The sequence below is a fragment of the Amphibalanus amphitrite genome, unplaced genomic scaffold (assembly GCF_019059575.1).
Source record: "Amphibalanus amphitrite isolate SeventyFive unplaced genomic scaffold, NRLGWU_Aamphi_draft 000183F_arrow, whole genome shotgun sequence".
In the NCBI taxonomy this organism is placed as follows: Eukaryota; Metazoa; Arthropoda; class Thecostraca; order Balanomorpha; family Balanidae; genus Amphibalanus; species Amphibalanus amphitrite.
Window position 1 is genome coordinate 120,480 of NW_024881678.1, and position 55,467 is coordinate 175,946.

Here is a 55,467-nt window from a genome sequence, read left to right on the forward strand (position 1 = left end):
ATAGTTCCTGAGATAATGGCATGTTTTCTGAAAAATATGGTGACAATTCGCAAATTTTGACCTTTGATGACCTCTGGTGACCCCAATATTGCTCAAAGATGAAAAATGACCGAAATGCTTTCAAACGTACGCATCAAGAGCTATCGACTGCTTTTTACCGCGTCTTTCTAGCCCTCTTAGTTTTTGAGTTAGAGGTGGGTGGTAACATATGCCCCCCCCCCCCCCCCCCCCACTAGGGCGAAGTTGGCGGAAACCGCCACTGGGGCGCGGGTTAATACGTTTCTGCTTACCTAAATAATAGAGTAGTACCGCCGAAACTGGAATATTAAATGCATTATCTATACAAACGGAACTCATACTCATAACCAGGTGACAACCAAAGTTGGGGCGTTTTACCATACCCGTAATTTCACGATCACGAATATCGTGTTAGTTTTGATCAGAGATGATGTCTTTAAGCATTTAGACCAGGTCGGGTCAGGTCAGGTCAGGTCAACCGGTAGGGGTTGTGACGGGTATTCGTAATACGTGTCAACCGCCTCTGACAGCTTCGTAACATGTTACGAAGGCACCAAAACTACTTCGTAAATGTCAAAATGATTGCGAAATTCGAATTCAGCTCCAAAAACTAGGCTAGAAACATGTAAAACTCGATAAGGTGAACCGGTCACCCGAGGTCACCAAAGGCCAATGACCTGACCTAACCTTCAGGTGACCTTGACACCCACCCTTATGTATGGGAGCAACATCAAACCACATGTTTGAACGTTTGAAACCACGAAAAGCTTGCAAACGCGCGGCTAATGCGAGCCGACATACGCCGAATCGCGATTCCGGCCAAACATGGTCTCGGAAAAGAGGTCACAGGTCAAAGGTCATTTGGGTCAGGGTCATGAAATTTTCAGGGTAGGTGTGAAATTGATCAATGCGAGGGTACTGAAAGTTTCGTCGCAATCGGCCGCTTTTTACGCGAGTTATTCGCGAAAAACCTCATCACCCCCCCCCCCCCCCCCCTGTGCCCGCGAGGGTTAAGATCCGCAATCATAAAATATGGCTCACAGCAGGGCTGAAGCATGAAATACGCAAGCATGACCGGTTATTCAGGCTTGCTCAGCGCCACGACTCAGAAAGACATGCAGTTCAGTTCGCCGCCGATGATGACAGCATGGTCGGGTGGTTCGTTCCGCGACAGGGTCCGGCTGCTTTGTGCGGCTCGGTGGGGCGGGAGGGGGGAGGCAGGCGACGCGTCTGACAGGCGACACTTGAGCGTCCCGGGAATCAGCTGTCACCGTGCGGCGCGGCGGGCCGCCCCTCCGACCCTTCCCATTGTTACCTGACTGGGCGCCGGCCGCCGGTCCTCCGGAAGGGTCACTTTGGTATGCGAACTCTTCACCGCACTTGCCCACTGTCAGAGAGTGTACTGAGGTACAGTAGTTTCTAACAGCTCGTCCGATTGGTCTGCCTGCTCAGCCAATCATATTCTGGCAGCCTTGAACCTTGGGACCCAACGTCGCTATGGTACTTCCGTATAGCCTGAGGCACCTGGGTACTTATGAATCTTGGGTCCCGTTGGATCTTGGGTCCGACTGTACTTGGGTACATTTGATACACACCCCCAAAAATGTCCATCGCTCTCGTCATGGGATATTTAGATTTAAATAACTAACTTATCTACATCATTGTTTTGAACCAAATTAATACTTTCAACTTGACCCTCGCCCGTATCGGTGTTTTTCTAGCCGCGAACGTATAAGGTATAACCCCTTGCCGTTTCGCTCCTGATCAAGCTAGAGCTTCGCGGAAAAACGAGCGTGTTGCCCGTGACGAGAGAAAGCCGATGATACCCAATTTTAAGGTCCTAGGTCATCGGTTGACCTTCCAGGTCAGGTCAATGACCCAAAAGGCGGGAAAATTGGGACCTGTTAGAACGTTAATATTGACATTTTGATTAAGATCAGTAGTGATTAGTAGTGTTCAATTAGAAGTGTTATTGTCTGCTTTCTACGTGTTTCGAGCGGCGTCTCGTTTTAAGCGCGATAGCGCTTCTACGCCAATCGTAATGTTTCGACAAGTGTAAATATGGATGCTCAAATAAATCATCTCTCATCATCTCATCATCATCAACGTCGTAGTGTGGCTGCTATGGGGTTTTTCGGGGTGCTGATCACGAATATCATGCTAGTTTTGATCACGGATGATGTCTTCATTCATTTAGGCCAGGTCGGGTTAGGTCAGGTCAGGTCAACCAGTAGAGGTCCTGCCAGGTATTTGTAGTAGGTGTCAACCGCCTCTGACAGCCTCGTAACATGTTACGAAGGCACCAAAACTACTTTGTAAACGTTCATGTGGTTGCTTAATTCGAATTCAGCTCGAAAAAACTGGCCTAGAAACATGTCAAACTCGAAAAGTGAACCGAGGTCACCAAAGGTCAATGACCTGACCTGACCTTCAGGTGACCTTGACACCCACCCTAATGCATGGGGGCAACATCATATCACATGTTTGAACTCTTGAAACCACGAAAAGACTGCAAACGCGCTGCTAATGCGAGCCGACATACGCTGAATCGCGGTTCCGGCCAAACATGGTCTCGAATAGTAGGTCACAGGTCAAAGGTTATTTGCGTCAGGGTCATGAAATTTTCAGGGTAGGTGTAAAATTGATCAACGCGAGGGTACTAAAAGTTACGTCGTGATCGGCCGCTTTTTACGCGAGTTATTTGCGAAAAACCGAGGGGAGTCCGTTCGACCCCCCCCCCCCCTAAAGGGCGAGGGTTAACTCACAGTCCGAACTCCGAACAAGTTCGGTCTTGTTTGTGAATTTGTCGGAGCATCACCTAAATCTAGTAAAGATGATGGAGGGAAACTAGGCTTTTAATGACGGTCGAAGGGGCACTACAAGCTGGTGAGAGGGCTGACATACCATGTTTTGATAGCATGACTGAAACAGACTTTTTGGGTAGCCAGGAAATCGCATGCGAGAGCCTATTGAAATTCTTACGTTGGCCTTTATATGCACCAGTCGTATACAGGTGCGGGATTTGGCATACGATTTCCAGACAATCGAAGTACTGTTTGGAGCCAACGAAGGAAGGAGTGAGTAAGTACTAAGTTGAAAGCATTAATTTGGTTGACAATGATGATGCAGATAAATTAGTTATTTAAATCTAAATATCTTACGACGAGAGCGATTGGCATTTTTGGTATGCAGTGTTATTCATTGAAAACAGGTTGGAGCGTTAAAGTCTTTAATTTAGTGGTCGCCGCTTACTAATCATGCGGCATACACGCCGCACATAACCGCCAATGCCGCAACACAGCTTAGATTTCGAAGTAAGCATTTAGTCTCACCCGTTTCCAGGCGGTCCGAGCGGTTTTCGTGAGAAGGGTGCAAAAATCGGCGTCATTTTTAGAGCCTCGACACCAGCTCAACACATGAGGACCCAAGGCCCTAAAACATGGACAACACTATTCGACCGCCACCCTTGCAGCCATTCTATAACTCAGGAACTACTGGACCGATCGGAACGAACGAAACACCATTCGAATCAGGGGGTACGATTTTATCAGCCGTTTCGAAGCTCGTGACCCCAGGTGACCTCGGTGACCTCAAGAGGTCAACTCAGCATTGACGCCTATTGCAGCCATTCTATAACTCAGGAACTACTGGGCCGATCGCGACGAAAACACCACCAGTCGAATCAGCGTATGAGATTTCATCAGCCGTTTCTAATATGGCGACCTCAGGTGACCTCGGTGACCTCAAAAGGTCAACTTAACGTTTTCGCCTATTGCAGCCATTCTATAACTCAGGAACTACTGGGCCGATCGTGACGAAAACACCACCAGTCGATTCAGCGTATGCGATTTCATCAGCCGTTTCGAATATGGTGACCTCAGGTGACCTCGGTGACCTTGGGCGGTCACATGACCAATGTGGCCTATGGCAGCCATTCTATAACTCAGGAACTACTGGGCTGATCGTGACGAAAACACCACCAGTCGATTCAGCGTATGTGATTTCATCAGCCGTTTCGAATATGGTGACCTCAGGTGACCTCGGTGACCTTGGGAGGTCACGTGACCGTTGTGGCCTATGGCAGCCATTCTATAACTCAGGAACTACTAGGCCGATCGTGACGAAAACACCACCAGTCGATTCAACGTATGCGATTTCATCAGCCGTTTCGAATATGGTGACCTCAGGTGACCTCGGTGACCTTGGGAGGTCACATGACCAATGTGGCCTATGGCAGCCATTCTATAACTCAGGAACTACTGGGCCGATCGTGACGAAAACACCACCAGTCGATTCAGCGTATGCGATTTCATCAGCCGTTTCGAATATGGTGACCTCAGGTGACCTCGGTGACCTTGGGAGGCCACATGACCAATGTGGCCTATTGCAGCCATTCTATAACTCAGGAACTACTGGGCCGATCGTGACGAAAACACCACCAGTCGATTCAGCGTATGCAATTTCATCAGCCGTTTCGAATATGGTGACCTCAGGTGACCTCGGTGACCTTGGGCGGTCACATGACCAATGTGGCCTATGGCAGCCATTCTATAACTCAGGAACTACTGGGCTGATCGTGACGAAAACACCACCAGTCAATTCAGCGTATGCGATTTCATCAGCCGTTTCGAATATGGTGACCTCAGGTGACCTCGGTGACCTTGGGAGGTCATGTGACCGTTGTGACCTATGGCAGCCATTCTATAACTCAGGAACTACTGAGCCGATCGTGACGAAAACACAACCAGTCGATTCAACGTATGCGATTTCATCAGCCGTTTCGAATATGGTGACCTCAGGTGACCTTGGTGACCTTGGGAGGTCACATGACCGTTGTGGCCTATGGCAGCCATTCTATAACTCAGGAACTACTGGGCCGATCGTGACGAAAACACCACCAGCCGATTCAGCGTATGCAATTTCATCAGCCGTTTCGAATATGGTGACCTCAGGTGACCTCGGTGACCTTGGGAGGTCACATGACCGCTGTGGCCTATGGCAGCCATTCTATAACTCAGAAACTACTGGGCCGATCGTGACGAAAACACCACCAGTCGATTCAGCGTATGCGATTTCATCAGCCGTTTTGAATATGGTGACCTCAGGTGACCTCGGTGACCTTGGGAGGTCACATGACCGTTGTGGCCTATGGCAGCCATTCTATAACTCAGGAACTACTGGGCTGATCGTGACGAAAACACCACCAGTCGATTCAGCGTATGCGATTTCATCAGCCGTTTCGAATATGGTGACCTCAGGTGACCTCGGTGACCTTGGGAGGTCACATGACCAATGTGGCCTATGGCAGCCATTCTATAACTCAGGAACTACTGGGCCGATCGTGACGAAAACACCACCAGTCGATTCAGCGTATGCGATTTCATCAGCCGTTTCGAATATGGTGACCTCAGGTGACCTCGGTGACCTTAAGAGGTCACATGACCAATGTGGCCTATTGCAGCCATTCTATAACTCAGGAACTACTGGGCCGATCGTGATGAAAACACCACCAGTCGATTCAGCGTATGCGATTTCATCAGCCGTTTCGAATATGGTGACCTCAGGTGACCTCGGTGACCTTGGGAGGTCACATGACCAATGTGGCCTATGGCAGCCATTCTATAACTCAGGAACTACTGGGCCGATCGTGACGAAAACACGACCAGTCGATTCAGCGTATGCGATTTCATCAGCCGTTTTGAATATGGTGACCTCAGGTGACCTCGGTGACCTTGGGAGGTCACATGACCGTTGTGGCCTATGGCAGCCATTCTATAACTCAGGAACTACAGGGCTGATCGTGACGAAAACACCACCAGTCGATTCAGCGTATGCGATTTCATCAGCCGTTTCGAATATGGTGACCTCAGGTGACCTCGGTGACCTTAAGAGGTCACATGACCAATGTGGCCTATTGCAGCCATTCTATAACTCAGGAACTACTGGGCCGATCGTGATGAAAACACCACCAGTCGATTCAGCGTATGCGATTTCATCAGCCGTTTCGAATATGGTGACCTCAGGTGACCTCGGTGACCTTGGGAGGTCACATGACCAATGTGGCCTATGGCAGCCATTCTATAACTCAGGAACTACTGGGCCGATCGTGACGAAAACACCACCAGTCGATTCAGCGTATGCGATTTCATCAGCCGTTTCGAATATGGTGACCTCAGGTGACCTCGGTGACCTTGGGAGGTCACATGACCAATGTGGCCTATTGCAGCCATTCTATAACTCAGGAACTACTGGGCCGATCGTGACGAAAACACCACCAGTCGATTCAGCGTATGCGATTTCATCAGCCGTTTCGAATATGGTGACCTCAGGTGACCTCGGTGACCTTGGGAGGTCACATGACCGTTGTGGCCCATGGCAGCCATTCCTCCCAAGGTCACCGAGGTCACCTGAGGTCACCATATTCGAAACGGCTAGAGAAATCGCATACGCTGAATCGACTGGTGATGTTTTCGTCACGATCGGCCCAGTAGTTCCTGAGTTATAGAATGGCTGCCATAGGCCACAACGGTCATGTGACCTCCCAAGGTCACCGAGGTCACCTGAGGTCACCATATTCGAAACGGCTGATGAAATCGCATACGTTGAATCGACTGGTGGTGTTTTCATCACGATCGGCTCAGTAGTTCCTGAGTTATAGAATGGCTGCCATAGGCCACAACGTTCATGTGACCTCCCAAGGTCACCGAGGTCACCTGAGGTCACCATATTCGAAACGGCTGATGAAATCGCATACGCTGAATCGACTGGTGGTGTTTTCGTCACGATCAGCCCCGTAGTTCCTGAGTTATAGAATGGCTGCCATAGGCCACAACGGTCATGTGACCTCCCAAGGTCACCAAGGTCACCTGAGGTCACCATATTCGAAACGGCTGATGAAATTGCATATGCTGATTCGACTGGTGGTGTTTTCGTCACGATCGGCCCAGTAGTTACTGAGTTATAGAATGGCTGCAATAGGCCACATTGGTCATGTGACCTCCCAAGGTCACCGAGGTCACTTGAGGTCACCATATTCGAAACGGCTGATGAAATCGCATACGCTGAATCGACTGGTGGTGTTTTCGTCACGATCGGCCCAGTAGTTCCTGAGTTATAGAATGGCTGCAATAGGCCACATTGGTCATGTGACCTCCCAAGGTCACCGAGGTCACTTGAGGTCACCATATTCGAAACGGCTGATGAAATCGCATACGCTGAATCGACTGGGGGTGTTTTCGTCACGATCGGCCCAGTAGTTCCTGAGTTACAGAATGGCTGCCATAGGCCACATTGGTCATGTGACCTCCCAAGGTCACCGAGGTCACCTGAGGTCACCATATTCGAAACGGCTGATGAAATCGCATACGCTGAATCGACTGGTGGTGTTTTCGTCACGATCGGCCCAGTAGTTCCTGAGTTATAGAATGGCTGCCATAGGCCACATTGGTCATGTGGCCTCCCAAGGTCACCGAGGTCACCTGAGGTCACCATATTCGAAACGGCTGATGAAATCGCATACGCTGAATCGACTGGTGGTGTTTTCGTCACGGTTGGCCCAGTAGTTCCTGAGTTATAGAATGGCTGCCATAGGCCACAGCGGTCATGTGACCGCCCAAGGTCACCGAGGTCACCTGAGGTCACCATATTCGAAACGGCTGATGAAATCGCATACGCTGAATCGACTGGTGGTGTTTTCGTCACGATCGGCCCAGTAGTTCCTGAGTTATAGAATGGCTGCCATAGGCCACATTGGTCATGTGGCCCCCCAAGGTCACCGAGGTCACCTGAGGTCACCATATTCGAAACGGCTGATGAAATTGCATACGCTGAATCGACTGGTGGTGTTTTCGTCACGATCGGCCCAGTAGTTCCTGAGTTATAGAATGGCTGCCATAGGCCACAGCGGTCATGTGACCTCCCAAGGTCACCGAGGTCACCTGATGTCACCATATTCGAAACGGCTGATGAAATCGCATACGCTGAATCGACTGGTGGTGTTTTCGTCACGATCGGCCCAGTAGTTCCTGAGTTATAGAATGGCTGCAATAGGCGAAAACGTAAAGTTGACCTTTTGAGGTCACCGAGGTCACTTGAGGTCACCATATTCGAAACGGCTGATGAAATTGCATACGCTGATTCGACTGGTGGTGTTTTCGTCGCGATCGGCCCAGTAGTTCCTGAGTTATAGAATGGCTGCAATAGGCGTCAATGCCAAGTTGACCTCTTGAGGTCACCGAGGTCACCTGGGGTCACGAGCTTCGAAACGGCTGATAAAATCGTACCTCCTGATTCGAATGGTGTTTCGTTCGTTCCGATCGGTCCAGTAGTTCCTGAGTTATAGAATGGCTGCAAGGGTGGCGGTCGAATAGTGTTGTCCCTAAAACATAAGGTTGGACGAAGTTTTCTACCAAAAATCTACTAGAATAGCGCACGAGTCAAAGCTATTTCCGTTGTTTCTTTACAAATATGTTGCAAACAAGCTTTTTCTGCAATAAATCATTTTTTCGAAGTTAAGCAACCAGTAGCTATAAATTCGATAAGCAAACACTTATTTTTTATATAAAAGCCTAGCTTATATAGTCCAACTCTAGGTGAATAATCAAGTAGCTACTAAATTTTCCAGATGTGACACATATTGCGCACTTCAGACAAATTCGTTGCTAGGGCGTTGCTAAGGACTCTTTCGCATGTTTTGCTGCCTGGCTTTTGTTATGAAGTGAGGGAAGTGAGATTGGACAGGCTTTTTCTATTTTTTTCTGGTTTTCTAGGACCGTCTCAATTATTTAACTTGACATACTTTTCTTGCTTTTTTATCCGAAGGTTTTCAATAATTGGTAGATTCTAGCGTGGAAATAAAAAGGCGAGCAGGCAACAGGGGTAAATGCAAGTCGACTGATAGTGAAATAAAAGGTAGAAAAATGTAATGTGATGTGATGGAACATGAAGCAACAGCATCAGACGCAAGAACCACTAATTAAGAACCCAGAACCAGCAAGCGCCATGCAATCAAGAGCAGCCATGGTAACGTTTGATCAGCTTTCAGAAAACCTTGGAAGACGCCAGACGGTGAGCAATCAAGAGATCTTACAAGACCAGTAGATACTTCAAAACGAGAGCCGCCGGGAAAATCAGAAGATTCTTCAATGGCAACACATTTCAACATCTATCTAGCAATTATTTGCACCAGCGAGGTGCTATCATTGTGTTTTGTGCCTGTATCCCTAACTGCTCAAAAAATATTTGTCAATAAATAAACAAATAATGCGTCTTTTTCTACTGAAAGTAAGTCCTCCAAGTGGCAGGGGATGAATAAAAGAATGTACCTACCTAATTAATTGTCATCTATTCATTCAATTCATAGGCAATTCAGGGCATCGATCGGCAGCGCCCTTACTGCATGGTACTGCGGATTGTCGATGGGTTCCTTGATGACTCCGACTCTGACGATCAGACTTTCAAAAATCAACTCTGACATTGATTTCAAATGTCGGCTCTGACCGACTCCGGCTGCACAGCCCTAGCAGGTCTGCGGAGGCAATGGATTTTTGGTGACTCCGACTCCGACTCTGACTTTCAAATTCGACTCTGACTCCGACTCTGGGCAGAACTGTCAACTCCAACCGAATACAACTCCGACTACGGAACCCTGAGGTCTGCGGAGGGGATCGAATTTCGGTGCCTGACTCAGACTCCAGCTTTTAAAATAGACTCTGACTCTGACTCGACGACTCAGGTCAGAACTGCCAACTCCGACCGACTTCATGACTCCGACTCCGGAGCCCTACTGGCAGCTATAACGCCAGGGAGCTGCAAATCATATGTTCCGTGGCGGTTTATGGCATTAAAGTCGATAATGCAACTGAATCGCACTATGAAACACCCTTATTGGCTGCAAGAACCACGAAAGTTAGCGCATCACCACTGAAAAACGTGACAAGTTATCGATTAATTGGCCCTGGATTTGGATAAATAACATGTTGCTGATCATATTAGCACACATTTACATTATCAGCTATCTCAAGGTTGCCCTTGAGGCGGCTCTAAACTATGGCATTTTCCCTATCTTCAACATGTAAATGCCCTCGGGCGTCCTCGTGGTGACGTAGGCATGGGAGTGCCAGGTTGGTAGGAACTAGACTTCGACGCCCCCTGTGAGGACCCTATGGGAGACGGTGAAGTAGCGGAAGCAATAAATAGAGCGCTCTAATTTTAGCTTATTTCCCTGGTGTGTCACCGACTGGAATCGGGGGATGTAGGGCTTTGGAATTAGGTTTTGAATAGTGAGCGGGGGTGAGTTGTTTCCCGTTTGGAGACCACATTTTTCTGTTGTGAATGTTTTCCATATAAGTGACGGTGTATATTGATGTGCCTTGATTCCACTTCAGGTAATTGTAATGTGAATTCTCGTAATGCTACTGAGCTGTGTACCGTTGAGTAAAGCAAAAGATTTACAATCAAAGTGACAGCGAAAACCAAAGCCCTTTATACCAGCTAGAGTCATCCAGCGATTCCAACTGATTGTGACATCAGTCATCAGCCAGTGACATCATTTGGAGTTGAGCCCAAGGCTATGTTGAGCCTTGAAGCCCCATCAATGGCTCATATAAATTAGTAATTTTTGAAGCACTGTAGTAAGAAACCAGTGAAGGCTGTTCCTAAACTGAATACATAATCAGAAAGGGCAGACATTTATCTGCAAATTATCTTTTACATGTTTTCGTTAAAACTTTGGCTTTTTTCACAAAGGCGTAAAAAACCTCCCCATGCTTCCGCAGCCTCCCGCTCCGCCCATGTGTCTAGCTAACATAACATAACTGTCTAACATAGGTAGGTAGTTAGTGTTTTTGGAGCCATGCAGAGATAGGGGACAACATGGGCCTGTTTGAAACCAACATGAGGCTGGTTTCATGAACAGAAAATTTTAGGCTGTGGCTGAATAAGTAATATCAGGCTGACTGATGATTATTGTTTTTAACATCATTGGCTAATTTTGCTTGGAGGGCAAATTTTTGTGCAGGTGTTTGCTGTTTATCCTCACCCCCACATCTTAGCATCGAGTACATAATTGCTTTGGTTTCATAATAAATTTTTATTAAAGCACCTTTCAGGTCTATCTGCTTCAGACAGATAGACAGACATAACTTTATTTTAGACCATACTGATCTATGGAAAAATCCCCTTATACCTACCATAAAAACTCACACATACACACATGCTAAAAAACACACTGGAGTTTGCATAATGCATGCCAAATTATGAAAAATGCCTCTTTGAGCTATCAGAGCCTGGATGAATCACACCCATATTTAATATAAAAGACTAAGTGCTGATTAACTGGTGTGGCTCAGGACATGCCAATGAAATAGGCATGGAAATAGTCTTGTGGATAGCCTTATTTCATTTGGATCATGTTGTTTTCTATAGTTTTATTGGCAATGAGTGGTCAAACTGCAAGATTTTAAGCGAGTTAACCCTTGCCAGCCGAGGGAGTTGCCGCCTCCCCTCATAGGTTTTTTCGCGATAGCTCTGAACACGCTGGCGATGGAGAGCTGAAACTTGGCATACTTGACCTTTGATTCAAGCCACCTCTTCTGACACCAAGTGCATTTTCGGGTCAGGTCAGGTCACTGACCTATGATGTCATAAGTAAACCTCTGCAGTCTGCACGGTCTTAAGATGTCGCAACTTCGCAACGCCCTCACTGCCAGAGTAGCTTTCACAGTGAGATGAAACTTACAGGACCTAGTATCCTTTAGGAGTCTCACAAGTCACAACTTGTATATCTCTGATTTTTCCTAAAAGTCATATGAGGTCAGGTCATTTTCGTGACCTCACCATTATATCGACACCTTTTTTTTAAACCCCACATCTGTTCTCCGGTGAATTTCCGGGAAGCACGAAAGATCTCTTTTTAGAAGTGTCCAATCGTCCGATCCTGATCAAATTTGTGTGTTCGTAAGCTTGCTCTGGCATTGCTTGATCTGCCAAGACAGACAAACTTGAGAAAAATCGAGTGACTGTACCTTTTTTGAAGGTTTCTAAACAACTTGTCTGACCTTCACGGGAGAACAAATGGGTTTAAAAAAAAGGTGTCGATATAAGTCAATGAAAAAATGAAAACTGCTATTTTGGCGCCAGGAACGATCTCAAACTATCTCAACCACACGGGATCGTGATTTCATGCAATCCTTGCTAGTTTCAATGCTTCACTTTTGCATTGTTGACCTTGCGTGACGTGGCCGTCATTTATAACGTCACTAGGGTCATAAGAGTTTTCATCAATAACTCCTGATCAAATTGAGCTAGCGAGTCGGAAAAGCCACCAATGGACTCGGGAAGGACTCGAATGATATGCGACATGACCTCCTTCGACGTTCGTGACCCAGACCTGGGGGCTCTGACCTGACCTGACTCGAGATCAACACCTAAAGTTAACCTCACCCAAACAAAAAGTATACCATTCGACGTGCCTGAGCAAGGCCAACACGATGCTATTAAAATCGCGGCTCTGCGATCATTTTTTTTGCGAAGTAATTCGCCAAAAACTGAACTTGTACCTTGGGCCACTTGACCTGACCTCAGAGGTCACCAGTTGACCTGAGACCTTAAAATCGGGCCCCAATCGCTGCATCTCATAACGGCGCACACGCTCGTTTTTCCGCGACGCTCTAGCTCCATTAGAGGCGAAACGACGAGGGGGTCGTACCCCCCCCCCCCCCTCGGCCGGCGCGTATGTAGAAAACCAATAGGTCCGGCGAGGGTTAACCTGAAGCAAGGCAAGGTTGATCCCGCAGATGTCGCACACGGAAGGCCTTTTTGTCCGCCGCGGAGTGTTTTGGTAGAGTGTAAATGGTCTGTGCTGGTCCCGGTGACACTGTACTGAGGCTGTGCGCGCCGCTGACCGCCAGGGTATGCCGCTGCTGACCGAGCTGTGCGGCTGCTTCCGGCGCCGGCCCGAGGAGGTGCGCGAGCTCGACTACCGGCACTGCTCGCTGCGAGACGTGCCCGGCGAGGTGTTCACCTTCGAGCGCACTCTGGAGGAGCTCCACCTGGACTCCAATCAGGTGGGGACGTGGAGACAGTCGCTCGTCGAGTAAATGTCTTATTCCGAATACCTAATAACAATCGGCACTTATCATACCCTGAGTGTTGCGATATTCTTATTTATTTTTTCTGCCTAATTATGCCTACACTTTCTGTAACGCCCTTGTTTCATATGACAAGCTTGTTTTCCTACAGGTCTGCGACTTGCCAGTCTCACTGTTCCATTGTCACAGTCTCAAACATCTGGGTTTGAGCGACAATGAGCTGCAGACTCTGCCGCCCGCCGTCGCATCTCTCATCCACCTGCACGTCCTGGATGTCAGCAAGAATGGTACGAAATAGACGTGTATATTCTGGAATCTGGGGACCGTGAGGAGTAAATAAGCCAAATAAGATATCGGTACCTACGTCGTGAAGTCGGGAGCTTTTTATCAGGTCCGTTAGGTCCTGCACTTACTGTAACATAATGCTGGTGTCATTACTATTTCATCACCATGATATACCTACCCACTTCTAGCAAAAAGGCACTCCAACGATATGTTTCTTTTCAGCGATTACCACCATCCCTGACAACATTAACGGCTGCAAGCAGCTGCGCTCGGTGGACGCCAGTGTGAATCCTCTGGCGCGACTGCCAGACGGCTTCACTCAGCTGCTGGCGCTGCAGGAGCTCTACCTCAACGATACATTCCTGGTGGGTGGGCGACCGGCCGAATAGCCTTCTTGTTTCAGTTGTGACCTCTCAGTTCATCGCTACGCTTCGTTTGGGGCAGTTCATCGACTGAGTGTTAGGTATCGAGTGGCTCATACGGAACATATTCTGCCTTTTTACTATTCCTAAATTGTTACCTATCATATAGTTGTTCCTGTTGCTCTCCTGTCGTCATCTGTCCGGACCCGCTGACGTTCTGTGTCCGTCCACTGCAGGAGTATCTGCCGGCCAACTTTGGCCGTCTGTCGCGGCTCCGTGTGCTGGAGCTGCGGGAGAACAGGCTCACCTCGCTGCCCAAATCCATGTCGCGGCTGACGCACCTCCAGCGCCTCGACCTCGGCCAGAACGACCTCAGTCAACTGGTACGTGTGAGCAACTTCAGTCAACTGGCATGTGCCAACGACCTCAGTTAACTGTTATGTGTTGATGACCTCAGTCAAATTGGTATGTGTGAACGACCTCAGTCAAATTGGTATGTGTGAACGACCTCAGTCAACTGGTACGTGTGAGCAACTTCAGTCAACTGGTATGTGCCTCTGGTAACTGGTAACGACCTCAGTCAACTGGTATGTGACAACGACCTCAGTCAACTGGTACGTGTGAGCGACCTCAGTCAAACTGGTATGTGCCAACGATTTCAGTCAACTGGTATGCGATTTTGCGTAATCCGACTACCGAAACGTTGGTCTTGGGCGAGGTTAGAGATGAATGGTTTGAATGATTAATTGGAGGGGACTGATTTAATTAGATGAGAAGTGAGAACCGACCCAAAACGGAGTTTTTACGCGATGTGCAGACTCAGATTTTTTACCTTCCCTGTCTTCCTCGACTCTTCTCTGATCAGTGATCACATTTCCCGATCGATTGATCGATCGACCCTCTGATCACATCCTTTGCCGATGTTGCAAAGCCTTGATTGCTACATAGTTCTTCCCCTGTTCCAGCCGGAGGTGGTGGGCAGCCTAACCGCCCTGACGGAGCTTCTGTGCGACTTCAATAAGATCAGTCGCCTCCCGGCCCTGCTGGGACAACTCACCCGGCTTCAGCACTTGGACGCCTCCAACAACAAGATCAGCTTCCTGGCCGACGAGATCGGGAACTGCACACAGCTCGTCTACCTTCAGCTGTCGGCTAACAACCTACGGGTACGTATCGAGTCGCTCATCAGCTAACTGATGTTTGAATGACTTGAATGACATGCATGAGAATGAAAGGACATGTGCACTGTGCAGCTATCGGACTGCAAACGGCCGCGGCTGAATGCTAGCCAAAACGTTCAAATAATGAAATGTTTCCTCTATATGCACGGTTCATAGTTACATCATGTGTAATAAATCTTCTCACGATTCTCAAAATAATCAAAATAAGCTTGATTTATCTCTAATAAATAACGCTTCTTTTTTCTCCTTCAGACGCTTCCTGAATCATGCAGTCTGCTCACCCGCCTGATAACGCTCAAAGTGGACGACAACACGCTGACGTCCGTGCCGGAGAACCTGGGTCACATCAGTGACCTGGAGGAGCTGATGGCGAGTCACAACGACCTGACCCGACTGCCGCCGTCGGTCGGTCTGCTGCGCCGCCTCGCCGACCTCAACCTGGACAACAACCTGCTGCTGCAGCTGCCGCCGGGTGAGACTAGGGCGCGGCTCGAATGGTGACTACTGAACTGATTGTGGTTCATTGGACTGTGCCTACTGACTGGGGTGTAGTGTTTCGATTAAGTGGATCGTTGGTATCTCGATGGGATGGGGTGGATGTCAACGGTAAGACGTATATCTCTGATACCTCGAACTGGTTTATGGCACCGAGGTGGAGTACTCGATATTTACGTACCCTTTTGTAACAAGACTTGTATCCTCGGCTGTGAACCAGCTCAGCTAACCGATCGCCTGTCGTTTGTCTGCAGAGCTGGGCAGCTGCACGTCTCTGCGTGTGCTCAGTGTCCGAAGTAACCGGTTGACGACGGTGCCGGCCGAGCTGGGTCACCTCTCCACACTAAGGGTGCTGAACCTGTGCAGCAACCGCATCTCGCATCTGCCGTGCTCCTTCACCAAACTGCATAACCTGCAGGTAAGATTTGATTTGATGTGTTGTTATTTGCTTCATAATTTTAGCTCGAATGTTTGAATGAACGGATTAATAGAGCCGGAGCCCACGCCAAGCAGCGCTTGTTGCGGACGCCTACCGTCCGATCGCGCTATGCTGAGTAACGGGAGAATTTACAGATGCCAAAGTTAGCGTGCCCATGAAAGCCGGACACGGTCCGTCTCGCTCGACTGACTTCAACTGGCTGCGGCTGGCCGGCTCCCACCAACCGCAGACCGTCCCCGTTAGAAGTGTCATATGTCGAGCGCCGGAGCCATTCGAACCGGGCTCTCATTACCTGGAGTTCAGTTCCCTACCAACTGAGCTATGGGACGGACAGTATTATGTGTCATCTGACGTATCATATCATCACGACCTAAGGCCAATCATAATCTTTTTGCTTGGGTTGAACTGCCTTTGAAGCCGACTCTTCGGTGCGCTGCGAACGTCCACCATGACTTACGGTTATGCTTTTTTTAAACCATTTTCTCGTCAACTCGTTGCTACGAGTGCTACGAATTTTACGATAACCAGTATAACGCCTTTTGGGGCGACTAACGGAGCGAGCGAGAGGGTGGGCCTTGCACGTTCGAAATTTCGAGGGGGTTCCTCCAACTGACTTGTGCACGGCACCTTACTAACCGGTCTCTAGCGATGTGCCAAATTTGAGCACAATCGGCCCAGCCGTTCTCGAGATCTGGAAGCGGCACTCTGCACGTGCGCACGTGCAAAATGGGTCCCAACTGACTTGTGCACGGCACCCTACTGACTGGTCCCTAACCGTGTACCAAATTTGAGCGCCATCGGTCCAGCCGTTCTCGAGATCTGGAAACGACCCCTGCACATGCGCACGTGCTGCAGCACCCCAACTCTGGCACATGGATATGCAGTGCCTAGTGGGTGCCTACCTACATGCCAACTTTCAGCGCAATCGGCCAAGTAGTTACCGAGATATTGCAACAATTACAAAACTGACACCTCTTCGTTTTGCACGTGGCACGTGCATAAGGGGTCACCCACATGCATCGGGAATAGTCCAATACTTGGTAGAAGGAATGAAGCTACCCTACAAAAATTACCGCGTGTAAATCGGTCAAGTGGTTGCTGAGATATAAACGTCGCAGAATCGTGACCACGGCCGGCCGGCCGCTCATACTCAGAAATTTCCGTTAATCTAAGGAAAGACTACGCTCGCTTCGCTCGCTCCGTAACTAGCTATTTTAACAGATGGGTGTATTTCGCTGAGAAGGGATGCGTTTTCCACTTAGTTGGAGTTCATTTTTATATCGTTTTTCTTTCTGTGATCCATCAGGCGCTGTGGCTGTCACCGAATCAGAACAAGCCGCTGGTGCGCCTACAGTCGGAGACGCTGCCCGGCTCGGGGCAGCGCGTGCTCACCTGCTTTATGCTGCCCCAGCACGACGATCCTTCGCCGGACGACGACGGAGGTACGTACGAACACGTTACCCGACTGCAGAAATTAGGCTACAATATCCGTCAGACTATTTTGTTGCGTGTTTATTTAGTTCAGTTGTTTCATTTAGTTCCCGTGATACTATTATAGCAATAACGATCCTCTCAAATACACTATAAGCTATTGTATCTTTTTTGCTTGCGAATATCGTGTCACGTCTTGCTAAACGACTTAGCTCCCATTAATCGTGATAACAAGCGGCCTTATGCAATTTACAGTTATGCATCTCGTATGGACTTATTCCAACCCATCAACTGAACCACCCAACCCTGCCGTGTTTTCACAGACTGTCACGACACGCTGCGCCTGCGGCCGCAGCAGCTCGCCGCCCTGGAGGCCGACCTGGCCGCCCGCTCTCACATTAAGTTCGCGTTTGATCAGACGTCCGAGCCGACTGTGCAGGGACGGCTGCTGCGCGCGCCCACGCCCTACCCCAAGGAGCTGCGGGAGCTGGCCAAACACGCGCGCAACCTGCAGAAACTGGAGCGGCGGCCGGAGCATTCGCTAGTGGTAGGTGTTTCGGGCCTGCTGTGGCCGGGACATCGAATTTCCTGTGTCCCTTTTGGGCAGGGACACTGTTTTCGTTTAAGCTTATTGCGGTGGTAATAGCTTCTTGCTTTTCGTTTTGTGATGTTTTTTTTTCATTTTCTTTCCTGCTTTTGTATCAGTGACTTTATTGGTTATTTGTCCTTTGTCTTGTTGCTTTGTTTTTTTAAGGTTGTTTTTGTTTGGTTTGTTTTGCTTGCACGCGTGGTTTCCTTTGCGCAGAACGGGGAGCATGTTGTGTCCCAGGCCAGTGCTGGTGGGGCTGAGCCGACGGAGGCTGCCCCGGCTCGGGACGCCCCGGCTGGGGATAGTGCGGCACAGCCGGCAACCGTCAGTGACACCAAACCCACTGACACCGCCGCGAGTGTAAAACAGGGTAAGACCACCACCCACACATACACGCTGGTGTTGAATAAACTTCGGAACAGTTTAGAAGAACGCGGCTCGTCAGAAGCCTGTGTGTTCGATTGCGCATTCGTAAATCTTATCATCCGTAATGCCCATGCCTAGCGCCAGTCGGCTGAAATAATTTCGCTACCATAAAAATATTATTCGTTATTGTGGTAATTTCATGAAAAAAAAATCCGATAAATAAATAGTAGATTCATCCGATTTTCGATGATAGTGCACTAAACGGTCATAATGCAGAAAATGCAGACGTGCGTTTGTAGTCTGTCCCGCTCGTGTCTTACGCCCTGCGTGTGTTCGTTGTGTTACAGCGAATGAGCGGATAGGTACCAGTCCCCCGCCCTACCACATCGCCGCTGTCCACTCACGGATGGCTGGGGAGTTTGCCGCCGCTGCCCCCGCCCCCGCCAACAGCCACCACATGCTCAGTAAGTGTTCGCACCTTAGCCTGGACGCGCATGTCCTCTGTAGCTGAACTAAATGCCTGCATTATACGGGCAACAAGCATGATGATTTTGCCTCATTATTATGTTGCCGGTCAGACAGGCAGGTATTTTCAGTTGATCCTTGACAAGATGCCGTTGTTTGCAGATATGTCCCTGGACACGCCTTCCGAGCGGCACCCGCCTTCTGCGCCGCTTCGGCTCAACGAGACATTCGACCTGGCGGACCTGGGCCGGCCGGAGGCGGCAGGGCGACGACCGAACGCCGAGAGTCGCCTTCAGCCCACACAGGAGGAGACCGGCCCGCCGATCGAATACAAACTGCCGCCCGAAGAGACTGACCCGCCGCCGTTCAGGTCGAATGGAAAATCGCCGAATTCGGAAGCGACAGATTTTCGAAATCCGGGGTATGCTGGTTCACAATTTTCCCATTCAAAGAGGCTGAGTTCCACTAATGGCTTCGAATTGAGCAATGGTGATGCCGTGAATCACTCACCGGCTGTGTTTCGGAGTTCAATCAGACAAGAGCGGACCGAGTCTTCAGAAAAAGGTGGAGCCGGTGAGACGGAACGTCCGGCACCCTCTGACGACTCTCCGTACGAGCGACCGATCGTCAGCTCTGCGGCCGGACCAACGACGGGTCCCGGCGGCCCGCAACTGCTCTCCACAATCAGCCAGATCACCGACTACGACTCGAGCACCTCAGACAGCGCCGAGGCGGCGGCAGCAGCGGCGGCCGGCCGGGCTCGCGGCTCGCCGCTGCGGGTGGTGCTTGCATCTCGTATCCCCCGCAGGCTGAGCAGTCCTGGCCTGCCGGGGGTTCCGCTACCCGCTACTGCAGCCGCGGCGGCTCGAACCCGCGGCTCAACGGCGGCAGGTGGGGAGCCTGGCCCACCTGCCGGTCACCGGGCGTCCTCCGCTAGCCACGATATGTCTCCTCACCTGGGACGAAATTCTCCCGCTGTCGCCGACACTACTCATAGCAGATTGCCTGCTCCGAGTGGTCTTCCTGCGCCGCACGGCAGACAGTGGACTCTTCAGTATGCGAACGGCCCGGCACGGCCATGGGAGCGACCCTCTGGTCCTCTCCCCGCCTCTGCGGAGAGACTGGAGTCGCCACGGCGCGGCTCGCTGCCGACAGATCGCTCTCCCAACCGGCGTGCGTCGGAAACATCTGCGACGGACGTGGTGGGGGCACAGCCCCGCGGCGGGCGCCCTGTCCCAACCGATCAGCAGGGCGCGGAGACGGGGTCGGTGAGCGGTGCTCCCTCAGACTCCCAGCAACCGTCGCCGGCACCGCGCCGCTGGTCCAACATGACAGGAAATAGTGGAGTGCCGACACCTGCCGCCCGCTGGACAGGACCCCCGGTTAGCGGAGCGCAGACTCCGACCGGACGCGGTGGACCGCCGGTGCAACAGCAAGCGGTGGAAAGACTCGACACGCCGACAGGTTAGTGGCCTGTGGTCGCCGTATGCGACTTATGAATTTGCCGTGTGATTCCCGGAAGTGGGGTTACGTGTCCTGCGACATATAGCTCGCGCAGCTGTAAGTAAGGTTGTGAAAAGGTTGTGATTTTCAATAGAAAATTCCTAGATTGTGATTTTCAATAGAAAATTCCTAGATTGTGATTTTCAATAGAAAATCACAATTCTAAAGAATAGTGATTGTCTTAATTGAAAAGTCCCAACCTTTTGATATGTTAGCACACGCTCGTTAGTATTGATTCGTCAAATGGTAAACGACTTGTAATGGTAATGCATGGCCACTGAGTGTTGAGTGCGAACATTAAGACTTTTGCGTGGTGTTATAGGCGTCGGCGCGGTCCCGTCGCCCGGCGTAGGCGCCGCAGCACGCCGCTCGGCCGTGCCCGCAGTTCACGGTCGGTCCACCTCCCGGATCCCAGTGTCGACCCGTCCGGGTCAGGTGGCGGCGGCTCCTTCTCCGGCCGCCCGCTTCGCCTGGCCGCTGCTGCCCACCACCGGCGGCTGGCATCAGGTGAGCACCCACTGCGGCCCTGAGGTCACAGTCACGCAATCGATCTGCTACACACGCCTCAATCATACAGTAACATCGCATACATATAACTTGATATAGTAAAGGTTGCTAGGATAAATCGGCCAGTGACCTTGGAAAGATTGAATGTTGCATTTGGGAGTATTTTTCGTTCTGTCTGTCGTCCACTGGTTTAGATACTATCGAACGTTCGTGTACTGCAACAGTTTCTGTTTTTGGTTTAGATGGAGCTGACCATTGAGAAGAATCCCGGGCTGGGGTTCAGCATCGCGGGTGGATCTTCGGAGGGAGGCCATTCAGGCAAGGTAAGCCGCCTCCGAGTGCAGATAATTGTGGAAACGGGTTTGAGTATACAATATGCTGCCTTGTAGCCATTATGAGTTATTGCCATGGCTCCGGTAATCGCACCAAAGACCCCAGAAAGGCCAAAATGATGGGCCGACTAGCTGTAGACGCTGAAGAGTTTTCTGCTTGAAGTCTACTTTTGTGAGCGGTTCGAGACAATATGGCGTGTTCTTTCCATCCGCTTTTACTGTAGCAACTGCTGCGAAAGTGTTTGTTCTCTGGCAAAATCTACAACGGACACAGTACAATGCCACGGCTGTCATTTTTATGTAGAAAATCGCTTCATTGTTCGAAATTCAGTCTTTTGTTGCAATTGTGTGAGCGCGTGCTGACTTTGTTTTTGCCGTCGCAGGGTGTGTACATCAGCCGAGTGCACGCCGACAGTCCGGCCTGGGGCGTGCTCCGGCCCGGCGACCTGCTCCAGGCCGTCGACGACTGCGACCTCAGCGCCGCATCGCACGAGCACGCCGTCAACGCCATCGTCAACACGGGCTCCAGCGTGCGACTGCGACTGCTGCGGCCGGCCGCCGTCCAGTGAGCGGGCGGCTCGGCCAGACGGCTGGGGGTGCCGCGCGACCAACGAGCTGATGACGGGTCAGAGAGCTATTGGCAGATAGCACGAATGCCCAGGGGGATCGATCACTAAGGGACGCTGGCAACTTGGGAAGTGCTCTGACCTTGCACCTGTCCTGTCAGAGGCTGTTACAATACGAGTGACTATCCTGGTTTTACGTAGTTCCGGTCTTCCAAAGCGGTTTCTCGCGCCGTATCAATCATAGAGGGTTGTTGATTTTTCGTTTGTTTGAAAAGACTCATGAAATCAATGAACGAATGCTGAGCTAGTCAATTTCATTCGTAGAAGTTTGTCTACGATTGGCGGATTTGACCGCTTATTCTTTAAAGATGCTGTTCTGCATTCTCTTAACTAGTGTATAATTTTCTCAAATCCAGTCCAGTAACATCGAAGTTGCGGTGGTTGGTGTGTATTACACCTTGTTATTGCTGCGGGCCCTGTAAAAGAGAACCACGCTTGGCCGGATCTACGGTAGATCCGGCTCCCCATTGATTGTTCGTGCTGCTCTGGGAGATCCAGCGCGCAGCACCTCGCTCTGTACCCAAGTCGGTCGGCTAGAATCATCCAAAGATCTGCGCTCTCGCGTTTTATGTTAGAACCTCATTGTCGGTGGGCCAGTACCGTACTATGCTTGTATGCATGTGTGAAGGCTCGACTATTCTGTCTTTCAATTATCATGTAATCAATTAGAATCATTGAGAGTCTCATCTTTTCACGTCAGCTCACATTCTCACCTTTTCGCATCGTGTCGCTAGTCTTAGCGCGGCGTGTCTGGGTCGGTTGACCGCTAATTACAATGATGCTAATCTTGTGCAATGTATGGCACGTCATTGTGCTAACCTGAAACATATCTTTTGTATCTGCAAATGCACTGTGCTTCCACGATAATGTTCACTTGGCAGTTGATGTCGGGGAGATAGCTTAGCTTACCTAGGTAAAGCCTAGGAGGTAGCTAAGTCTGAATTTCGCTCCTTTTGTTGAATTTTTGCGCTCACGCTAGACTTACGTTTCATCGGTGCGTGAAATGACGTGTGTGAAATCAAACTTTCACGTTTTTATCAATGTGCACTGTACGGTGGTGAGTGGAGTATTTTGGGTTATTGCTGATCACGATCAAAATGTGTCAAGTTTCCAAAGAGTAGATGTACGGAACACATGTTTTTTTCTCGTTTTGGTGAGCTCGTACGGTCTGGAAAACGCGCATGAGAAACCTGTGATGACTTTGAACCTGCATTTCCTGCCCTTTGTTCCAGCAAGATGTACGTTAAGTTGTGTGCATGTAGGTTTATGCTTAGAGTTTAGGATGCTGTTTCTTTTTTTGGAAGGGGAGGGACTGAGCTGGGTTTGATAACGAGTTTTTTTTTTACAATTACCAGTTATGAATATGTTATCATCGCACCGAATGCATCTCTCTGACGGCTGACTCTTGTGCTTTTTTAATGCGTACTCATCTATCATTCAAACGTGTCATCTCATCTCTGTAAAAGTCACTGACGCGATTGTTGACACCTGAATCGCTCCGTCACAGGAACATTCCGTCCGCCGCCCGGGCGGTGACGTTTATGGGAGGGCAAGGCTTGTGTCTTACTGACTATCTTGGTTATGTATGTTCACCGATCTTTCAAGTGCTTAAGGCCTAGATGCGATTTTTGCCCGTTTTATGTCGTCACTCGTCAACGCTGCATGACTTGCTTTTGACATTTGACATTTTCACAACGATATCAGCACTTATGTTAATGCATTCTAGTTTACTATATGCTCAAGGTGATGTAATGTGTATGCAATACAAGGTGTAGGCCTGCACCGCACCGTTACCTACATTTGTTTGGTGCACTGGGTGCGGGGCATCCACACAATAGAATGTCATATGGTCTCTGAACTGAACCTATTCAGCAGCAAATTGTCTGGATATTGTGCGAAAAAAAGCATTGCTTTTAATTACAGCTTGCTTCTCGTAACAAGTTTGTTAGGTAATATGCAATAAAAAACAGTGACCGTTCAACTAATCCACAGTTTTTTACCTAGGTGGTTAACGCTTTTTAATGATCGATTTTCGAAATCACGGGTATGGGAGGAGTGAAAATAATGAAGAAACACGAAGTTGGTGTGAAAAATCGATACCAATTTTCATGTTAGCGTGGAGCCCTCCATATCTGATTGACCCCATAGCTACATCCATTATATAACATATATCGGGTAGTTCGGTTTTTGTTGCCAAAAAAAAACTTATCTAGGCTGAGAAACTTACTTGGCTTGGCTTTTATCTTTGTTTGATGGGGGGGGGGCTATTTCGCTGCATGGATTCGTCTCTTAATTTTGCCTGCTTTTTAGACGTTTCTCGGGCTTGTTTTTCTTTATCCTTGATCAACAGCGGGAGCTCGCTCTCGCGCCGGAAGTTGTAATTGTAATGGGGCGGAGGGCGGAGGAGGATGGCAGTATGAATGAATTTGAATTTAAAGTCCGGCGCTTCTTTGGTCTAATCAAGAGGTTGTAGTTTCAAGAGCAAGATGTTCAACATCAAGAATATTGTAAAGAATATCACAGATCGGGTAAGTCAATTCAATCAACATGAAAATTGGGAAAGTTGCAGAACACCTGGGTAGCAACAAAATATACAGTTAACTTATTACTTAGATGATTATTTCAGCTGATTTTAGTGAAACAGATCCGTCCTTGGTGGATTTTGATTCAGACAAAGTGGGAGCATTCCTACTCCTTGGGTGCGTTCTTTGAACAGATTCCACGTGAAATTTCACGTGGAATCGGCAGTCAAGCCGTTCTTTGCCGATTCCACGTGGAATTTCACGTGAAATCCCGCGGAATTCCACGTGAAATACGGGAATCGGAAAAGCTTGTCGCGAGCGTTTTTTTCAAGATGGCGACGCCCAGTGGAGGAGGGAATGTGAATGTGTGCGTATGATATAGACTGGTTTTGTGGAATATGTTACTAAAATGTTACCGTTTTTACCAAAAAAACCTTTTAAGGGATTGTTTCCGCTGTTACTAACCAGCAAACTGGTGTGGAAATATTAACCGGTCGGTATTCTTACAAGCTGTATGCACACCAGAGACTTTTCTATAAAAACTCCATCTGCCTTTTATGCAACATGTAATTTACCGACAATACAAGCAACGCTAAGTTCAATGCATGTTTCACAAATCTGGGCATATTACATTTATGAAGCCTCTGCGACAATTGCGCCGTGAAATTCCCGTGCGGTCGGCAAAGAACGCATCAGCTGACTGAGCCGTGAAATTTCACGTGAAATTTCCGTGCAAAGAACGCACCCCAAGTGTTTCTTTAGATTCCGAAAGATCCTGATATTTCACCTTTTTATGCAATCCTGTGATGCGTGGAGCTAAGTTTTCATGTAAAAGCTTGAGCTGTGAAGTTTTATTTTCATGCAATAAAAGTATAAAAATTTAATGTTGATGTGCCTCTTATTTGTTGGTATATCACCCTATCCCCTGCAGACTAATACTATGTTATATTGCATGCTTAAATGCTCTTTTTAAATGCATTTTTTATGCTTACATACATAATTTACTTATGTTTCTTAGTCATACAATAACTCTTTATCGCTTGGTGGTACCTACCTAGCACACATGATTCTCATATAACTGACCTTATTTCTACCAATTCCTCCCAAAGGAGTTCAAGTGCTTGGGACTAGAAGAAGTGACAGTTGATTTGATTGTAATAAAGGTGTTTTTTGTGTTAGTCCCTTTTTATTTTATTTTTTCATGGTATTGGGACAGTGTCCTTTCTCCTTTGCACTCAGAAGCCTGATTTTGCCACTGAGTTAAATGCTTGAAGTTAATAAGAAATGCTTCGCTTAACTTCTGGCAGTGACATAGGTAATTCAGCAGCTGGCTATCCAGGTTTAGTGTGCTGATGTCCCTGATGGTGTTTAGATATTGTTGTGTGTTGTTAAAAGGACATTGTAATGTCATCCTCATTCACAAGATGCATTTTGAAGCCTTGTGGTTTGATTCAAAGAGATTCAAGGTCCATTATGGCACCATGGGCTTCCCTAACACTTAACAGTCATCCCAACCTAATCAACAGCTGAGCGCTTTTACAATTACAGCAATAAGATATCTTTGGAGGCCCTGCCTTCGACATGTTTCATACTCTTAGCTGTGCATGCTTCAAGCTGATTTGCCATTATATACCAATGCACATTAGCTATCTGACGTCATTGTCAGATCATTGGTCATCTGTATTGTGCAGGTGAAGATCATGACTGTTCAAGAGGACTTAGCTGGCGCAAGAGGGCGCCTCTGGCCTCAGGAGCCTGTGCTGTTCCAAGATGACCTCTGCACCAATTGATGGCTTCTAAGCACGATCTCTACAAGATCTTTCCATTCACTGAGGATAGCCGTGTGCGCCTTTGCAGGGGCGCTGATGGCGGGCCGTGCGCCGGCGCCGGGACAGGCGCCGAGTGCCGCCGAGGCTGGACTGGCGGCGGACCTGCGCGGCCAGCTGCGACTCTGGTGTCAGGACCAGGGACTGCTGGGCGAGCTGCGCGCCTTCTTGCGCCACCGACTGGTCACCCTGACCGGGTGCGGCGGCCCGCCTGCGCCGGCGCCGGCCCTAGCGCTGCTGGCGGCCGACCTGCTCCGCCACCTCCAGCTCTGGTTCTCCCTGGCCGTCGTGACAGCGGAGGCCGGTCTGAAGCGCTCCGGTCCTCAGGCGCGACTCTCCGCCGCCGAGGTTGATCGGGTGCTGAAAGAGCTCGGTGTTGCCATGGGCGGGAGTATGTTCGAGCGATACGCTGCCAGCGATCAGCCGCTGCTGATGCTTCTATTGCAGTGTACTGAACCGACATGTCCACCGCCGACACGAGAAAACGCTGAACCGCCACGACCACCTCAACAGACCTGCCTTACGAGCGAGACTGAGGCAGCCGAGCCTGGTTCGCTGGAGCTGCGGATGCTACGGTACCGAAGAAGGGCCAATGACAGAGCACAGGAGGAATATGCTCGCCAGCTTACCTCCTTCAAGGCTGACCAGCTGAAGCAAGTCAAGGAGCAAGAGAAAAGACGTTACCGAAGACAACTGGCCGCAATGCGGGAAGAAGTGGAACAGACATATCAAGAGAGACTGGAGCTCGAGAGACAGAAGTTGGATGTTGAACGAGATTCGATGCTGGCCAGACTGTCAGAAGAGCTAACGTTTCTTCGTGAGAGTAAGGATAGGCTGGAGACTTCTTACAAACAGATGGCTAATAGTGGTAGGAAAGCAGATTTGTCGCTAGCCAGTCAGTGTAACTGCTCCACTCAGACTGTCAGTGATGGCCACTGCGACAGGGCTTCGCAAACTGACTTGACTGAGGTTCTCAGGGATACCCATGCTTCCCCACCCAAGCGAACAAAACTGAATGTGACTTTTGACGCGGTGGATGATGAGCCAATCGAGAACACCACTGCCCTATCCTCTGGTGCACTGGCTCAGTCTCGAAACGAGCTGACGTCATCACCAGTCCGTGTGAATCTCCCCGACCCTCGTCTTGTCTCGGGACGGAGCCATACGCCGTTGCACGGACACTTTGCAGCTGACCAGCCGCATCCGTTCGCCAGTGGCGACGTCAGATCGCCGCAGAGTGTAAGGGCCACTTCCGCGCCGCAGTCGCCCGCTGTCAGGGGTCCGGTCGCAGCGAGCCAGCTGTCCGCTGTCAGTGGCGATCACAGCCCAAGTCAGCTTGCAATGGCAGGTGGAAGAAGTATGGTTTATCCGCCTCCAGGTGCAGCTAACGCTACATCTAGGTATGAAACTGTTCAGAGCAGACTGATCAGTGATCTGGAGAGACGTGTCGCCGAGTGTGAGGCCAACCTGTCAACAAGTCACTCTGGCTCTCAGTTCTCATCCCCAGACCGGGCTGCTCGAAACCAGGCAGTGGCGGCACGGCCACGTCACCCATGTTGTGAAGGTGAAGGAAATGTGCGGAAAGACGTGATGCTGGAGCGTCAGCGCCTCTTATTGGAGAGTCTCACGGAGCGTGCCAGCGAACTGGAGGAGCAGATGCGTGCACTACAGCTGCTGGCTGGAAGGACACAACCCGCAGGGCAGACGAGATCTGAGCGACCCCTAGCTACCAGTCCCCATCCTTCACTGCCACTGAGTCTTTATCATCCTCCACACGTGGAACAAGTACCGCTGGCGGCGTCCTCTGCAGAGCAACAAAAAGACATAGACGCTCTCATTGCATCAACACGTAGCCGATTGGGAGAAATGTCTGCCGCGGCGGGACGGCTGTCTCGTCAGTTCCGCGATAGCGAGACAGCCAGGCAGCGTGCCGAGCTGGACCGCTTGCTCGACAATGTCAAGCCTCAGTTATTACTGGAACGAAAACCTGTCTCACAGTCTCCTGAACGTTTGGCTGACAGACAGGCTGGTGTGCTGACGGGAGGTGAGAGCCAGCTGGAAAGATATCGAAGAACCCGGCCTGATGCTGCCAATGCGGCCCCTTTGCCAAGAGACAAAAGAATAGATGATGTCCTACAGAGCAGTCGAATGACTGTTGCAAATGACGCAAACAGAGAACAAACCAGATATAATGCCTTCACTGAGAGTGAAACGATGGGACTTAGGACATCAGAGTTTGGTGCGAAGTCAGTACCAGCCCTCAGTGGGGCTGTGGCAGAACGTCTCAGAAGCGGCAGCCATGGAAGGGTGTTTCCTCTACGATTTAGTCTCGAAAGAGACCGGGCGTACGAAGGCTCACCAACACGTGATGTACCCGTGAGGCATGCTGCCAGTGCGTCGGCCATTTCTGAACGTTCTGTTCCACCAGCCAGACGTGTAGAGAGCGTTATGGTCCCAGAGAAGGAAACGCCGACGGATGTGAGCAGGTCCCGTCGCCCGGTCGCTCAGGACACGCGCACATCCAGCCCCAGTCGCTCTAGACTGTTCAGTCTACTGAGCGACAGAGATGTGGTGTGTGGATCTCGAGCTACCGAAGCGGAACCTGAATCCATTTCCGTTCGTGATCGTCAAGAGGGTCACAATGAAAGTGCAGCCTCACCAAGTGAACAAATACACCAAAGACAGTATGTTGAACAGGACGATGCTCACTCAGGACTGATGGGAAAGGTGGCTTCACCGTTGCGTGATCAACAGGAAACTAACAATTCACTGGCACAGGAAGTGCATGTTCCGCGCCCTGAGACCAAAGACGTTGAGAAACTCGGGGCACGTGCATCGGGCGAGACCGCTGGACACCCAACTGTCGTGGAGAAAGAGGAAGCTATTTCAAATGAAGGATCCAAAGTGCAAACCTCAGGAGTGTCTGAATCTCTACATGGCCACGTTGAAGAGCCTGTGTTGCCAAAGCTTCCTGGGTCAAATACGACCTCTGATCTCGATCCTCAGCAGAAGTCAAACAAAAGTGTGGATGTGCAGAAGGAGTCTGACCAGGCTTCACACAATCAATGGAAGCCGGTCGTTGATCTGGACGCCCAGTGGAAGACTAGCGTGGATCTTGATTCTCAGTGGAAAACGGGTATCGCTTCACGTGCCTCAGACGACGTATCTGGAGAGAATGTGACTAAGCGTGAGCCACCTGAGCCATCAACCACAATGGAACAGGCACATTCTTCAGCAGCTCCGATGGCCGAGCCGCCCCCTGCAGCTATCGCTTCCTCAACGTTGGACGAAGATCGCGTGTCTAGCTGGAGGCGATCTCCTGCAGATTCTCCCGTCGACTCTGCGGAGAGAAGGGATCACCCGGAATCGCCGGACGAACCTTCCCTCAGTCCAAAGCAAGGGCCACCAGAGGACACACACCTCAACTTCCTACTCTCAGGCACCGCTGAAACAGATCAGCCCGGCGGCGCGGTGGATGAGCCAACTGATCGGGCCGGTTCTCCGTCATCTGACAGGCGTCCGTCGTCTGAAGCAGGTCGTCGTCCCCAACTGCCCGGGTGGGACTCGGCCGGCGAAGTCAGCTCGCCGGAACGCCCGTCAGGAGACGGTCCGGTCCTGGCCGGATCTGAAGGAGCTGCTCTTCACCGCTCTCCACCATTCAGTGACGGATCACCAGAGAGAGTGAGCCCATCAGAGAGAGTGAACCCATCCTCACCTCACCAGCAGTCTGAGGAAAGACGGCTGATGAGTGCGAAACGACCGCCTGCGTCCCCGGCGGCCTCACCAGAGCGATCCGTGTCCGAGGCTGAGATATCGGGGGCCACCGGCGGTGGCACCGAGGAAGATGACTTTTGGTGATGTGCGGAGAAACTGGCTGTTAGTTGTCAACGACCTGGCACTGAGTGTCTGCTGTCGCTTGTGTGCACTGGTTCTTGTCAATGTAAAGACGGAATGTTGTACTGGGTAGATGTCTCGCTGAGTTGTTGGATCGACATTAGTTAGACCAGCGAGCGATCGTGTTGGTAGAACAGCTAAAGTCACGTGGAAGAGGTAGACACTAGATAGCGTTGTATTTCCAAGCACGTCTCGAGATGCCACGTCTCATTAAAAAGTTGCACTACTAGAACGGTTTCGAAGAAACCGTATTGTAGAAATGATCTCGTACCCTGCTCGTACCTGGCGTGTGTGTATGTTTTTTTTTACGATTGAAAAGCTTCGTGTTATGTACGACTGTGTTACAATGTTTCCATTTTGTGTGTGTTTGTGTTGTATTGCAGGCGCATGGTTTATCAATATGTGCACATATTTTGGTGTTCGTTGCACCTACTCGATATTTCCGTCCTGACTGCGATTTTCAGTGGAATAAATGTCTTCCCTGTATTCAACCTAAAACTTGTATCTATCTGGTGTTCGATGAATGGTGGAATCCGTGGAAATGGTGGTGGTGGTGAGGGGGGGGGGGGGGGCAAGTCACACATATTAATATCGAAAAACGAAAGAGGAAGGGAGGTGCACAGAAAGGCTGGAAAGTGCTGGATAGCTCTTGACGAGTGCCTTCGAAAGCTTTTAGGCCATTTCTCAACGAAGTCGATAGGTACTGAGATCGGTGAAAGTCGAAGGTCATCGAAGTTCAAATATTTTTCGACTGACGCCGTAGCGGGTAAATTTGCTTAGATAACACAAAACAGTCTACAACACATTGCAAAACTTTTCTGTGACAGGTAAGCCGACAAATAGAAAAATGAATGTCAAATTTTGGCCATGTTGATGTCACATGAACTAGGCAAATAGGCAGTGGGAGAGGCGGAATTAGAAACCGCCAGATTGGCCTGGGTTCATTCTTGCGGCAGTTGATGTCATTGATGCTTAATGAACAATGGACACGTTCGTACAAGACGGCTTTACTAAGCGACACATTGAAGATTGAACGTATGCAACTGTTCGTAATGCTCATTGTTGCCCTCTGCCCGTCAGGTGGAGGGCGGTAGAACAGCGTCCGTCTCGTCAGAGAGCGATGTACCCGTCGGCGGTGCCGAGGGCTTCCTCTGCCCAACATGCATGAAAAGCTTCCCGAGTCCCGAGGAGCTGCAGCAGCACGACCAGACGGCGCATCTCGACCCGTGTGCGTGGTAAATGTGTGCTTCGGCCAGCTAGCGTCCGACGCCGGCTCATAACCCTTGTCTTTGGATTACTGCATAGACAGATATATCTGCTACTAGTTGTTATCGTTTTGCCGTTGAGCTAGAGAGCTCCTATTGATTGCATCATTGCAATATGTCGAGATAACGTGTGCACGCTGGAGGGGCTCGATTGATGTTCCCAGGAAACAGGATGGGCAATGCTTTTTGTGCGACTCGCTTATATTTCGCTCCAATTGCACCTGTAAAAATGATTGATTTCAATGGCGCACGTGCAGCGTTAAAGTTAAGTTGTCGATTTCCTCTACCGGCAGCGGCCACCTACCTATGCCCCGTGTGCAAGGCCCGGCTAACGTCTTCGGACGACCTAGAGCAGCATTTCACCAAGAACCACCCGTCCGGCCTCCTCTCGGACAACGTGCAGGTTCTGCAGCACGAGCTGGCGGACCTCAGCACGTCTTTGTCGGTAGGGAAGGTTTAAATCATGAGGCGACTTTACGTTGGACAATCTCCACTGCTGTAGCGAGTGTTCTCAGAGGCTGTGTCAGTCTCAATACATGATTTCCCTTTGGAGTTACTGGTGCTCCATGTGACACCTGTCATCGGACTGTCTCAGGGCTCTGATCAGTCGACACCCCACTTCCTATCGTCTGCAGGAGGAGCGATGGTACAGCGACGAGCTGCGCCGGGAGGTGGCGGTTACGGCGACCGATTGACACCCCTCCACCTATCGTCTGCAGGAGGAGCGATGGTACAGCGACGAGCTGCGCCGGGAGGTGGCCCGCCTACAGCAGCTGGTGGAGGTCAACCAGCTCGACGGGACTGCCAGCGACCAGCGGCCCGTGGCTGACACTCAGGTTAGAGCTGGACTCGAGCTTACAAACGGGCACGGGAACCTTGTTACGCGACATCCAACCAGTAACAGTTGCGAGAGATTATCAGCGTCCACATCCCGAACTGCGACATATCATTGGATTTATTTCCTTTTGCATCGTCTGAGGTGTCATCCGTTGCTTATTGTTCATCTACTGATTTTTGCAGGCAGGCTCTGAGGTCGCCAATCTCCGGAAACAGCTCACCGAGGCTCTGAAGAGCATATCGTCTCTCCGGCAAGCTTACAAAGCTCTGCAAGAAAAGGTCAGCACGAAGAGCGCACTGTAGAATATGTCTCACGTTCCCGCCTATCGATTCATGATGTGTGACTGCTCCACACAATATTTGGTGTCGGATACTTCATACTTGTTTATATTTCTACTAGGAATTATGTGGTTTCCGATGTTGCTTACGCCATACGGAAGCGTAATGCCGTCCTATATTTCATCGCGGTATCTTTACAGGCCGGCGGCTATGCCACGGAGAAGGCCGCGCTCAGCGCTGCTGTAGACGAGGCGAACGGACGCGTGCAGATGCTGGAGAGTCAACTGAAACTAAAGTAAGACCATTAGTGAGTGAGTGAGTGAGTGAGGGAGTGAGTGAGTGAGTGAGTGAGTGAGTGAGTGAGTGAGTGAGTGAGTGAGTGAGTGAAAAGTAACCAGAAGTTAGCATAATGTGAAAGAGCATAAACGTCCATGGTAGATGCTTGGAAAACGAAGAAGATTGATATGAGGAGAGACTGTGAGTGTGTCCCCGTTTCCAGAGAGAGCACCGATGACGCGGCTGTGCTGCGGCAGGAGCTGGTGCAGGTTCAGCAGCTCATGGACGCCGCCGCGCGCCAGCAGGAGGAGGAGCGCCGTCAGCTGGAGTCGGAGCTGCAGCAGCTCAGGGTAGGGGTAGATACTGTGTGGGACGGAGCTGCAGCAGCTCAGGGTAGCTGGTGCCGCTGACAGCTACATACCGAGCTGTCAGCTGGAGTCGGAGCTGCAGCCGCTCAGGGTGTGTGCTGGCTCAGGTGGATTTTTAGGATATGTGTTAATCAGACCATATGAAGTATTCTAAATCGGTCAGTTCGTTACAAGCCTAAATCTCAACTGAAATTACTAACTTATGTTCAGGTCTTTTTACCACGGTTATCGGCCTATGCCGTTCTTTCTTCTCATTTATTTGCTTTTTAATTGCAGGATAAGTGCAAAACCCTGGAAGAAGGAAGACAAAAGCCGGACTCTGGGGAGACACCTAGCATGGAGGAGGTGGAACGGTGCGTATAGAGCGAGTGCAGCAGCTATAAATACCATAGGTACTAGATCAGCTTATACTCGTATAATGCAACGATAATTAGCTTTGCAGCCGGAGCACCCCGAATACCCAAATAGGATTGTCATCGTATAGTGCAACGCATCATAAGTATTCGTAGAGTCTGTAAAACCGTGCTGACAGTGCTCGTTAACTGCTACTTTGCCCAATTTTTGGCAATGAACAGGCCAATTCTGTCTGTGACTATCATCCGCCCCCGGCAGGCTGACCGCTCAGCTAACCCTGCGGAGTCAGACCCTGCAGTCGCGGCTGGACGAGACGATGGGCTCACTGGACGGAGCCACGGAGAAGTTGGCCGAGACCGAGCGGCAGCGAGAGCAGCTCGATACTCAGGTGGGCCATGACTGACAGCTAGTTACGCTGGACACACATGTGGGCATTGGCAACTTAGACTGCCGTATACACATATGTGCTTGTGGCAGCCAGTCAGCGCCAGTTATTCCATGCCTCCTCAGTGCTGCCACTTGTCACCATAAGAATGTGCTGCGCTATTCAAGAATAATGCTTTTTATATTCTGTATCTCGCTTTTCACCTTGGATGTCCACAGAATATTCTTTTTTTCGTCGCCGTCAGTTTTTCAATGCAACGTCACACAGTTGCACACATTCTTAGCTGTGTTCTGATTTTGACTGCCTGCTCTGACCGATGATCCGTGCCGTGTTCCGCAGCTGAGTGCCAGCCGAGAGGCGGTCAGCAGGCTGGAGGCAGAGCTGGCTGCGTCCAGGGCGGCGCTCGAGGGAGAGCGACAGGAGCGACAGGCGGCCCGCACGGAGGGCGACGCGCGCCAGACCCGGCTGCAGGTGGGCGCTCGGCGGCAGGGCGGTTATACAGAGATCATAGAGGGAGCTGCAATCGTAGGCGGGCTACCGGTTTTGGGCGGTGTAGTGCCAACCCGACCGGCCGATGACAATCGTTAGATAGCGTGGCTTTGAGCCTGGAAGGTTGAGTTAGAAACACAGCAACCACCGTAACCCGAACGATCACTGGCATTACCCGCAGACTCGAGGACAAATGTCATATTTGTTATTATTGGCGCCGTTTACATGTGTGAATGCTGCACGAGTTATACGATTTGTATCGTCGACCTCTGTACTGATGGCGCGTGCCCCAAATGGCATCGCATGCTGAAATTCATTGGCTTGTGGTCATAGCGGAAGTTGAATTTTTGTCTCTGTCTTTTGGTAGGAGCTGGAGCAAGAGTCTGCGCAGCTGCGCACCCAGCTGGACACGCTGCGCTCTCAGCAGCAGCAGACGGCTGCCAGCGAGCAGCAGCTGCGGGCGGCCGGCAGGGAGAAAGACGAGCGGCTGCAGGAGGCCAGCCGACGACTGGAGGACAGGTTAGTGAGTAGCGCTTTCGAGGGGAGGTGACATGGACACTTTACGCAGGGGTCACTACAGACATGGAATGACAGATTGTGTGTGGCTGGAAATAATAACATGGCTGCCTTTGTTCTTACATAATATTGCATTCCAATACACTTAACTTTGCAGCATGCTGTTCTTTGCTACATGCTGCCGCCGGGCGGTGGGCCGTGGTCTTCTATGAGCCTGTGTCTCTTTGCTGTCTTGTTTGTCTATGGGTCGGTCTGCTGGTCTGTGAGCCTGTCAATTGACCATGTATGTCCGTCTGCCAGGGAGGGTAAGCTGGCGGCGCTGCAGGCCGAGCTGGCTGCCTCCGGAGAGGAGGTACAGCGGCTCCGATCAGAGCTAGGCGAACTGCAGGCCAAGATCGAGAGCGGAGACGGAGCGGCGGCCACCGCCATCCGGCAGCTGGAGGCGCAAAACGTCAGTCCGTTAACTATTGATTTATAATCGGATTAGAATTTAGTGGTGGGCGGTTGGAGTTCAGAGAGCTGATGGGATGGAAGATGTTGGGATGATAGCTTTATAGGTAGGCACGGTGGTTGGGAGGTAAGGGAAACGAATACGATGACTTGAGACATCTTGAGAGTCATGAGACACTAGACAGTTATATGTGCGAAATCGGGAATTGGTGCAGTCTGTGCCGATGCCTTTTTTTCTGTCACGAAAAGCTGCTCACCCGGCCGCTGGAGCGCTGTCCTCACCCGCTCCGTTGCACCCACAGGCGAGTCTGCACCAGGCGGCGGCGCAGCACCGCCAGCAGGCGGCTGAGCAGGCTGACCAGCTGTCCGCCCGGCTGGAGTCCACCCAGCAGCAGCTCAGCCGCGCGCAGAGCCAGCTGCAGGAGCGGCAGGAGGACGGCGACCGGCTCAGAGCCGAGCTGGCAGACACCGCCGGCCGGCTGACCGCCGCGCTCGGGTCGCTCGCAGAGACCGAGAAACACCTGGAGGAGAAGGTAATCAATGTATTCATCCACCATACAATGGCTCTTCCGCACCCGAGTCACACTGCGTCAATACGAATAAAAACAGATGAAAAGAGCGGGTAAATGAACGGGTAAAAGAGACGGTGCTGACCATACGACACAACACAACACAAGCACGCAAGCTCAGCTTTACCCGGCCCCGGCCTCACGCAACAGCAGCTGCCTCAGTCGCCGCTTGAACGCAGGCCGCCTCAGGCATTTCAGATCACAAGGCAGCCGATTGAACACAGCACTGCAGTGAACCAGTCGTCTAGCACCAGAACATGTCTTAGCTCAGGGCAGTAAAGCAGGCCATTCTGACGGGTTTCATAGGAAGTGTCAACGAACGAAAACATTGCAGCTACATATATGAGTGAGGATTCAGAAATCTGCCGAGCAGACGGGCAAAAGCAGTACGTTATACACCGCTTCCGTCAAGAGTTAATGTACACGGACCACGTCCACGGCATTCACAGTGATAACTTTCCAACCTGCCTGTATTATTTGATAAACTCTTGACTTTGTATCCGACTTTATGTCGGTTTTAACCCAGACTGGTGTTCATGTCTTTAATTCTCCATTGCACCTAGTTTTTTTTTTTACATTCCCCAACTTCAGTAAAAGTGTTGTGTCTCACTGAATGTCATAGTTCACTGTCGATGGTAGCGCTGTTGTTTGTTCCGTAACCCGCTGATTGGGGTGGCGCTCATCCCGTTCCGCCAGGTGCGTCAGCTATCGGCAGAGGAGGCAGCCCGTCGGACCGACCAGGACCGCTGCAAGCAATTAGAGACAGAGCTGAAGACCGAGCGTGGCCGCGCTGATCAGTTGGAGCAGCGGCTGGCACAGTCCGATCGGACGGCAGCAGAGGAGAAACAACGGGCCGACCAGCTCAGCGAGCGGCTGCAGCGGCAGGCGAGTTGCGGCGGGCACGCGTTGGACGGTGGACAGAATATAGCAGGCACATATCAGACTCACACGTCTTGGACACACAGCTGCGGGCACAAAACGGACGCACATCGACTCGCGGGGCACATATCAGATACACGCTGTACAGTGTGTATACACGCACCGGACACATCAGACACATAGCGGGCACATGATAGATGCATACCGGACTCATATAGAACAAATACACCGGACGCACATCAGCCACATAGCGGATACACTCAGACGCACATCGGACGCACATTGAGCACACTCCGTTCACAGCATGCACAGACACATTTCCGTCATCAGCCTCGAAGTCAGTCGTTCGCTATGAATATTTTTCACTGCAATGCAGTGCAATTGGCTGACACTGACACTGACTGTTCGTCTCCGGCAGAGCACTGAGCTGGAGCAGACCAGTGGCGTGTTAGCCTCACTGCGGACAGAGATGGACTCGGCTCAGGCCGACCTGAAGGAGACGCGGGGGGAGCTGGAGCGGTGCGGGACGGAGAACACTCGACTCCAGCAGACGGCGCAGCAGACCGAGAAAGAGCTGGCCGAGAGTCGGCTCCGCTGTCAGAGCCTCTCCGAAACAGTCACCGAGAAGTCCCAGGTGAATACAGGCGATGATATAACCGTCCTTATGACGGTGTAGTACGCTTTGCAGATTGTGCGTTCCTTTCAGGTGGTTTCTTATCCCAAATGAGACTGCGACATGAAAGCAAAATAAAACCTCCTCCCGTCCCGACAAAGGAAGCAACTTTTTATGTGAAGCACTCGGACCCACTTATTCGTTGTTGTTTTTTTTTCGTCACGGTAATTCTTACCGTAATCTTTTTTTGTTGTCCTGTATCGTACTATGACCCCAGATATCGTCTTTTGCCGTGATAAGACCTTCACCATCTGTGTCCCGTACTGGATTGTAACCTCTTATCCCATTCGGTATCGTGACTCCTCTTCCGCTGCCGAGCAGCTGGTCGACTCCCTGGAGGAGCGTCTGTCGGCCGCACAGACCCGTCAGACCGAGCTGGACACCCAGCTGGCGGCGGCCGAGCAGCGGCAAAAGGAGCTGCAGCGCACGCGCGACACGCTGGAGGCCGAGAAACTACAGGCAGAGAGCAGTCTGGCGCAGCTCCGAGAGACCTCCAAAACGCAGCTGGCAGAGAAGGAACAGGTGAGAGCGAGATCGGGGTGCTGGGCGGGCGAAACGACGGACAAGGCTCGTGGGTGGAGGGGTGTACCGGGCGGCCAGTGTTACTCTGGAATGAGTCAACCTTTTGGCGAACGCTTGGGGATAGCACTGTTTTTTTTTCGCCTGGAATTGTGTCTTTCTCATCCTACGTGCTCACTATGCTTTAACCGTGACAGAATATGCAATGCCTTACGGGCATATAGGAGTTTCTGTGATTCTTATCTGTTTTATCCCATATCGCCATGATTTGACACACTGTGTCTGATCCCAGGAGGCAGCGACACTGCGCGCAGCGACCCAGGCGGCTGAGGAGCGGTCAGCCCGGCTACAGGAGACGGTCACTGATAAGGAGAAGCGCTGTACAGAGCTGTCGGACGAGCGGGACCAGCTGAAGGCCGAGCGACAGCGGCTGGAGACGGAGAAAACTGAGCTGACCGCCCGACTGGTCAGTGCTGCCCCGCGGTGCAGTGCCAAATAAGTAGGCGGTGTCTGGCTAATGCTTTTGTGGAATTATGTGCACCATGCATTCTATTGCTTCTCAAACCGTTTGTTTCTTCGACGCCTTTTTGAGTTATGTTCTGTTTTATCTCGCTTAATTTTGTGTTAAATTATGACTGTCTTTGCGTTTGTCTCTCAGGAGAGTTCCGAGTCGGCGGCTGCCTCGGTGCGCTCGGAGCTGACACAGCTCCAGACGCGCTATGAGCTGCAGGTGGAGACGCTGCAGGAGAGCCTGGCCAGCCTGCGGGCGGAGCTGCAGCAGCAGACGGCTGTTAATGGGGAGCTGCAGAAACGGCTGGACGAGATTCTTGGAGATAAAGTCGGTACGTAAGACCGCTGGATAGAGCGTCAGCTCACTTGATGCTTGGTTGGATGAGTCGGTGCTGGGAGCCAGGTTACTTGGAATGTAATCAAGGTACTTAATTCAGGTTGATGTGTTTACCTCGTCCTTAGAGCAGCTGGAGACTAGAGCCAGTACGGCTGAGTTTAGCTTGTGTTTGTGTTTGTTTGTCGCAGAACTGGAGGCGCAGGCGAGCACGGCCGAGGACGAGCGTCGCGCGCTGGTCGAGCGCTGTCTGGACTCGGAGCGCGAGCTGGAGCGTCAAAAGTCCAGTGTGGTCGAGCTGCGCCGTAAGCTTGATGACACGACGGCGGCGCTGCAGGAGCTGGCCCGCGAGAACCAGCTGCTGCAGGTGAGCAGGGCGTGCTCGACGCTCAGGGGTACCACAAGGGGTGTGAGGGGTTAGTCCGGGGTGTTAGTCGTCGGCCGCCGGACAGGTCTGGGTCCGCATCACGGTCCATTACTCTGGAGCTGACCGATTTTGTCTGGTGAAGACACAACGCAGGAACTTTTACTTTGCAAACTGTATCTCTACCTCCGAATGCTTGTCATACCTGTCATCTACATGCATCCGTAACTATTGTTGTAAGCATTTTTACTAATGATGTCGAGTATTCCTCCCGAGTATGTTGGTTTGGCGCATATATTTAGTTAGGTTGGAGAGAATGGAGACTGCATCCTGACAGCAGTATTAATAGCCGAAACATTCGCCGTATTTTAGATTTTAACATTTGTCTTTGCTTTGAATCGATTTTTGACGAAAATTCGATCGATTTACAACCATAGTAAAATTCAAGTCATAGTAAAATGGAAACCCGCAGTAGTCTGTAAATATCGGTATTTAAAACAATTGATTGTCTGCGCTTGCCTGCGTATTTAAAACGATCACCTGAAACGTGTCGCACATTCCATTTGCCTCACTGTGAGCCGTCACACTGTTGAGCCGCTGGCCAGCTCCCAGCCAGTGTGGTCTGTCGGCGGGACACGTCCGAGCCAGATCCGGGAGCGGTACGTGGTGCGGTCGGCTGAACGTGAGCCGCGGTCAGCTTCCGCCCCAGTTCCGCGCTGCGGGGCGGACTCTGCTGCGCGGACACGGTCGGCTGGAGGCACAGAACGGCGGCGGTCCGCAATCATAGCGCTGCATAGCGGTGGCCAGGCGAGATGAGGCCGGGATCAGGCATTTAGCAGTTCAGGGAGACAGATAACGGAAAAACTTTTCTGATGGGATATCAGCGAATGACAGATGTCCACGGGGTATGGCTATTGGTCGTACGTTTTACTGCTTCCATCATTTTGCCATTTTTAATGTTTCTAGAGCTTATTGGCTTTTGTCTTTTTATGCTCGTATCATAAGCTGTCGTGCGATGCCATAAAATCAACTTTTTGTGCGATATGAACATAGTTACTGACATATCCATCTGGTTCGTGCTACAGGTGAAAGGTATATTTGGGAATATTGGCTCGGCTATATCGTTTTGAGTTTTAGACTGTTCTGTAGGTTTGCCATTAGGTGTGTCTGATCTGTCATACATAGGTGCACCATCGATGCGTCACGCCTGACAGCCCGGCCGGCCGGCCGCCGAGCCGCCGGGCGGGGCTCTGACGAGGCCGTTGGCACTGGGCGTCGTCCGATCCCCTCCCTCCCCTGCCGATCCGCCCGGCCCGACTGGGTATATCGGGGGCTCATTAGCCACCCAATGGGCGCCGCCCCGCTCGCGGCGGGCGTGGGACGGGCGGGGCCCGGCGCCGCGGCGCGTGGCACGGGGGACACCGGTCTGGAATGTTCACCCATGGATGCTTTTTCCCTGAGAGGGCGTGTTATACTCCACTTTAGGGTGCTTTCTGGCTTGTCGTTTTTGTTCTTTTAAGTGTTTTTGCTGCTATATTTATGAAAACTTAAATCGGGCACGGGATACGCATGGCATTGTTGTTTTTGTAATCCCAGGTGATAAACACCAGTAATGGGATATTTATTGTTTATGACTTTCACGGAATAAAATGCGCATGTGCGTGCTCTAGATAATTCTTCCATAGTTGGTTTAAACCCGAATGGAGAGTATACCATTCGACGTGCCTGAGCGAGGCGAACACGATGATGCCAAAATCTGCGGCCGTTTTTTTTTTTGCGAAGTTATTACGAGCGAGCGCAGCGAGCGAGCGAGTTCATACTGAATTAAGGGAAAATCCTGAGTAATGCGTTCTTGCCAACCACCGCACGTGGCGCGTGGTAAAGTTGGACATTTTTTTAAGAACCCCCAAAATTGCAACCTCAATAACGGCACAACGGTTGGGCCGATTGAATTGAAACTCGATACACAGCTAGGTCTCCATCAGATAATTCATCTGCATGTGTTAAGGTTGGGGTGCTACAGCACGTGCGCACGTGCAGGGGGCGCTCCCAGATCTCGAGAACGGCTGGACCGATTGCGCTCAAATTTGGTACACGGTTGGGGACCAGTTAGTAGGGTGCCGTGCAAAAGTCAGTTTGGACCCCGTTTGCACGTGCGCACGTGCAGAATGCCGCTTCCAGATCTCGATTGCGTTCAAATTTGGCACACCGCTAGCGACCGGTTAGAAGGGTGCTTTGCACAAGCCCGTTGGAAGTACTCTCTCGCCCTTGCGCACGTGCAGGGCTCACTATCTCGCTCGCTCGTTCTTCGCCCAAAAGGCGTTTTACTGGTTTATCAAAAACCAAACCCGTGCCTTGGGCCACTTGACCTGACCCCAGAGGTTACCGGTTGACCTGAGACCTTAAAATCGGGTACCAGTCGCAGAGTCTCGTAACGGCGCACACGCTCGTTTTTCTAGCTCCATCAGGGGCGAAACGGCGAGGGGTCGCACTCCCCCCCCCCCCCTCGGCCAGCGCGTATGTAGACAAACAATAGGTCCGGCGAAGATTAACCCGGCAGCCGCTGGGCCTCCGCGTCACCCGGCGGCTTCTTGGGGGGGCACATAGTTGCCCCCCTTTAATTTTGCGATGATATTGTTGCAACGCGAAGAGAAAGAGAAGCGAAACTTTGCACACATCTTCCTGAATACCTAGCCGAGGTCGTGTCCAAATTTTGTGTCGATCCCGTTTGAAGTGACGTCACAGTGACGTCAGAAGTCAAATTATAGATTTGCGACTCAGTTTCCTCACGATATATCCTAAACAAACATGAGATCGAATATAAAGGACCGATTATTGGTCAGGAACTAGTTGGAAGTGTACTTAAGTGTTTAAGGATGACAGCAGGTGCTGTCTAGTTCATTTACAGTTGAGTTTTATGCTCAGCGACATCAGAAACGGTCCATATCGGAAAACGACAAAACTTTCTGACGTCACTGTCACGTCATCTTAAATGCTACAACCACCAAACTTTATTCTAACATTGCTTAGGTATTCATTTGAAGCTATGCCAACTTTCACTTTCGTAGCTCATTAGGTTTCGAAGATATTTCACAAAACGTAAGGGGGGCAACTTTATGCCCCCCCCCCCCAGCGGCTCGTGGGTTAATAAAAATCCAGGATCACTGTGTTATACACCCTCTCACTCATCAGCCTCATCTGTTTTTTTCCTTTTTAAGTTTGTTCGTTGACTTTTTCTTGAAGTCTCATAACGTGACCTGGTAACCTGAGTCCAAATCTCCACAGTGCCTATTTATAACTGATATGCGAATTATCAGGTTATTCGCGAATAAAAATACCTGCTCGCCACGAGACAGTAGGATAGTATGGATTTGACGCTGCGTATGTTATAACTTATAAGGAATCCGTAGGCGGCCATGAGATAAAACTGATCGATTTTAGGGTGTTGACGGGTATGGTTACCTGGGTATGTTGACCGATGTCGTTAGGTAGGTACTGTGATACCTTCTGGGTAACTGATGCGGTGTCATAAAGGGTATGTGCTGACTAATTTCGATGGAACGGGGAAATATCGTTGACCGATGCCCACCGGTTGCAGATGGGATTCCGGCCCATGTCACTCACCCTTTGTGTGGGCGGCGAACTGTCGGGTGCGGGTATACTAGGAACCGTTAGTGTATGATTGGCTGGGCTGGCCGATAGGACGAGGTCAGCCGCCGCGCCCGGGGCGGGGGGGGGGGACCGGCCGCGCCCGGGGGGTGGTCACGGACCGTGTCCCTGTTGGGCGCCGCCCAGCGTGCCGCGGTCAGCCGCCCGCCGGCCGGCCGGTGCGGGCAGCGAACCACCCATCCAGCGTGTGCGCCCACCAATTACTCGACGCCCCGGCGGGGAATGTCCGGGTCCGTCTGTCTGTCCGGCCACCCGGCGTCCTGCAGCTAAATCTGTCCGTGGTGTCAGATTATAATCCGTGAAATCTGATACTAAACCATTGATGGCAATGACCTAAGATAATTTTAATTGGTATGATTAACAGTTCATTATTATTATTTTTCATTTAGATTTACGCTCAACAATGTAAACCCAAATATAGCCACGCTTAGGTATCACTAATGATTTTGTCGTGAGGATAAAAAGTTGCCGCGCTGTTAGCGTCACCGAGAATGTCAACAGGCAGTTGACGAGTTAGCTCACGGTAACAACCCAGGGCTTTGTTTTTCTGCTTCAACCAGCGTTTTAATTTTTGATGATGCCAGACGCATTGAGCATCGTTTTGTGCGTCTGATTTTACCGGGGAATCTGGCGACTCGCCATATAATCGTGATAAAAAGGACAGAACAAATTCAGGGTTTTCTTTGCACTATTCCCACGATATCTAGTGGTATGTTTTCGCCATTTGTAATCACTGGCATGTTTTCATTCCATTTTCCAGAATATCTCGTTTATGTCCAATTTAGTAATTGCGTTTACTATGTCATGCAATTATCCTGTCTCATCCCGCAATTTCAAATCCTCATTAACATGTGGCCGCTACGGTCCGTCATAATTTAACAACGCCAATATTCGTCTGACCCAGTCGTCCCTAAATCTGTCTGATCCAGTGATGGCCTTTCTGAGCCACTGATGACCCAAGTGACCCATTTACGACCCGCTTGACCGAGCGGTGATCTAAATAACGCAGTGATGTCCCAATGCTGACCTACTTGGGCCAGGTTGGATTCAGTGGGGACTTGTGAAGTCCCATCCAATCCAGCGGTGACCCAAGTGACCTGTTTGACCCATTGGTGATCTAGCGGTGACCCCAGTGACCTGTTTGACCCAGTGCTGACCCAGCGATGTCTCTCGCCCCCAGATGGAAACTGCTCGCGCCCAGGACCGCAAGTGGACGGACGACTCTCTGGTGACCGTATGTCACGGCTGTGACCGAGAGTTCACTCTGACCGTGCGCAAACACCACTGCCGATCGTGTGGGCAGATCTTCTGCAAAGACTGCAGCGCGCGTACCGCCACACTACCCAGCAGCAAGAAACCGGTGCGGGTGTGCGAGCCGTGCTTCGCAGAGGTGACATCCAAATAGACAGCCGGGATGGAGCTTTTAGGACTCATCGGGCGTACCATGGCGGCTGCGTGCCCCCCCCCCCCGCCCCCTTTGACGCCCAGCGTCAGCGGGACTTTTTCTGTCCCCAATGTGTGGTGTACTCGCTGGGGGCTGAAAGGGGTTCTAAAGAGCGACATCCGTATACCATAAAGAGGAGATATGTATTTACGTGCTTCGCTGTTCGATTGTGACCGATTTGTAACGATGTATGCGTTGTAAGACACAGCTTCGCTGGGGCAGCCTGCACGCTTCTGTGGCTCGTGGTGTGCTGTATCCGAGGTGTCAGGCTGCGGGACTGACCGCGCGCTGGTCAGACCTCTGCCTGAGGGTACCTCTCGCGGTCGCACACGCTGCGAACTGCCGCCGGCCGCAGCTCTGCACACGCTACCTAACTCAATGCGGTATGGGACACGGTAACTCACCTGTCCCCTATTATTGTTGAATTTTATATATGTACCTTTGGTTGCATGCTATGGGCAGTAATCTTGTGTTGATATCTGGAATACAAATGACCGTGTGTATAATGCTGGATGTATTGTGTCAGTGAGTTGGTGCAGCGCGAACGGAATGATTCGGAAACTATATACGGCTCTGAAAAAGGCTCCGGTAGCTGGTTGTTAGACTTTGGTGAGAAGCGTTATCTTGCTTTGAGTAGGCGTTAGTAATGATTCGGTATGATAATGATAATAATGATAATGAATCGCCGAACGGAATGATTGGGAAACTATATACGGCTCTGAAAAAGGCTCCGGTAGCTGGTTGTAAGACTTTGGTGAGAAGCGTTATCTTGCTTTGAGTAGACGTTAGTCGTTACAAAGTACAAACTTAAGTGTGTGCCTCATAAAAATATACGGTTGACCTATAAGCCATCTGGAATATCCAATGATCCATTCATCTCACGTTTACCTATATGTTGTGACACCTTTAAGCATACATGTGCACATTGCACAATAAATGAGCTGGAAGAGATTGAGATAAAAGCGACACATTTGACACACTGCGGGGGCTGAGTTGACGTGACGTGACCTGACCTGACCCATACCCATGGGCGCAAAAGCTTGTCCTTTACACTAGAAAGGCACGGAATAATTTCAGCTGAAGCGACAACTTTGGATGACGACGCAAAATACCGCTCCGTGTCGTGTCGGTGCATGGGCTTCAAGTGGAGGATGAGGCGGGGCCGCCACGACCTTGGTCTAGTGAAGAGTCGACCTTGATCCTGCCCGAGTCAGAGCTGGAACAAAGGGTGACGAAGCTGCCTCCCGCCCCGCCGCACCGCTCCGGTGCCCAGAGTGGCTGTAGTCAGCGCCGGTGAAAAGGACACTGGGTGTGCCGCCGGCGCGTGCCTGGCCCGCGCGAGCCCCGTGTCGCCGGCGCATTTTGGACAGCTTCCTTCGACCCTGAGCGGTGTCACGGGCGCCGGTGAGCCATGGTTGGCGGCGTGCTTGACAGCTGGCTCGCCCTCTGCGCCCCTGGCCCTGGGAGGGACGCGTCCACCCTTCCACCCACTGCAGCTCATTACACTGGGACACCGGCCCTTGAGGGACGCTTCTCTGTACCAAATTCGGCAATCGGCACAATACAAAACGCTGCATCTATAGACTCTAGAGGGGTTGATCACTGCACCCGCTGCTGGTGACTCCGATGATTCCCGGCCCTATCGCCGTAATCATGCACACTTGTCAAAGGCGCAACTCATCAGTTAACCCGCGCCCCAGTGGCGGTCTCAGCCAACTTCGCCCTAGTGCGGGGGGCATATGTTACCACCCACCTCTAACTCAAAAACTAAGAGGGCTAGAAAGACGCGGTAAAAAGCAGTCGATAGCTCTCGATGCGTACGTTTGAAAGAATTCCGGTCATTTTTCATCTTAGAGCAATATTGGGGTCACCAGAGGTCATCAAAGGTCAAAATTTGCGAATTGTTATTATATTTTTTCAGAAAATATACCATTATCTCAGGAACTATGATCTAGAAAAACGCTGGCAAAAGCAATCGATAGCTTTTGAACTCTTCTTTTGATAAGGTTATTATCAAAAATGACCTCAGGTTAACGGTTTAGCCTCCAGAGGGCAAAAACTCTAAAAATAGCTGTTTTTACGAAAAGTGTTTTTCGACAATAACTTTTGACTAAAAAAAAAAGCTACGACATTTCTATTGCCAGAACCGTGTTCTTCTCGCCGAGACGCGTCGAATGAACTATAATTTGACTTTGAAAGGTCAACTTCAAAATTTGACCTCAGGTCAAGGTCATGAGTAGGGGAAGCGGGGGGAACACCGCCACTGTGGGAAACACCGCCACCCCATCTGGCGGCGAAAGTATGAAATGGAAAGTGTAAAAATCCGTTATTTCCTATTAACCGAACGAAGGTAAGCGTCTTCTGATTTGTGTTCCGATGTTTCAGTGTAATGGAAGCTCAATGTGGGCATTTCAAGAAAAATGCACATTCTCTTATAAAAATTCGATGAGTTGGGAGCACTTTTGAATGTCTTTAAGTAGAGACTCATTTTGTTTACTTGATTACATCGAAAAATGACTGATCGGCTTTGTCCAGGAAGATATATTTGCTTGAACCGTGTAGTACATTCTTGCCGCTGGCGATTTTTGCTAATGATCACTTATTGGGGAACACCGCCACCCCGTGGCGGTGTTCCCCCAATTGAGGTTGCGGTGTTTTCTGTTCGTAGCGTGATAAGTAATTAAACTCCAAAGACACGCGTTTATTTATGTTCGTAGATGTTCCCAATTCGGGAATAAACAGCTTATTTGATTTTTTACTTTATAGGGGAAAGTGGGGTAAGACGGTCAGGGTAGGTAAGACGGGCACCCCTTCTGCAGACCAAACCAATAGCGCTACGAGCAAGAAAAGTTAGGACCAGAATTGCCTTTCCCACTACACACCACCATTCAAGTCTGGTGAATTTGTGTTCAGTCGATAATCTTTTATTTTGATTTCTTTAAAACACTCATTTCATTGAAAACATCCATAATGTATTGTGCAAGCTTTTGTGTACAGCACTATAGAGTTAAAAACTCGCAATCACTTGTGGTACACTCATATGCCAACAGTGTTCATTTACGGCGGATTTGCTTTGTCTGCATCAAATTGTCCACAGCGAAAAATCGTGCTGAACTTCTGACATTGAGTTTGGGGTAAGACGGGCAACTATGAACCCAATGGGTCTGTAATGGTGAAAATATTTTTGTTGCTGTAGGAAAAAAGAAGCATTTCTAATAAGAATATGTTCGATTCCGATACTCACAGACATGTTAGCAATATTCCTTCGGCACAGTTTATTCTCGAATAATGAATGTGAAAAACGGTTCTACATGGCTTCTGAACTAGGGCCTATATAGGAGCATACGCCTTCTGCACGAATCTCGTATACTGCCATTTCCGAAGCACTTGAGACCAACGAGCGACTGTATAAATGCGGCTAATCTCGGGCATTTGTTGCGAGCTGCGCTGATCGGTGAAAGAAGCTGGCCGTCTTGCCCTACCCATGTGACCGTCTTACCCCATGGGGTGGGGTAAGACGGGTTTTTGCAAGGTTTTGCAAAAATAGCTGCAGTTTATTTGTTGAATCAGGTCTAAGTCTCATCTTCTGGCAAATGAAAGTAAAATGTCTGAAAAAGGTTTTCACCCAGTTTCCCGTTTCTATGATGTTTCTAACCGGCCGAAAAATGGCTCCAAAGTTAAGGTGCCCGTCTTACCCCACTTTCCCCTATTTTTCATGGATCCCGACCAAGCACTGCTAGCTGTATAAAACTGGCAAACAGCTGGTGAACCTATACCTATTTAGGTGTCCATCACCGATTGTTTACGAAAATCGCCACTTACCGACAGGAAACTCATCGCACGCGATCTCTGAGCAATGAAAAGCTTTCATAGGGATGGGTTAGGTTAACATCAGCACCGGTGGCGGGGTTACCCATGCACAATTTGAAGGCGGCAAATATGCAAGGTATTTTTAAAAGTCGTGATGCATAAAAACGCTTTAGCAGCATGCAAAATAAGTACCTAAAACACGTGAGAAAATGTTGAAATATTGTAACCAAGACAAAAACTACCAAGAGACTTCACACATATTCTCTCATTTTGGCGAAAAGCTTAGGGGGGCGGTGTTACCCCCGCTTCCCCTAGGTATGACCTGACCGGAAAAGGTCATGTTGCATATCAGTCGATGCGTTTAATATAATTATTTGACAGATGTGTAAAAATGTAAGTGTCAGCAAGGCCGTTCCGTCGCTCATTACGTTGTAAAAACACTTCCCGACGTTTCGCTGTTTACTGCTTACTGCTTAGTCATGGGAATGCAGAACACATAGTCAACAAAATAAGAAACACATTTTTGAATTTTGTTACAATGCATATCACACTTTTTGGTCAAGACCACTTTTGCAAGTAAATGGCGAAGTACTTGTATGAACAGCATTATGACATATATATGTTTTCAAATATAACCTTACCTATGTTCAATGATTGCGAATGCAAAAGGTTCCAAAATTAATTACAAAATGAATATATTTCGGACACTGTCCTTCTTCAGTTCAGAATTGCAAATTAAATCATTTAGTCACAACAGCGCCAGAATATGTCGATAACAGCTAAGTTAGGAAGTCTCACATTGGTTAATTCTCGCGCAAAATAGACAACCATCTTAGGTACAGTTGAAATGTTCACAAGGTACCCTTTCATATAAATATGATACATGTGTCCACAATTTACACATTAATTCATCCCTATCATCTATCAATCACTAGACCACAAGCATCTAGTCGTCTATTCGACCATCGAGCCATGCAATCAGTCAAACATCCAACCATCCATGTACTCACACATCACTCAGCTATAGATAATTTGACAATCAAGTCATCAAAGGCCACCATCTTACATCAAAGAGTTTAACTTTTGTTGGCTTCAGGAGCAGTAGAAACCTTATTACAAGGCATATCGTTATATTCTTCATGTAAAATCAAACGTTTCGTCTCTGAACAAAGACATCATCAGTGAAGTTACACACAACATCTATCGTTACCTAGGAGTCCTTGATGAAACATGAAACGTTTATGATATGCATGATTTTATGTGCGATACTGTGTTGCTCTTGTTATGTCGCCTGATTGCTTATTTTCTCATAATATGTACTGTTGTGTGTAACTTCACTGATGATGTCTTTGTTCAGAGACGAAACGTTTGATTTTACATGAAGAATATAACGATATGCCTTGTAATAAGGTTTCTACTGCTCCTGAAGCCAACAAAAGTCAGACTTTTTGACGCAATTAAACGAGACCAAAGAGTTTAAGTACTTTACCATTAAACCATTCATTCAAACCTCGAAACAATACTCAATCGTTCAATCATTCATGTTCATCCATACATTCATTCATTCATTCATTCATTCATTCATTCATTCATTCATTCATTCATTCATTCATACAATCATCCAATCATTCAGTCCTTCATTCATCCCCACAGCATCCCCAGTGTCGGCCGGGACCCCATAATGTAAGGGCAAAGATTCTGCAGGCATGCGATGAAAGTAGAGGCAGGAAAATAGCGGAGTCTCTTTGGATCAAACAGATTCGCCCAGCTCTAAACAGCAACATAGCGGCCTGGGCCATCATTTAAAGGGTAACGAGTCATAGACCAAGGGAAAGAACTGAGGAACTGATCCTGTCCTGTAGTGCTCTAGCATTTACAACTTCGCTATTGTAACGTCTTCTGTTCTGATGCCTTTGCCACTGATTCACTGACCATGTGTGTATTGATGACAAGTGGCTTTAATTTCAACCATATTGATGAATGGTGTGTGAGAAAATGATTGAATGAATGAATGAAGGACTGAATGATTGGATGATTGTATGAATGAATGAATGAATGAATGAATGAATGAATAAATGAATAAATGAATGAATGAATGAATGAATGAATGAATGTATGAATGTATGGATGAACATGAATGATTGAACGATTGAGTATTGTTTCGAGGTTTGAATGAATGGTTTAATGGTAAAGTACTTAAACTCTTTGAAGTAAGATGGTGGCCTTTGATGACTTGATTGTCAAATTATCTATAGCTGAGTGATGTGTGAGTATAGTCGACTACAGAATGATGTTCCACTCCTCAGAAGCTATCAGTTGACCGGAGCCAAAGCTATAATTTGTGAACTCAGCCCGTGTGATGCTTCACAGCCTACCATTCCAGGCAAATAATTGCCTGTGAAAAGTGGAACATCATTCTGTAGTCGACTATACATAGATGGTTGGATGTTTGACTGATTGCATGGCTCGATGGTCGAATAGAGGACTAGATGCTTGTGGTCTAGTGATTGATAGATGATAGGGATGAATTAATGTGTAAATTGTGGACACATGTATTATATTTATATGAAAGGGTACCTTGTGAACATTTCAACTGTAAGATGGTTGTCTATTTTGCGCGAGAATTAACCAATGTGAGACTTCCTAACTTAGCTGTTATCGACATATTCTGGCGCTGTTGTGACTAAATGATTTAATTTGCAATTCTGAACTGAAGAAGGACAGTGTCCGAAATATATTCATTTTGTAATTAATTTTGGAACCTTTTGCATTTCGCAATCATTGAACATAAGGTTATATTTGAAAACATATATAAGACCACTTTTGTTCAGAACGAATCGAAAATCGCTCGAATGAGTTTCGTTACGTGATGCGTCGTCTCGTTATGCCTTCTTCTTTATCTTATCGTCTGTGCTACCACCTTGTGCAGTTTGAAGAAGCCCGTTGATATGTTGGTAGCGTCTTCTGTTTGGATGTAGGCCGCCTCTAACATCCACCTCTGGGTCTTGCTCAAGTCGCTGTGGAGAACTTCTGCTGCGTTCCAGTTCGGAAGGTGGCCTTGTTCGTCGATGTGTATCACAAGAGCGTTCGTTGTTCGGTGATTTCGTACGTCGTTTCTATGTTCTCTGATTCTTGTTTGAAGTCCCCTACCCGTTTCTCCAAAATAGGCCTTGTCGCACCTGCCACATGGGATTTTGTATACAGCACTGTTCCTGTTTTCTGTCTTTTGATTTGACTTCTTTGTGTGCTGTCCGATCTTCTTTCCTGACGTCGTGACCAGACTTATGCCTGAAACAGACTCCGCAGTCAGGAAATCGCATGCGAGAGCCTATTCAAATACATGGAAGCACGCTCGCATCAATCGCACGCACCTCCCGGATGCGATTGATGCGAGAAGAATTATAATGTATTTGAATAGGCTCTCGCATGCGATTTCCTGAACGCGGAAAGAGTCTGTTTCAGCCTTTAGATGTGATGTCATCTGCCTCCGTACTGTGCCCGTGTGTGTGCTGTATGGTACGACTAACACTGTTTTTCTACGTGTATCTTGTGACTGCTCGCTGTCCATGGCTCTTCTTCTGATCTGTTTCGCCATAGACCTCTACATACCTGTATGTAGAGGTATGTAGAGGTCTATGGTTTCGCCTTTCCTTGTAGAGTGATCTTTAACTCCCGAAACGTCGGGAGTTAAATTGTTTTTTTACAACGTAATGAGCGACGGAACGGCCTTGCTGACACTTGCATTTTTACACAGTCGATGCGTCTCGGCAAGACAAACACAATGAGGCCAACCCCAGCGTTCTATCTCTTTCCAATCGAGAGTTATTGGCAAAAAGCTGTTTGTAGCCTCAAATGACCTGGGATGACCTTTCTAGAGGATATCAGCAAAAAAGACACCTTGGTCGTCACGGGTGGTTCAAATAATTATGATTCTGATATATTTGGACTGTTCCTATGCGTACACACGGATCTAGTGGCATTTTCGTTTTTCTCCATTAACTTATAATGGAAAGGTCACGCCACCGACCTGACCTTAGGTCACTCATGTAAAAAATCGGAGATACACAAATTTTAGGCATTCATAACATCATGCAATCCACCAAGTTTGAAACCTCTCTGACAAACACTGCAGGCTGGACATGATTGCAAACTTTTTTTTGGCTCGGTCAGTTAACTTGACCTGGTGACCTGACCTGACATGACCTGGGGTCAAAAATTTCACACATTGTCCAAAATTGATGTGCAAAAAGCTACTCCTAGCGGCACGGCGCTACGCGCCGCGGTTTTTTATTCACACGCAAAAAACGCGACAGGGTGGTAACATATGCCCCCCCCCCCACTGGGGCGAAGGTTAACCCGCGCCGTGCTAGGGTGTTTTCACGGGTGCAAGTCAGAATAGCTAGTGACATTTAAGCTAATGACTTTTGAGTACTACAAAAGAGCTAGTGCTGGTCAGGGTACGTAAGACGGGCAGACCAAACTCTGCAGACCAAACCAATAGCGCTACGAGCGAGAAAAAATTAGGACCAGAGTTACCTTTTCCACCGCACACCACCATTGAAGCCTGGTGAATTTGCCAATTATCTTTCATTTCGATTTCTTTAAAAACACTCATTCCATTCAAAAAAATCCATAGTAGCCGTTTTCACGACGGCCATCTGGTACAATGTGTACCAGATGGCCAGATGTGCATTGTGGTGCACATCTGGTACAGAGCAGTAATCGCCACGCACTTTCAGAATGTGGATCGCTCATGATTGTTCAATACAATACAATACAATACAATACGGATTAGGTGCAGATTTGGTCAAATCAGGTTCAGTGTGTCTCTTTGCAGCTATCAGCTAGGGTTGCACTTATTGCTTATATGCCTGCTTTGTCATATTATCAGAGAGCATCATTGAAATAAATTCATAAAATTAAGATATTTGCTGTAAAAGAAATTAGGTGCAGATTTCGTCAAATCAGGTGCATTCGCCGGATAGCCGGTCGGGCGTCGTGAAAACGGCTTATGTATTGTGGAAACTTTTGTGTGTAGCACAATAAAGTTATAAACTCTTAATCACTTGTGGTATTTTGTACATTCAAATACCACCAGTGTTCATACTTCATACAGCATACTTCATTTACCGCGGATTTGCTCTGACTGCATTGAATTGTCCACAGAGAAAAATCGTGCTGAACTTCCGACATTCAGTTTGGGGTAACGCATTCTGCACGAATCTCGTATACTGCCTTTTCCGAAGCACTTGAGACCAGCAAGCGACTTCAATGCGGCTAATCTCGAATATTTCAGAATATTTATTACCAGCTGTGCGGGTCGGTGAAACTGAAAGAAGCTGGCCGTCTTACCTTACCCATGTGGCCGTTTTACCCCATGGAGCGGGTCAAGACGTTTTTTTTGCAAGGTCTTTTAAAAATAGGTACAGTTTATACATCAGCTCCAAGTTTCATCTTCTAGCAAATGGAGTTAGAATGTGTAAAAAAGGGTTTTACTCAGTTTCACGTCTCTATGCTGTTTCTAACCGACCGAAAAATGGCTCCAAAGTTAGGTTGCCCGTCTTACCCCACTTTCCCCTACCAAAATAGGTACCGAAATATTATACCTATATAAATACCTATGGTAAAGTAGCTAGTGGATCAAAATAGCTGGAGTTGGAATAACTTTCAAAATAGATTCATAATAGCTGCAGTGTCCAAATTGCTAGTGCATAGAGATATATTAGGGTTAACTGTTAACCCGCGCCGTGCTGTTGCCCTGAGTTCCCGTGGGGGCTCCTGGGCCACGTAGTGACACGCGGTAAGCGGCAATCGAAAGAGCGTCAAAAATAATGGCGGATATTGTTTAGTCATTTTTAACCCGCGCCCCGCTGGGCTATTCAACCATACGCGCCCTGCTGGGGGAGGGGGGGGGGACAGATTCTGCCCCCCCCCACCCTGTGTAACTTCCTAACTTCCGAACCGATGGTCGTAGAAAGACGGGGAAAACGGCAATCGAAAGCTCTTAACAAGGCGGTTCTTAAGAGCTCATTTTTTTGCTTAAGTAGGTCAGAGGTCAGGTCACGGTCAGGTCAAGGGTACAAAATGCAAGTTTCTACAGTATCGGCCTTGCACCGTAGTTGCCGAAGAATAGACTGAGACTGATCGCCCAAAACGTGTTCTTAGGTTACCAAGACAATATTTGTTGCATACAATGTCATGCAAAGGTCAAATTCAAGGTCAACTCAGGTCACCAAAAACGAAATACCTATAGAAAAGGGCTTGTGCGACACATGTTTTATGGGTCATTTTTCCATAGAATTCAATAGAATTCAATAAAAGAACAGAAATATAATTTGTCAATAAAGTGAAAACTTTCGGACTTACAGACAGCTTAAGTTAGGGTTTCCAATTTTTTTTTCGATCACCCTGTATAGCCCGCTTCTAAGCCCGCATATAGAAGTGGCGGCGCTAAAACTGGCGGCGCAATAAGCGCTGAAAGTGGCGGTGGATGTGGTTATTTGAAATGTCGACTGAATACTGATCGGCCGTCACCACCGGGTGATAATCGCCCTGTGCGGGGTCGCGGCACGCCCTCATCTGTCGCCCCTCCTCCGACCCAATCCAAAGGACGGCCCTGGCAGTGGCGCGGGAACTTCTTCCAGACTGGGGGGGCTGAACAATAATAGAAATCAACCTAGGGTACCCCCAAATCTAGTTTTCTCACCGGTTTTAGGCCACTTATTTTTCAGACCTTAGCCTTTTCAACAACAAAAAAAAACACACGAAAATATTTTCAAAAAGTGAGGTATTCCGTCTCAGCTGAGTGAAGAAACTACCGTTTTGGCAACCTGGAGTAAAGGTTTTAATCTGCCAAATGAGTTGCCGAGCCAGTGAAATAGGTGGATTTTTCACTTACATGCTTTCTTCCCTTGTGACCCACAACCCCTAATTGGGGAGGACAAGCTTCCCAACGGTTCCTGACCTCATGAAACGTTGTGGGGCACCGCCTCCACGGCCGCAGAGTTGTGGGGGCAAGCTTCCCCCACTGCCCCCTCCCCCGGTTCCCACGCCTATGTATGAATCTATGAAATTATGTTGGTAGATTTCCGATTTCGATTCCTTCAGCTGGGGGGCTCAAATACATTACGAGCCCCCCCCCCCCCAGCCGAAAAGCTGGGGGGCTCAGCCCCCGCTAGCCCCCCCCCCCCCCCCCCCCGGTTCCCGCGCCACTGGGCCCTGGTCGCAACCAACCACCGCACCTAGCAGATGAACAAGGCGCCATTCAGGGGAACAAAAACAACCGAACTGTCTTTTAGGGAAACAAAACATCTTTCGTAGTAAGTTATATGTCTAAGCTTATAGAGGCCATCTTGTCAGACGTTTTGAGCTTTGACTTTCGATGAGTATAGGTATGCACGAAACATGTTCATTGTTCCCGGAACAATTAGGTCCTTCATTAGCAACTCGCTGCCCATGGGCCATGGCCGCTCGTTTGGACCGTTCACCGACAGGCGACAAACCCCTGTCACCGTGTCGGGACTGGGCTGTCCCTGCCCGCGTCAGATC

At 49.4% G+C, this 55,467-nt stretch overlaps 3 protein-coding genes across 3 annotated transcripts; all 3 read left to right on the plus strand.

The window, feature by feature from the left end:
- Positions 1-10,162: 10,162 nt before the first annotated feature.
- LOC122384203 (erbin-like) lies at positions 10,163-18,608 on the plus strand. Its single transcript, XM_043371317.1, has 12 exons — positions 10,163-10,169; positions 12,927-13,082; positions 13,258-13,393; positions 13,614-13,756; positions 13,990-14,136; positions 14,719-14,919; positions 15,187-15,406; positions 15,684-15,847; positions 17,175-17,310; positions 17,623-17,846; positions 18,105-18,328; positions 18,602-18,608. Exons 2-12 carry the CDS (start codon positions 12,930-12,932, stop codon positions 18,606-18,608), a joined length of 1,755 nt encoding a protein of 584 aa, XP_043227252.1. The 5' UTR covers positions 10,163-10,169; positions 12,927-12,929.
- On the plus strand, positions 18,608-23,480 carry LOC122384189 (nascent polypeptide-associated complex subunit alpha, muscle-specific form-like). The gene is made up of 5 exons (XM_043371281.1): positions 18,608-18,718; positions 18,882-20,183; positions 20,545-20,729; positions 20,972-21,052; positions 21,445-23,480. Exons 1-5 carry the CDS (start codon positions 18,661-18,663, stop codon positions 21,628-21,630), a joined length of 1,812 nt encoding a protein of 603 aa, XP_043227216.1. The 5' UTR covers positions 18,608-18,660; the 3' UTR covers positions 21,631-23,480.
- Positions 23,481-24,047: 567 nt separating this feature from the next.
- Positions 24,048-44,620, plus strand: LOC122384188 (early endosome antigen 1-like). The gene is made up of 20 exons (XM_043371279.1): positions 24,048-24,215; positions 31,010-31,157; positions 31,488-31,639; positions 31,914-32,030; positions 32,215-32,310; positions 32,511-32,605; positions 32,810-32,936; positions 33,231-33,307; positions 33,567-33,696; positions 34,033-34,164; positions 34,550-34,701; positions 34,999-35,149; positions 35,451-35,681; positions 36,414-36,602; positions 37,015-37,230; positions 37,591-37,791; positions 38,081-38,254; positions 38,447-38,630; positions 38,824-38,999; positions 43,846-44,620. The coding sequence occupies exons 1-20, from the start codon at positions 24,174-24,176 to the stop codon at positions 44,068-44,070; spliced, it is 3,015 nt and encodes a 1,004-aa protein (XP_043227214.1). The 5' UTR covers positions 24,048-24,173; the 3' UTR covers positions 44,071-44,620.
- Positions 44,621-55,467: the final 10,847 nt, after the last annotated feature.

Coding starts and splice junctions, on each gene's coding strand:
- LOC122384203 (XM_043371317.1), top strand. CDS start 12,930: ATGCCGCTGCTGACCGAGCTGTGCGGCTGCTTCCGGCGCCGGCCCGAG. Junction 13,394..13,613: donor CCTGGATGTCAGCAAGAATG/GTACGAAATAGA, acceptor GTTTCTTTTCAG/CGATTACCACCATCCCTGAC. Junction 14,137..14,718: donor AGAACGACCTCAGTCAACTG/GTACGTGTGAGC, acceptor CCCCTGTTCCAG/CCGGAGGTGGTGGGCAGCCT.
- LOC122384189 (XM_043371281.1), top strand. CDS start 18,661: ATGGCTGGGGAGTTTGCCGCCGCTGCCCCCGCCCCCGCCAACAGCCAC. Junction 20,730..20,971: donor CCACCGGCGGCTGGCATCAG/GTGAGCACCCAC, acceptor TTTTTGGTTTAG/ATGGAGCTGACCATTGAGAA. Junction 21,053..21,444: donor AGGGAGGCCATTCAGGCAAG/GTAAGCCGCCTC, acceptor TTGCCGTCGCAG/GGTGTGTACATCAGCCGAGT.
- LOC122384188 (XM_043371279.1), top strand. CDS start 24,174: ATGTTCAACATCAAGAATATTGTAAAGAATATCACAGATCGG. Junction 33,308..33,566: donor AGCATGGAGGAGGTGGAACG/GTGCGTATAGAG, acceptor CGCCCCCGGCAG/GCTGACCGCTCAGCTAACCC. Junction 37,792..38,080: donor AGCTGGCAGAGAAGGAACAG/GTGAGAGCGAGA, acceptor GTCTGATCCCAG/GAGGCAGCGACACTGCGCGC.